This window comes from Ceratotherium simum, chromosome 14 (assembly GCF_057802395.1).
Source record: "Ceratotherium simum simum isolate JZ-2026a chromosome 14, ASM5780239v1, whole genome shotgun sequence".
NCBI classification, from domain to species: Eukaryota; Metazoa; Chordata; class Mammalia; order Perissodactyla; family Rhinocerotidae; genus Ceratotherium; species Ceratotherium simum.
This window is the reverse complement of record NC_141913.1, coordinates 45,389,876-45,461,964: the sequence shown is the minus strand read 5'-3', so window position 1 is coordinate 45,461,964 and position 72,089 is coordinate 45,389,876. Positions and strand designations below refer to the sequence as shown.

Below are 72,089 nucleotides of genomic sequence, written 5' to 3'. Positions count from 1 at the left end.
CCATACTTGGTCAAATTATCTATATACCTACCTTATACCCAGCAATTCTACTCCTAGTATTTACTCTGCAGACATTCTCACACGGGGCCATACAGGGCCATGCACAACGATGTTCACTGAAGCAATGTTTATGGTGACAGGGAGTGGGAGGCAATCTGGGGGTCTATCTCTGGTGGGGGGGATGGGTGAAATGTGGTGATGTGCTCTGTGGATTACTATGTAGCACTTAGAAGCAATGGATGAGAGCATAGACAGCAACATAGATGGACCTTAAAAATCAGGAGATGAGTGAAAACTATAAGAAACAGAATGAGATCTCCACTCTAATATCATTTACAAAAATTAAAAATACATGCACCCAACAATAAACATTTTACGTGAACACATACAAACAAAATGATACAGTGGCTATGAGGGAAGAGAATGGGGACAGACCAGAGTGTCTCTTTCTTGGCACTGCTGACATTGGGGGCTGGGAGATTCTTTGCTGTGCAGGGCTGTCTTGTGCCTTTTAGGATGGTTTAGCAGCATCCCTGGCCTCTACCCACTAGATGCCAGGAGCACCTTCCTTCCCGTTGTGAGACTCAACGATGTCTCTAGACTTTGCCAAATGCCTCCTGGGGGGAAAATCACCTCTGGCTGAGAACCATTGGTATAGAGAGCAAGGATAAAAGACAATGATTGAAAATACATATGCAAGAGATGGATCTTAAGGGAAAATAAACAAAAATGAATACCCAAAGAGGGCGATATTTAACCTAAAGAATACATTTGCCTGATGGGGTTTCAGGCGTCACTGTCAGAGCAGTTGGCATTTTTCCGATCATGTGCCATAAAGGCCACAGTCCATTCTGCATGTGCATAAGGTTTTCCAGTGTGCATGCAGGAGGGACAAAGTTATTCTTTGCTTCTTAGACGTGTGGTGTTACAAAGAGGCTGTCCCAGAAGGAAATGTCTAAGCGTGGCTTAATTCTGAGTACTACGGGGCTAGATTTGACCTGGAAGATGTAGCTACTTCTCTGAGGGGAGACCAGCTGCACCTTTGGTACAGTGGGCCACGAACTGTCCTTCCTCAGCCCACTGAGGACAAGGACCCAGGGCCTCTTGTCTTCTGCTCTGCTCTGCCTTGTGGGTGGAGGTGGGCCACTCTAACCCTGCCAAGCAGAAGTGCCACAGAACCCACACTCTTGACCTTCCTTCTCCTCTGCTGGACCTGCGGTAGAATGCTGAGCAAGCTGAGGCCCAGCCAGGAGAGAGGCAGCCTAGCGGTGCTGGCCAATCAGGAGTAACTGTGGGCAGAGTGTGGTTTTGGAAGCTGCCCATGACTCTGGATTTGACCTTCTCACAGCAGATCTTAAAGAACATTGATATTTCACTTTGGGCAGTTTTTCTTAGCAAAGGAATGTCTCTAACTGTAGACTAGGCCAGTTTTTGTAGAGAAGAGGCATTTCAGCATGCTCCTGCTCAGTCTTCCTTGGCCATAAAATCCCCTGGGAAGGGGTCTTAGATCTTGTGAAATTTAAGTCTTACAAACATATAATGTCTTAAAATTTAATCCATATGGATGATCTTGGGTTTTGTGGTTGGAGTAATGTTGAAGACAGATTTGGGGATGCAGGTACCCTTAGTACATCTCTGGCAAAAGAGGCTACAGAACCCAAGCCCTCACTCACCAATTCCAGGCCCTATGATATTACAATAAGTGACATACTATCTCTCTCTTTCACTCTCTTCTCTTTTCCCCTTCCTCCTTCTCCTTCCCTGCATCCTGTTTCTCCTCCTCTCTTTCTCTTTTATCCTCTTTCTACAAAATGTCAGGAGCAAACCAGAAGAATATCTAAAATGAAGCAGAAAAAGTATAAATGACAAATTCATTAACCATAGAACCAAGAGGTCTTGACTAAGCTTCAGACCCAGGAACGTTTTCTCATACTGACTGTTAGGAGTTGAATTGTGTCCTCCAAAAATTCATATGAAGTCCTAAATCCCAGTACCTCAAAATGTGACCTCATTGGAAAATAGGGTCATTGCAGATATTAGTTAAGATCAGGTCATACGAGAGTAGGGTAGGCCCCTAATGCAATATGACTGGTGTCCTTATAAAAAGGGGAATTTTGGACCCACACACATAGAGAGAACATCCTGTGAACATGTAGAGGCAGAGATTGGAGCATTGTGTCTACAAATCAAGAAATGCAAAAGATTGCCAGCAAACCGCCAGAAGCTAAGAGAGAAGCCTGGAACAGATCTGTCCCTAGCGCCTTCAGAGGGAGCGTGGCCCTGCCAAAACCTTTAGACTTCTGGCCTCCAGAATAGTGAGATAATAAATGTATGCTATTATGATTTTTTCTTTAATTTTTTATTGAGGTAACATTAATTTATAACATTATAAAAATTTCAGGTGTACATTATTATATTTCGATTGCTGTGTAGACTACATCATGTTCACCACCCAAAGTTGAATTGCCATCCATCACTGGACACGTGTGCCCTATTAGCCCTTTCACCCTCCTCCCTCTCCACTTCCCCTCTGGTAACCACTAGTCTATTTTCGGTGTCTGTGTGTTTGTTTGTTGCTGTTTTACCTTCCACATACAAGTGAAATCATATGGTATTTGGCTTTCTCTATCTGACTTATTTCGCTTAGCATAATGCTCTCCAGGTCCATCCATGTTGTTGCAGATGGCAAGATTTCATCTTTTTTTATGGCTGAATAGTATTCCATTGTGTATATATACCACATCTTCTTTATTAGTTTGCCCTAATTTGTTATGCAGCAATAGAATACTAATTCTTACCCCAAATCCCTGTTCCCAGATGACCAGTCGTGTTCCAACAGGGAAGTGGGGAGGCAGCCAGACTGAGCAGGATGGGGTGGCCTGAGCCATTGATAATTGGGAGCATGAGCATGTGAAAAAGGGGGCCACCTCCTTTGATGATCTTGTCTGTAGTTTCATAATTTGCATTCCACTGCTTCTTTTAATATCTATTCATCATAGTCTTAACCATCATGTTAATGTATTGCCTTAAAAAAATTGTTGGAAAGGTACCAGTTTTGGGAGATGTGCTCAAGAATAGCAACTATTTCACAGCTTTCTCCCTACCTTCAGCCTGTACACTGTGTTCATACACTGACCCGTCCCCGACACCCACACACAGGCTGAGGGTGGCAGTGCTCTTCTCTTGGAGGAAGTCCCGCCCCACAGCTCTGCCTCCCAGGCTACTGGTGGCCTGGAACACCCAGGGCCTTCAGCCTTTGTCCAATTTTGATTCCTCTTCTTGTGTAGCTATGTCACAGTTTTAATTCAGCTTACATCTTAGATATTTAAAGAGACTAGAGGGGCCGGCCCCATGGCTTAGCAGTTAAGTTTGCGCCCTCCGCTACTGGCGGCCGGTTGGGATCCTGGGCGCGCACCGACGCACCGCTTCTCCGGCCATGCTGAGGCGGCGTCCCACATACAGCAACTAGAAGGATGTGCAACTATGATGTACAACTATCTACTGGGGCTTTGGGGAGAAAAGGGGAAAAAAAGAAAAAGGAGGAAGATTGGCAATAGATGTTAGCTCAGAGCCGATTTTCCTCAGCAAAAAGAGGAGGATTGGCATGGATGTTAGCTCAGGGCTGATCTTCCTCAAAAAAAAAAAAAAATCTTAAAGAGACTAGAGCCTCTTAATTTTCTATTTCTGATCTTCAAGAGTCCTATCTAGCGGTTCTGGGGAACAGGATAGAAACTTAGTTTTACCATTTCATCATATCTCAGTTTCTTGCTGTTTAAACCATCTGTTTTAGGAAATAGCTGAGTCGTTTAGATTTCCTCCCCTTTCCTTCCTCCTCCCCAAGTTAATGTGGGTTTTTTTTAGGGGAGGTGAGAGGGGAGTGGGGGAAGGTACATAAGTCGGTGTCTTAGGTCAGGTTCCCTGGGAGGCAGACTCAGAATCTAAGATTCACATGTGGGAGGTTTATTGGTAGGTGCTTTTGGGAGCTCCTCCCCTGTGATGCGGGAGGAGTGCAGGACTGAACGGAGGGAGAAGTTGGCTGGCAGTTTTGGGGTAAGTTCAACTCAGGAGGATTATATTAGGAAGCCCCTTTGGTCACAAGTCCAATCCATGTCCTCCAATTCAGCTCTACCAATAAAACAGATTGAAAAAAAGAGACTTTAATTTTTGTGTCTTATTTCTCAATTAATTCTGAACTCAGGAGGAGAAGACAGGAGAGTTTTTTATTGGTCTCCTGAAAATCCAGCCAGCTTGGTGAAGGTAAAGGTAATTATGACAATAACAATGACAATGATGATATTGAGGACCATTAAAACTCAAATGAGGTTATGCAAAAAGAATTCTAGGAGATGCATTTGTAGCGACTGTTTCATACCAATACCTGGTACTTTCTTTGTGGTTTCAGTTTTGCAGCTCTTAGCATCCTTTAAAAATTCATTTTAGTGGGCACTTTGAGTACACATAGCCAAGAGAGAAATCTTACCTGCACTTTAGTATGCTTCTTTGTGGTTGGGGAAATCCCAGATCATTGGTTGTCAGCTCCAGGAGTTCCAGGCACGTGTCCTGGAGGGAGTTCCCCAAGGGTGAAATGAAGACTTAGAAAAGTAAGCAAGTTCTGAGCAGCCATAATACATAATACAGCATCACAGCTATGAACACATTTTGTGGAGATGTTGGAAGAGTATTTGAACTGTTTACCTTCATTTCTACCCATCTCTGCTGCTTAGCCATCAGGACTTCTGTTGAAAGATCAGAGGAGTAGGAATCCCCAGATGTGAGTACTGGTCCGAGCTCTGGCATTAACTGAATGAAACTCTACACAAATAAGATCTTACCCCTGGAGTCAGGCCACCTAGTGTATGACCTGCAGCAAGTTACTTAATCTGGCTAAACACCAGTTCCTTCACCTGTAACATGGAGATAATTATAGTGCTTGCCTCACAAGGTAGTTGGGAGAACAAGATGAGATAAACAATGTGAAGTGTTTATCACAATGGCTAGCACATAGTAAATATTTATACAGGTAAGCTGTTACCCTTAGATGAGTATGAAAAAGATGATTTAAACTCTTAGCGCTTAGCAATTCAATGGGAATAATAATAATACCTGCACTTCAAGTCTCAGGGAAAAATGAGATGAATGAATGAAAGAATGGAAAAGGATTTCCTAAACTGCAAATGTAAAGTATCATTATTTACATTGAAATTAACATATGCTCTCCCATCTTTTCTAACATAGGTTGTGGATAAAACATGACCTTTTGTTGTAATGATTGTGACTTATTTTAACAGACCATAGCATAGTTTGGTGTAATGTGTGTGTGAGTTTGTTCAAGCTTCAATCTGGGGGCAGTAAGTTGTCCTAATCAAGGGTGTGCAGCCCTGGGTGGTCAGTGAATATCCTTTTGGAAGGGTCTCACTCCAGGGCGGCCACAACTCACACCAGTGCCTCAGCCATCATCTCAGTCAACACCAGGCTCTGCTAATCAGCATCCTGAATGCTGGAGGAAGAGTTTTAATGTTGAAAATAGTAGCCTATCCATTATCATGAGAAATGTGACAAATGGACTTTGGTGACCACAGTCAGAGAATCCCTCCTGCCCTCCCTTGCATGCACAGGGTGTGAGAATTCAGTGAAACCTTTAGCCTGCACCGTTGGGGAATGGAATGCAAGGGTGGTCTGATCCCTAAAAGACCCTGTGTTCCATCCTCAGGTTAGGAGGTTGTTTGTTGTCTGATGCTGCCCAAGGGCCAACAAAAAGCTGCCCTGGAGTGTCGCTGGCTCTATCTGGAGCATGGTTAGAGCTCAGCCTTCACGGAGCTCACACAGCAGGCAGTCTGCATAGTGTTGGGCCTATTTATTTGCTAAATAGAATTTGTTAAACAAATGCCTGTATGTGGCAGTATTTGGTCTTGCACTCACTTTCTTTAAAATCTAGCAGGGAGTTTTGGGGAAGTCGGTAACTTTTGCCCATCCCAAAGCCTTTGGGGGGCTACCATTAGCTACCAGAAAGAACCTAAATGTTGCATGACCAAATTGGCTTAGTCAATTCATGACAATTTTTATGAATAGTCCTTTCAGGGCAGAACAAGCAAGTTTCTTCTTCTACTAGTTACACTTCTATTGTCAAGGCTAATTGTTAAATAATGCCTTACGACTTGGTATTCGCAAGTATGCATTTCCACAAATGCCATGACCCAGCTCTCTCCTTTCACTTGGGGAATCCATGTTTAATAGGCCCTTCCTTGTGGGCTTTGAGCTGACGGTCCTGGGCTCAAATCCTGGCTCCACTACTGTGTTACCTAGGGCAAGTTATCCAACCTCTTTGAGCCTCAGATTTCTTTTTTTAAAAAATGCAGCTATCTTTAATAGTTCACGTCCATATATATCACACTGCTTGATACTCACAATAACTTTGTGAACTAGGCAGGGCAGTAACACATTGTTATATTCTTATTCCTAAATTATGGGAAAACTGAAGTTCAGAGAATTTAAGTGATTTGGACATATTAGTAAGAGGTGGACCTAGGGCATAAATTCTAATCTTCTGACTCAAAACCTTGGTTTCTCTCCCAAGTCAAAGCTAGATGTATAAATGGAAGCATGATTCAAACATCTAAATATTAATAATCTGAAGAACACACTGTACATTTGAGGTTAGCTATGTGGGGGAGGCATGTCATCTACTCCTACAAACCTAGATTACTTGGCCACACATTGGGTTGTGCTCAGTGGGGCTTGTTAATAAAATGTAATGCTTGGAAATCTACATGAGATGAGAGAAGCCTTTTTTGACCAGCCTAATTTGGCATGATTCCCATTTCTTTTGAATCCATGGCATTTTTTGATTGTTTATGCCACTTATTTGGAATCTAGCAGAGATATTACCACAGCAGGAGTGATTTCGTGGTATACGTTTTATCACTCCAACCAGAGGAAGCATGTGCCTCTAATCTCCGGGTCCCTGTGGTATAACATTGATTGACCAGGTGCAAAGGGATCAACTCTGACGTCTGGGTCTGAATGCAAGTTCTACCACTTCATCTTTCTGTTGTTGCACCCCATTTCTTATTTATGAGAAGGGCATAATGACCCCTGCCCCAGCTTACTGCACGGGGTTGTTGTGCAGGGCAAGGAAGGAGGATTATGGAGGTCACAGCATAGTAGTGTCTCCAGTGTTGGATACCACCATTTTTATTACTTCCAGAAATAATTATGCTCAGTGAACAATTGTGGACCGACAGTTGATGAGTCTACAGGGATTTACTCCTTCTTTTTATTTTCCTTTTTCAAGGGCTTCTCCCTCTTAAAAATAGCCCCATTTAAGGAGGGAAGAGTTCAGGAAGCAGATAAAAGAGAAGGGTTTTGCAATGGCTGCGGCTAATAATCTTGGGGTATTTTGACTAAAGGATACTCCATACCATTAAATGGCTTTAACCAAAGGCTAGACAAATGGCCTCACGTCAACAAGCTTCCCAAAAGAGAAAGTATCTTCCTCCAATGAGCTCAATTAAAAGATTCATTCAAAGGGTCCACCTAGACTATGAAGTTTCTCATTTCTGCTCTTAATGGGGCTAAACAGACTGGAGATCGCTTAGCCTTGACATTTTCCAGCTTTAGCCACTGTTTCCCTTTCTGAGTCATAGTGATGGATCATTAGAGGCAGAAGACAGCAGAAGTGGAAGAAGTTTTGGTGATCATCTAGTTTAGACTTAGCATAAGCGTGTTTATGCCACTGTTTTCTAAGAGGCTTGAATAAATAAGGGCAACCATCTTGGGAAGAATTATGCCAGTAGCAGATAAGAGGGATTGCATCTTAGAACCAGAGGTCATGCTATTTGGCATTCAAGATGTCCGTGGTTGGCCCCCAGGTAGTGCTTGGCCCAGTGCTGTTCCCTGCATGTGCCTGAGCAAGCCCAGGATTCCTCTAGAGTCTTCTAACAGGAAGAACCCGTGGCTCCTGCCTTCCCGGGGCTTCCCACCAGCCATGCACATGGAACGGCTTAGTTCCACCAGTAGCTGAGGATGGGAGTTCATCTGCCAACCAAACAAGTGTCCAAATCATTCTGGTTTACAGAAGATCTTTTTCAACTGTATAAAGTCAGCTTATGGGTGACACCTACTTTGCAAGTTCAGAAGTTGCAAATTGTTTTTTCATAAAATGAGTCCAAGCTATACAATGAAGGCATTTGAAAGAGCTAGCACAGATAAGGGTTGGGGTTGAGGGAAAAAATGGAGAAACAGTAGTCTTTACAGTAGTGTTTTACAAATTTTGCTGGACATTACAATCTCTAGAAGAGCTTTAAAAAATATAGATTGTAGCAGATTGTAAAAAACGGCCATAATCTTTCATTCCTCATTTGGCAATGTTCTTGTACAGTTCTTCTCATCAAGAGGTGGAGTCTCTTTCCACCCCTCTCTCTGTATATCTGGGCTGGACCTATTAGAATTTTCTTTGGTCAGTAGGATACAGCAGAAGTGATTATACCAGTTCCATGCTTAGGCCTCAAGGGTTGTCCAAACAAAGGCCATCCTAGACCAGTCAGTCCTCAGCCATCCAGGGAACTGACTGCAGATGCATGAGTCAGCTCAGCCAAGATGAGAAGAACTGGTTCCAGTTGAGACTAGCCCTAACTGACAACCAACAGAATTGTGAGCTATAACATGGTTGTTTCTTTTAAGTCATTATGTTTTAGAGTGGTCTGTTATATAGCAAAAGCTAACTGATATATAAATGTTTGAGGTCCACCCCTGTTAAATCTGATTGGTGTGGGATGGACCTAAGTATCAGCAAACTTGAAAAGTTCTCTGGGTGATTCTAATGTATATCCAGAATAGAAAACCACGAGTCGAGATAAAGGCATTTAGTGCTTCATGGGCTGGGTTATAGATGGGTCTTTTTACCTACACCCAAGGTTTACCTAATGGAACTCCTTTGAATTTAGGGGATATATAAGTTTAAAATGAATAAAAGAACTCTGTAACTCATCAACTTTTAGAAAGTAATAAGCCAAGATATGACCTATACTAAAAATTCAAAATTTTTTGACAAAAGATGGAAGGGACTTTAGATACAATCCATCCTAACCTTAACCTGGCTGGAGAAACTGAAGCCCAGAGCGTTTAAATGACTTGCTCAAAGCCATATAAATAATTTGTGGCAGAGCCTAGATTCCATATGAAGTCTCCTGGTTCCAAATTTATTTTTCTTGATTATTCCATATAGTGACAATAACGTGATCCTTTTTGACTCACCACATGTGACCTCATATGGAAACTGTACAAGAATAAGTTTAGCATAAGTTATCTTTAAAGCTTTAATGGGTTAAGAATAAGGCAGTCTTTACAGGGGCATCTCTAACCTTTTGTGACTGATAACATGGATGACAGATTCATTGATTATAAAATGTGCCTTGCATTCTGTCAGAAGTAAGAAGTTGCAGTCTTACTAAGCAGAGCAACTTTACTGTTCTTTATGAAACCACAAGGGGACGCAGTAGGGGAGGGATGCCTAATCCTTTCCATGAAAAGAGAAAGAAGCCAACTGAGTCATTGTCAATGAATGAAAGCAGTTTATTTGACATTAATTGCAGAATTTACAGCACTACCATTTAATGATAGGAAGAAAAATAGAAAGAATCCAGTGTAAGCAATGTTGCAGACAAAACATCAGGATGGGAAATGAGCAAAATTGAAAATGCAATTAACATTCAAAAAAATCTTCCAAAGGACTGGAAGCTTATCAAGGGGTAAGCAGCCCCTTGATAATGGTGTGTGATCCTCATCCCCACCAGGATTTCAGGGCAGCCACTGAACATATACCCTGTTGACCACCCCTGGAAAATCTTTCAGCACAGTCTGACTTAACATGTCTGGGACAGGGCAAAATCTGAGTTATAATATGCTTTGGAAATATAGCTCCGGGTGAAAAGAAAATAAGAATGTGGATTAACTAGTGTGTGGCTTTCCTTTTTGAAAACAGAAAGGAGTGCAAATTTTAGGGGTATGTTTTCCTGATTTTAAATATAAGAGGTGATGTCAAAGGGATTGACTAAAAATAAAATTTTAAAGTTTTCCTCTATGATTTTCTTGGAGATAATATCTGTGAAAGCAAGAAAATAGAACAAGTGGTGTGCATGTGACTCTTTGATCTCTTATTATCTTGGAATTTGGATAGAGACCTATGAAATGTAGCTGGATTTCTACTAAAGGGCTGGGTTTCTGGAAACACTGACCTAGAAGCCATGTGGCAGAGCATGGGCTCTGACAGGAAGGGCTATTTCCCATGGCTTAATGAGTCTCTTCTTTCCACTTTAAAACTTTAAATAGAGCTGGGGCAAATTCTTCTCTCTTTTCCACTTCCTCCCTTCTCTCATTTTAATCACCTTTAAATACCATAAAGCAACCAACATATTGGAAGAAAGTATTCAAGCCCCACGAGCCAGCATGTGAAATTAAAAGGTGTTTTTAATATCCAAAATAAACACAGCTGAGGTCAGGGCCTAAAGTGAGAAAATAGCCAGAACTGACCAAGTCCTGAGAACAAAGACCAATGAAAGGAAAGACATTGGAACCTGTTCTCACTCACTTTGGTAGAAGGATAGTTTCTCTAATAAGAATTCACTGACTAAGAAAGAATCTACAGTACCTCTACTAGTAAAATGTTAATTTGGGTAGAAATATCAGAATAGGAAGGATGAAAAAAATTGGCCAGGCTCTTTCTCTGCAGTCCAGGAAAACACCTTCTTGGAGAAAAGCAAAGGATGAAGAAGAGAACTAATTGAAATGTTGGTCAGTCCTTAATTATCTCTGCCCATGAAATTCTTTGGTGTCCTAGACGGGGGAGAAGAAACTGAACTGCTCTAGGATTGAGGGGGAAAAATAAGATTTGGTGATTGAAATTTTGGATTAAAAGACAAACCAGCACCAAGATTATGCCTGTTATTACCTCAGTCCCTGCCTGCCAGACTTAGATGTTCTTTATCATTTTGTCAGTGTGAAGGTTGTCTTCTTGTTTCAGGAATTCCAAGTTGCCAGGTGTCTTACAACCTTTTGTGGTAAGAAGTTTGCTGGCACCGTTTAGACTCGTGCAACACAAGACTACATAATAAGAAAGGAAATAATTTTCTAGCTTCAAGGAAGTATCTGTTAATGGCATGACTACCTATCCAATAGCTAGATAGTCTTCAAACACAACCTTTCTTTCCGGGTAGCAGGTTCCCTGGCATAACCTGAAAAAATGTTCCTACATAGTAAACTAACTCTTAAGCTAAATGCCAAGTTGAGTCAAAGCAAGGGAGATGGGGAAAACCCCCAAGTTCTATAACTTTTTGATTAGGACTTTCAAGTAGAGATAAAGTAGGCATTGATGGGTCATATTCTTGATTAGCTCTACAGCTGTGGTTCAGCCTGTCCCCTAAGAAAGACCCATAGCATGGGTGATGTGCACGGCCCCCTGAGAGAGGAGCAAGGCACAGAGAGGCAGAGGGGTCTCCTTTTCTCTCTTGTATTTTTCCAGATAAAGAACTGGGAATAGCTAAAATATAAATTAGAAACAAAATGACAGAAAAACCCATCCATACCTTTCTTTGTTTTTCAAATAATCACCTGCAAAAGTTATAGATGGGAGAGCTAAACCAGGATGCAGAGGAAGAGTGGTAAGGGGGATTCTGATTTGGAAAAGTCCCACTGGATTGTGGGGACCTGGACACTTTGTGGTAGTCAAGATGGAGGAAAATACCTTCAGTGGTGGCGCAGGTAAAGCCAACCAGATGGGCCGCCATGGCCTTGCTGGTGGAGCCCAGCTTGGGGAAAGGTGAGTGCCTGGTGCTTCCTGAAGATTCAGGATTGCTATTTTCTCTTCCTTGCCTTTCCTGTAAGAATTGGGCTCTGCCTTCATGCCAGCATGTTGAGGCCAAGGGATCTCAGAGAAGTGTTGGGGACGAGAGAGAGTGAGGTTAGAGAGTTTTGGCCCAGCTCCTTTAAAGCTGATAGTAGGGAGACCTCTTTTTGCACCAAAACCTACCTTCTAGCCCATGACCTTTCATTTCCCAGGCCAGGTCCACATTCCCCCATGAGAGCAGGAGTGAAATCCAGGGCAAGCTGAGGTAATTCCACAGTTCTGTGTCCCCAAGGAAAAGGACATCCATTGGCACAAAGCATGAAGTAAAAACCCTTTAATAACAAAATGACATTCACGATGTAGCTACTTCAGTTGTCTGGAAAACTCAGCTTACACTTGATTCAACATGTCACTTTCCACAAAGTTAAAAGAAAAAAAAGGACACAAAATGGCATAACAAAATATACCTCGAGTTTCATAAGACAAGTCTTCTTGGCAAAGCCGAGTGAGCCAGACCCATGCGTTGCTCGTAATAAAAAGGCTGGGCACACTCATGTCTCAGACACTCCTCTGTTTATTTTGGATCAAAAATGCATTTGAACTTTGTAGATACTACAATATTTGCATGAAGAGGAATAGTTTGTGGGTTTCTGAGTGTGAGGAGAACTTTACTGAAACAAATATCGATTTGGTTTATTGCGGAAGAACATATAAAGCTTTCCGGAAGATTAAACACTATTACAATCATTAACTGTCTTACAAAAGCCGACTTAAAATTCTTGTATCCATTCCCATCTTTGGCAGATTAATAAGGGGAAAAATAAAAAAGACTACATATTACAAAGCTTTCATTATCACAATCTACTTTATAAGGCCAAATAAAAATATGTTTCTTTGTATTATTAATGAAAGCGCATTCCCAATATATTCTCATTGACAGGAAAAATGAATGCTCTACTCCTGTTGCTTTCCCACCACTGTTTCCTAAGCTGCACTCTCCTATGCAAAATAAAGTGTGCTTGGCAGCTAATTTGGCTTTATGTCGAGCATACTGGTTTGGGAAATAGGTATGAAACTTGAGAATGGGTCTCAGAACCCAAATATAAGAAAGAACAAGTTTACCTAAACCACTGTGACTGAAAATACTTTTTGAAATATAGAGGCCTCAAAATAACTGTGGAGTTTAAACCAAGATGGTTTTCCTAAACTGGGTTTCAAATCTTCTTATACCGCCTTTAGGATAGGTGTAACATTGTCAGGCAGGAAAGGGTAAGTTAGAGTCAGCTCTGCCCCTAGGGAGGAAGAACTGTGATGTGGCCGCACAGGTGAACGGCCATCAATTTTTGCCCGAATCACTGGAACAGTTGGTGGAGTTGTCCAGGAGAATGGACAAAAATGCCAGAGAATAATTATTGATATTGATGCCATTTGAGTTTCTCCTGGGAACTGACTTGACAACAAAATACTAGACGATACCAAGCACAGCCAAAGTGGCCATTCCCAAGCAGAGACCCAGGAGAGTCAGGAGCTGGATGAATTCGCATCTCCATATACATGGCTAGTTAGGTCTGAGGTCATGAACATAAAGCCAAAATGACTCCTTTTAGTGGAAAATAAAAATGCAGAGTTGAGTTGTTTTTCAGGGCTTGTTTCCAAACCCCTCTTGCATATAGTGATAGAGCTGGGTTATGAGGATCCCAATTGTGGAATGCAAGTTGGCTAACTCAAACTTGGAATGACCTTTCTCATAAAATTTGAACTCGATTCAATCTGACTCATTTTGAAATCCCAACAGATGGAACGGTATTTTCGAGGTAAGACATCTCCCAATAAAACCAATATTACCACTGTCTGAGGCTGAACTGTGTACATTTTCACAGTTTAATGTATACACAACTGTTCCACAACTGCTAACCAACGATTGGCGCCCATGCATAAATCAAGTCCATCGAACCAAAGGGAAAGATCTAGTTCAAAATGAAAATGTTGCTATTAAGACCACAATGCATCACACTGCTAAATTTTTAGCCTCATGCATAAAATTATAGCACTGATTGGCAGTTGCTAATTATAATACTACACTGTTAACACAGAACAATTAATTGTTCAGACCAAGTAGCACAAATGTAGAAAATAAGTTTTTTTTTTTTTCAACAGAGCAAATGAACACAGATTGTTTCTTCAGCAAAATATGAAACTGTAAACTTTGGGCTCATTCTGCAACTTTCCCCAATCCAGAATAAATAAAATCCAAAGGGGAAAAAAAGAACATACATTTTTTTTAAGCGCACCTTTTCATCTATTACAAAAGCACAACCTAAAACGTATAAAGCTTTTTTTTCTTTTTTCTTTTTTTAAATCACAGTTACCAAAAGAAACAGTGAATAATTTATTACATACGCTATAATAACATTACTCTAAACACTATTATCTATGAGGTATATCTGAGAAAATTCGGTAAGGAACTGCGCGGTCTGCATTGCCAACATGCCCAGGTTCATATTAAAGCTTTGGAACCGTGAAGAACTAGAAAAGGGACAAGAACAGGGGAGGCGGAAGGAAAAGACATAGAGAAAGAACCTTTGGTATTAGTACAAATCTTGTTCTTTGCAGGGTTGCTTTGCAAAGCACCACAGTACAATAAGCCCACCAATTTACTGTATGGAGGCCCAGTTGAAGCTGAGGTATTCACAGGAAGGATTAAAAAAAGCACAGAGAGGTCCAGACTGGCTAAATCGTTGCTTTGGTTCAAGCAAGGCACTCGTCCCGTGGTTATGTCACACTTTGCAAGTGAAGCATGAGGCTGAGGGGGGATTGCTGAGGAGGGGTCTGCCAATTGGGGATGTTTTCTGTGTTCAGGCTGCCATCACTCTCTCTAGGCTCCCTCTTGTAGGGGCTTGGTGGTAGGAAGGCTGGGGAAGGTGGTATTTGCTTATTGGGGAGCACTCTGCTGCTCAATGATCAGATCTTCTTTGTTGTGTCTCCCAGGTATTCTGAGAATTCTATTTCCAATGGGAATTTGAGAAGAAGACCAAAGTAATTTGCTGTTTGGAAGGAAGGCCTTACAAATTTGCCTTGTATAGGGGGAAGATGGAGCTTTGAGCTTGTTTGGACAGGAGAGAACTTTCACATATGTCAGTATGGTGCTTGGAAACTACAGAAAGGGGTAAGTGAGTGTTTCCTAAAGTCTGTCGCTCTGTCTTCTAAATTTCTCTACTAGCTACCCTCTGTCGACACATGGAATGGATGAGTTGATTGGTCTTTTCCCTTCTTAGCTTCTTTGTCTAAATGGTCTCTTAAAAAGCTCAAAGCTGACTACATTATGGAAAGTACAAAATACTAGTACTCGAGAAAGAACCATACAGACCAGAGGCAGATCTTGGCATATGTCTAAAGTCCATTTAGTCAAAAGCTGAGAATGACTCACTGGCTAACATACAAATCACTCTGATGAATGGATTTTAATAGTGATTTAATGATTTGATGGAATCAAAAGAAACTTAAAGAAGATCAGTTAATTTCATGAGTAAGAAGGGAAGAGAGAAGCAACTTCAAGTAATCATTTCTTAAACTGGCATGTCTATTCGCCTGAAATTTTGGAGTCATCTTTCATTTACAATAAATAATCCTTTAGCATCCAATGATGTAAGGCTTAAACTTCTCTCATAAATACAGAATTGGCCTAGAAACGAAATATAAACACCTACAAGTCAAGAGGAAAAGGAAAAAGCTGAACAGATTAAATGTCACATGTGCAAACGGTGATCAAATTCCTTTTCTTTGATACTGACCTAAAAATATTCATAATAATTAAAGTCAACAGACCAAGAATGAACTTTCTCTTCTCCCTGAATTAAAAGCTTATATATACAACACTGTAACTGGGAGGTTCAACAATGATTACATTGGATCAATGCGTCCTTTAGGGCAAAAACTCCTCTGTGAGTCCTAATATGTCAAAGCTGGTCATCTTTACAAGCAACTGATCATATGTGACTGTATGTTGAGATTCTAACTAGACAGACACTGAAATGCCTGTGACTATTTTCACAGAGTGAAAGTGTTAAGTGATGAGCCCCAGGCCCTACTCCTTGCTAAGGGACTGCCACCTTCCTCTTTGCCAACGAGTGGCCCATCTCATGCAGAGGTAGCACTGAGCAATGGGTACAGCATGGGAGCAGGAGGCAGGAGCTTGTCTGGGATTTGTCTCTAGATGGTTATTCGACTTGGAGAAACATTTCACTCCTCCAGGCCTTGGGAGGTTGGACTAAGTGATTTCTAAGGTCCCTTCCAGCTCTGTTACTCAAGGATTAGAATTTCTATGTCCAGTAATTGGGAATCTTTATTGTGACAGCTCCAAAACAGGGGACAGAGGTCGTGCCTAGGACTGAAGACCACTTCCAACCAGTCTTTTTCACCAATTTGGAATTGGAATTTAAGGAATCCAATTACAGCAGCATCTGAACTTGCATCCTGAACACGTGGAGGGGACAGCAAACAAATGAGAGAAACACAGAAAATATCCCTTTCCAAATTAGCAGCCGCCGTCGCATACATAATTACTTCTTTGGGGTATCTGAGCTGTGGCTGTACATACCATATGTCAGAGAGAATAGTTAAAATTATAAAAGAGCATAAGCAAAATGCAGACCGCACAGAGAAAGAAATCTTTGGTATCTTTGGTGTCATCAACACGATTAAAATTACAAATGGAAAAAGTCAGTGAGGTAGCCTTCTTTGGTTCTCACTAGAAATAGAAAGTTTTTCCTTTTTTTTCTTTTTTCTGCTTTTTTTTCCTTTTTTGTTTTGTTGTTTTACACACACAGAGTTCATTCTTGGAAGCAGCTAGTATACGGGTTTCTCTCTTTTTGCTGTTACGATTTTTTTTTAAATTTATTTTTCCAGTTTCTGTATAGAAGCCCCGAAATCCAGGCTGGTGCAGCAGGGTCTCGGCTTATGTTTTCTGAATGCACAGGTTCGGGCTGAACAGTCATGGCTTGTCCACCAACTTTGCTCTGTTGTTCTGACAGCAAATGAACGGCAGTGCTCTCTGTTGTTTTAAATAAAAAATATAAACTATACAGCGCACCTTTCTCAGATGCTGAATAAGTTAAATAAATAAGTTACAATAGGAAGGCTCTGAGGGCCCCAATAAGTAAAAGGTGAAGTTCGCCTGGTATCAGGTGGGGCTGCGAACTTAAATTAAATAATTTAATCATTGTTATTAAAATATTTTAAAAGTTAATTCAAGAAGGAAAAATACCTCAATTTTTTTTTGTAACCTGTATTTCTTCCCTGTCTGTAACAGAATTTCACCGCTTTATAAAGCAAACTAAACTTCAAGAGAACTCTAAAAGGGATTTTGCATCTCTGATGCACCATTGGTCTAGATTTTGATAAATAAGCACAAGGAGTAAAGTCTAACTAAGGAAGAATGATTAAATAATTACCAAATCCTATATATTTGTGTGCTAGAAACTAATTTAAATAAATTAATTACATTAATGGTACTTAGCTTGTTGGGTCATAACCCAAAGAGACAAGGAAAAAAAAATGTTTCTTTTGACTGTCTTCATTTTTTGATGGACAAAATGGATAACCTCTTTTGATAGTCTAAATGAAAATAAAACATGAAATTATAACTTCTAAGACTTTCTCACATTCATCAACAACATTTAGATGTGACAAGCATGAAAAAAAATCACCACTTCCCCCTCTAGCTAGCGCAGCCCCCACGATACCGCGTCACCACCGTCTCAACCCTGGAAACCAGAGCCCACTTTTTCCCTATTACTTTGCGCTTTACTTTGCTATTTTTTCCTTCTTTTTCTTTTTTTGTTTTTTCTTTTGTCCTTTTTCAGGTCTTTGGATTTAGCTTTAGTTATGAGAGATCCAGAATAAAGCTATTCAACCGAAGTCATCAAGCATATGTGTCTTACACAGATGATTAAATAATATCCAAGGTTTGTTGAAAGTTGAGTTTATCTTGGATGTGCCCAAATGAAAGTAATTCCAAGTGTACCCAATGAAGATGCTGGGATACTGTTTTTTTTCCTGCACTTTAGTTTTCCATGTTACAATAAATAATGAAAACAATGTACATTGCAGAAGTACCACATACATGTTAAATGATCACTTAAAATTTATTTATTGTAACAGATGACAGTATATACGTATGGAGATGTCTGTGCACATGTTTCTGTGCACAGTCTAGACACCCATGGGACATGTGTGCTGTTATAAGGACATATATGAAAATACACGTCGAAAGATGTATCTAAATCTGTATACATGCAAGCTGACAGACTGTATAAGCTTTAGACAAACTTATCTACCAAGGCTGATGCTATGTGAAATGCCTGCTGCTAAAGATGGAGCAGAATGGAAGACTTCCACGGAATGAATAAACCTGTGGCAATGTGTTTTTTCCTATACATATTTTCTCCACTAAAAAGATATTAGCTGGTTAATTCCAGTCAACCAAACTCAAAAACCTATAAGGAAAGCTTGGGCTCTAACTTTAACATGCCTCAGACTGTCAGAGTCATTTTGGTATCTGAGAACAATAAGTTTTTCTGGTCCCCGTGGGATTCATGCACTAGCCCATCAGCCTCAATTATGTGTCTACCTATGTGAGGCCCTATATTATTTTAAAAATTATTTTTGTATTTTACAATGCATTCTGAGACTTTCTAAAACAAAAAAACAAACTTTCTCTCCCCCCACGCCCTTGGAAAGAAACAAATCACGGGTAGAAAATAGGCATTGGGACATCCACACTTAAAGCCAATGTCACTAACTTAGGAGATTTATACACCAAACTTGGATGCCCCTTCTTCCTTTCGTAAGGATTTTGTGGCTTTATTTGAAAACTAGAATCTCCTTTTGTTTTAGAGGTGACTTGGTCTTAGCTAAAGGTACAAAATTATTAAGCTATCCAGTCTTGCAGGTAAATATCAGAAAGTTACAGGCCTACCAGCTCTACGCTTCTCCATCTACCATTTCCTGCTCACTCTTCCTGGTTAGGCTAAGTCTGCATCACACAGCATCAGCAGCAACAACAACAAAAAATCAGCTCTGATCTGTTAGGAATCGTGACAGTTATCTTCACGGTACTTCTCTTTGGGCCTTGGGGTCAACCTTGACCACAGGCATCGCCTCTTTTTCTCTACTTTTTAATATAGTCCATTATTCTTCAACAACATTGGAGCCCAGCCTGTTCTTTTTATATTTTTAAAAATTCCTACTATACAACCTCCTGAAAATCAGAGTTCACCACAAAGGTATATTGTCATGACACTTTGGTAATGGTAATCAGACACCTCCATAATTCCACCAGCATTTTCAAAAGTGGGAAAGTGTCCCCAGTGTACCCAGCTGGTAGTGATTTTTTTTTTTTTAAATCTGCTCAACTTTAATTTATTAGCACTAATAGGTGGGCACCCAGTATAGATTAGGTAAAATGGTCGATCATCTAAAAGGTATTTATATTTGGCTTTGAAACTGTCAATTGTTTGACTTACAAAAATGCATGTGTCTGTGTATATACATATGGCATGTGCGTGTCAGATTTACCTTCCTAATTTTGATCTGGTTTTAGCTAGAATTAGCTTGAATTTCCTAAGCCCACAATTGCCAAGAGCCTGTGGGAAAAGAGATGCTGCAGAAGTGATGCTCCCATCATTCCAGAGAAAGCGTCACCGTGGCGCGTTCATGGCTCACTCTCACCTGTCCCTGTAACTGGTACAACTTACACACTATTTCACATTTTGGAAAAGCATTTAAATATTGGCGTTGAGTCTTCATTGTTGTTGCTGTTTTCCTTTAAAAAAGAGATATATTGGCTGTTTTTTTTAAATTTCCTGGAATGAAGGAATTATATCCTCCATATCAAAATCACATTGAAAACAAAAGTAAAGCAAGCCTATTTACCTAAAGGAATAAAGAAAGCATTTTTCCACTCAATAGCCTTTGGATTTCTGTTGCCTCAAGAATGTGAATTTCGGTTCAAAACTGTCCCTTCGCACTGTCCCTTTCATTGCTAATAGCTAAGGCATGCCTGGAATTTTTCTTGGATTGAGAAAATGGATCCTAAACCATAACCAAGTCCAAACGGTTATTTTCTCTGAAATTATTAACTTAATAAGTTTTAAAAATGCTTGAGGAAACTCACTAGGTCAAATTCCATTACCTTTCAACTTGCAGGCGTTTTTTTCTTTCAGATTTTTAACAAACTGAAATTCTATAGGGCTTAAAATTTTGACACATAAATATATAGATACACACGTATTTATATATGTATGTAAATAATTTTTTAAAAGCAAGCACTTCTCTCTAGTATGACATTACCTGGTATGAGACATTTGTCAAAGGTCCTTGGAGGGAAGTTCTTGCCTTTTTTACATTATGAGATCTTCCTCAAGTCACCAGGAACTTTAAGGGCATGGGTGACCACACCTGGTTTGGTCAGTGTTGAAATCTCAGGCCACAGAGGCAGCCTCTTTTGGTTTAGACATCTTCAGGGGATGCCAGAGACCCAAATGCCAAAGAATCACTAACCAAACCAAGAAGGTTTGGTTCCTCAATCCAATCTCAAGAAGAACAACCATTTCCACTGGCCACGAGTCACATGGATTCATTTAGAAATATCCAAGCTGAAATTCATTTTTATCAACCCATATAGAGCATGTCCCTGCTGAAATATGCTCTTTTCTTGGTCATCGACAAAGGAGACATGGAATATGAGCAAGAGATAAAGGGACACAGGGAAAAGTCAAGGAACCTCCACAGATAGGATGAATTACAGAAGCTATAGAGAATCACTTTCTTTCCCAGCTCCATGGCTGCTGCCCCTGCAAAGGGAGACCCATATGGTGAGAGCAGGGAGGCGGCACAATGGACAATGGGGCTCCCAGGGGCAGGACTCTGAGGTTCTCCCCAAACCCTGCTTTGTGTTTTTTCTCCAAGATTGAGACCCCCTACCCTCACCCCCAGCACCACTGCCTCACCCCAGTGCCAGCTGTGGTTGCACACAGGCTTGTCTATACGAATTGGTAATTACCACCCTGAGGAAACCTGATCAACCCATTGCAACAGGAGTTGGACTTCCCCTATGAGAAGTCCTTTTGGTGGATCTACTCACCAAGGGGGATCTGGAATACCCTAATGGGACAGGGCAGCTCCTGGAGAACAGATTTCTGGGTTGGCTTCATCTCCATAACTGGTAGGAATGGACTACTGAGCCTTCTCAGCAGTTACAGAAGATGAGCACCCCACTGGCCCTGGCCCAGTTCTGGGCCGGGTCTGGTGGATGAACCTCACTTACCACCTTGATCATGGTTGAGGCATAGAATAGAGATGACTCCAAATACAAATAAAACTCATTTGCACCACGGATCCATTTATCAACAGGTTAAATGCTGAAACGCTTGAACTTGACTTTCAACCTTTCCCAGGAGTTTTCACAGAAATTTGAATACTCCAAATCATCCACAGTGGCAAATGAACTCTGGGATGGCATGAGAAATGAGCAAAATTCTGAAATGAATACTTCATAAATGAAGCACTTGACAAAAACAAGACATGAATTTGGACAGCAATAATTTTGGGTTACCATCAATGTAAAGTTGAACCTATATATGTATTCATATATTATATATATATCTTTCTCTAGAAATGCAACTTTACAGCTGATTTTTAAAAAGCTAATAGAAAAGTAGAAACTGGCAATTATTTTTACATGTTTCCCCCACCATCAAATGAAGCCCTGTTAGGATGTAGCAATCACATGAAGATGAGGCTGTCAATTCCTCTATAAACTCTTTGGTTCTGCGGCTCAGGAGAGGATGTGTCACCAAGACCCCTGACCCTGACCCTCACTCCCCTTCCCTCCCCTGAAGATAAGACTCTGAACATAGAAGGAACCAAGTCTAAGGGATAAGCAAAGAACATTTAAGTGACAACATTATTCCTCACACACTGCACAGCAGAGAGAAGAGAATCGTTCAGTATCCCAACATCTTAAACTTGGAGTCCATGGAACCTTTTGAGAGATTCCATGGTAGGGTAGAAAACCATAAAACAAAATTAAAGGGAAATAATAAAATCAAATAAATGACCCTTTCCTTTTGTTGCTCAGAAACAAAATTGATTACCTTTACACAGATCAATGGCGCTATTAGTATTTTAGCCAGGCAAGAGGAGATAACGAACTGAAACAAGAGGTGTGAGAAATCCTCATCTTTGGTATTGTAGCTGTTGAGGTTTCTGTTGCTCTGTTCCGTGTTCTTTTGAAAAACTGCATAGGCACAAATTAAAGACAATCTTCAACTTTAAGATTACCGCGTGAGTTGTCAAATGAAGCAGCCGCCACTGAGGCTTTTCCTTATTCTATTCTTGTCTCAACCCTTTCTTTAAAAATCTGCTTCCAAAAAAATGTCCCAAGAGGTCTGTTTGAACACAGTGTGTCTCGCTATTTTTTTGTTTTTTTTTTCTGGCGTGCTTCCTTCTTGTCGGTGGTGATTTTCATTGATTTACGTATTTCGTTATTTATTCTTTTTAATGGGACTGTTTTGTTTGTTGCAGAAGTAGGTGCAGAAAAAGTTTCTTTGGTTTCGATTAAGTAATTCATAAAAAAGTCAGTCTCAAGCGTCTGTAAAGAATCACTGCAGCGTTTGGCTTGCTTTGAACATCCCCACGGTGCCCACCTGGGGCCGTTCACTGGTAAATACGCACGTCGTGACCTTCGCAATCTCCCAGAGTGCTGCGGGCGCTCTTCTGCTTGCTGTGGCAAGGTGACAACCAGGGAACCAGAGCTGGCACGGCAAAGCCACTCCCTGGGTGGCTTGGCTAACGTCCTTGGCATAGCCAGTCTGCTCAGCCCGATGGCGAGCCAAATGCAAATGAATGCCATTCGGAGTTGCAGAGGTTTTCTGATTTCTAAAAGTAATCACAGTATTTTTAGGCTAGAAAATGGCAAGTAATAAGTGTCTTTGGTTCGCAGTACTCTGCTTCTTTGGTGTGCTGTGTTTTCCCCAGATTCATTCAGCTGTTTTGCTAGGATCATTCAACAATGGAAGAGATTTAGGACTAGATGACAGTCATGAGTAACACGTATGGTGGTTTGCATTATTCATTTTTTTCTTGCTAGAAAACACTGAAAACGTCCCTACCAATGGGATGGATGAGGGAACAACCTAAATCTGAAAGAGTGAAAATGAATTATGTGGTGGTCAGAATGCACAATAGGAGGAACCAGGTGACTAATCATCAAGAAGGATACATTAATGATCTAAAAAAATCTAGATCTTTTAAAATGCTGCATTTGTTCCATGTACCGTAACAGTTAATTGGCCTCCTGAGTGTGCGTCTGCATTATGTACAAACAGAATTTATCGCAAACGGCAAAATGTGCTTGAAGCCATATTCTCAACGATTCCCTAATGACTTCACAATCAGCGTCTTGAAAATCCAGATGCGGTGAATCCAGAACCTTCCTTACTTCTCTGTTTATCTTCGTTGTGCTTGATACTTTGAGCTCAAGTGAACTGATTTGTTTTTTTGATGGATCCAAGACCACGCGAGATTTCCAGGAGGTAAGGAAAAGAAAATTGTAAACTGGATCAACTTAAAGCTTTCTAAGCCATTGAATGAAAAGATGCCTGAGTTGGAAAAACAGGTCCTTGGGTTGTTATTTTTTTTAACTTCCGTATTTAAAACTTGTGCTCAGTAATTATCATTCTGATGTTTTTTACGTTATGGCTGTGAACATTGTGTACTGTGGTATGATGAGGCTAAGCAGTTGGAAAGCAAATGAGGTCATTCTTGTTGCTAGATTCTTCTCTCCTTGTAGCATCTTGGGAGCCCAAACTCAGAGTCCTTACAGGGCCACATTCCCACCGTTACCCGTGGGAACTCCGACGGCAAGAGGTTGACAGGACCCAAAGTGGGACTGTTGACATTTTAAGCAATCTTGAGCTTGGTTGTCACCACACTGAAATTAACTTGCTCCAGGAAGGCCCCATTTGGGTTTCTGGGCTGCTTAGCATGCTCAGAGGACAATGTCCGGTTCAAAGAGATTAATTTCCAGCTCGCACCTGGACCCCATCGCCATTAAAAACAAACAAAGAAAAGAACACCTGGCCTATGATTACAGCTAGAATAGAAGTTTCTTTTCAAGAGAATTGTGCTTTCAAATCACCAGTGAAGGGCCCCAGCTAAGAATCCGGTGTCTTTTTCCTTTGTGTTTTCTTTTGGTATCTGTTGTCCTCGCTTGGAGGTGACTTGTGCCCAACTGAGAGTCCTTCCATCACGCTTTGGTACAAGTGCTGGAGGTGGACGAGGAGCCCCCTGTGCTCAGGTCGTCTTGCCACTTCTCCAGGCTGCGGCGCCGGGCATTCATGAAGAAGTTGCTGACGGTTGTGAGCTCCAGGCCCAGCTGCTGGGAAATGGTGATCTGCATCTCTTTGGACGGGCGTTTGTTCTCCTTGAAGATGGCGAAGAGGGTTCGGCGTTGGAGGTCGGTGAACACCAGGCGGGATTTCTTCTGGGAATTGTTCCTGTCTTTGTTAGGTTCTTGCTCTTTGCGTTTGCATGCTTGAAGGGAAAGAGAAGAAGGCGAGAGTCAGTATGAGTGTGGGAACTGGCCCGAGAAGGTGATCCATTGAAAACATTGACCAAGTCGTACAAGGGGATGTAAACCGTTAAACTTTATTGTGCAAATTGCACAGCTGTCAATAGCCAGCCTTCCCGGTTCATCTCAGGTGATGGAAAGCATCAGTCAGTGGGGGAAGGGAGAAGGGAGGGAACAGCAGGGTTGTTTTACAGTCTAGTTTTGAACCAATTGAGGTTGCTTTCTCTTTCATCCCCTTGCCCCCAGCACACCTTTAAAATTCTTTATCTGTGAAATCAGGTGCTGTGCAAGGAGTGAGGACTCCAGGTCCCCAGGGGGAAGCCTGGCTCAGTAGCTCCCCGTTCAGACTCACCCTCTAGAACTGTTTACAGCTGAGCTGAAATTACTTGCTGGAGTCAAAACTTAAAAGTGCATAATTTTTCAAAACCAAAGCTTCTACTCAGATGACTCAAAAAAATTATTAACAGAATGAAATTACAAGTCACAGAATGATGGTATCATCCCAACCCAAAGCCCCTTCTTCCAGACTTTTGAAAAATTAAAAAAACAAAACAACACAGGGAAGGAAAGACTATAAAAAAATTGGCTTAGCCAACCCTAATTTGGCTAAGTCTGAAGTGAAGCCAGTACAAGAAGACCAGGGCTGAGCGTGGTGAAAGAACCCCAAGTTACAAGGTCAGGACCCCCTAAATATGTCAATTAGTACATGCAGAGTCTCTGACTTAGTAGATGTGTATCCACGTCTGCACTGACATATGCAGCCAGGACATTAATTTATGTGTCACCACCTCTGCCTTACCCTTCAGGTTCCTAGAAGGCAATGGTCAGGTCTGTGTCATATTCCAGACTGGCTCTTTTTGGAGCCATGGACATAAACGAGTGCTTGGGACACCGATGACAAGTGGTGTCGACTCTCAGGGAATTTGTATACTTCACAGACAGATTTGGTCTCAAAAAAGTGACTTGGAAGGGTTAAGGGTTAAATAATACAGTACACATGAATCACGAATTTAAACATGAGAACATATATTAAAATCACTGGAGAGAAATCCCAGCTGACCCAGGGGTGTGGCGCAGCCTCAACAGAGCTAATCCAGGAGAGGCAAGGAGGAGCCAGGGCCGGCTTCACACACTCTTCCCCGAACCGAATCCTACTGGACATTCTGGCCCCAGGTTGTCATAGTGGACTGACCTTCCCCTACGGCTGGCAGTTCGGGGTGCTGCCTGGATGCTTTCCCATACTTCTCAAAGCCCTGGTTGGCAAGTTTCTCTTCTGAGCCCTGGGTCAGGGATTTCCTGCTCGTTGCATTCTGCAGGGAGCACCATGTGTATTGGGTCTGCTACAGTTTGAGTATCAGGGGAACATCCTTCAAACCATTGGGTCTTAGGATTTAACCTGAGGACCGACACCCATAGAAAGGATATTCTGGAAGCTGAAGTTCCCTTTGCCTAACTGGCCATCCTCCCTGGTGGATGCTATCTGCCATGAGGGAATCACTCCTGAAATAAATGAAAAGCGATGACACTCTCAAAGGGTAGGAACAGGAGAGCCCTCAGCAAGGAAAACTGTTGGGCGGTGTCAGTTTGCTAAATTCTTTCTTCCTGACTTTTCCTTCTCTCATTTTAAAGAATGAAAGTAATCATATTACCTTGGAAAATTAAATACACATACACACCCCTATAAAAATGATGTGTTTCCATCTAAAAACCCATTCTCTTGGGAGGTTTGGACTTTCTCAGATAAGGTGTGCTTGCCCTGCAACGGGAGCTCAGACAGAAAGGGCTGACACGGCTACAGCTGTCCTCCGCTCACAGGAGTTTCGCCATAAAGTTGTCTTCTTTGCTCATCCCTGTGAGGATCTTGCGTTTTTGTTGGATTATGTACGTTTATCGTAACCTCATTTTCAGACTTGCCTTCTCTTGTCCTTTACAACAGTGTTTCTAAACTCTAAGGTGCACAGGAATCTTCTGGAAAGCTCCTTCAAATGCAGATTCGGATGCAGTCAGCCGGGGGCGTGGCCTGAGAATCTGCATTTCCAGCGAGCTCCCAGGTGATGCCGATGCTGCTGGTCCGCATGCCTCAGTTTGACTAGCAAGCATCTACCTGATTTCTACAGTCTCAGAGGAGCACCTTGATGGAACAGAAATCTGTGGAGCTAGACGCACCTGGATTCAAATCTGGGCTCCTTCACCTCCAAGACTTGGGACCTTGGACAGTTACTGAGCCTCTTAGTGCCTGTCTTCCTCATCTGAATAACGATGATGCTCACCTCTGTGGAGGCTTAAGTGAGGTAACATGTAAATGCTTCCTTCCCACCCTTCCTCTCATTGGATTACCCCAGTAGCCCTGAGGTAGACAAACAGGCAGAATTATTTTCATTTTAAAACAAAATAAATGGAGACCTAGAGGGTGTAAGTGATTGACTTGAGGTCACATTCCAAGTTTGCTGCAGATCCAGGCCAAGAATCCAATCCTTTGGTCTCTCCATCTTTCTCCTCTACACAAATGGCACCCACGCCACTGGCACATTAGAGGGCATCTGTTTGCAGGGCAGCCTCTGGGGCTCCACCCCCAGAGATTCTGATGTTCACCTTGTGGGGCAGGGTTCTGGAATCTGTGCTTTTACAAACCTCCTTGGGCTCTTCCGAGACATGGGAACCAGTGTACTTGACCACACTGCCATGTTAGGTCCCCAGACTTTACTGTTCCTGGCCTAATCTCCTGGGACACCCGGTACCAAGCCTTCATCTGGAGGATTATGAAGAAATGGTGGTGCGTGGTAATCTCCTGATAACAAAATCTGGACAAATATCCTCTACAAACATTGGCTGAGGTCCTCTGTCAATTCCTGCTCCTTTGGATTAACCATACAGCCCTCAATTTTCATACCAATATTGATTATTCTTCAGATAATGCTTTATTTGTGCGTTTAATAGGGTGTTTAGACAGTATTGGTGCAGGTCCCTGTTGGCCTATCAGATTATATTTGGTTTTATGCACACAGACACACACACACATATATAAACTTTAACAGAAAAATGTTAAAGGCTTAAAGAGAGAAACTGCAGCAAACTGCAGAGAAAGAACAGATCAACAGATCCTGTGTATGCCTTCTCAACAGCTTTCCAAAGCCACCAGACACCACACCAACAAATGCAAAGCTGTAGCCTGTGGTCTGCAAATGTATGGCAAGTCCAAAAGCCCAAAATAATGAGGCAGTAGGTACATAACCCGCCCAGAGTCCTTATAACGGGCAGTTGCCACCCCAGGATTGTTACTCACAAAAAGCAATTGGTCGGGAGCTGAAGGAAAATAAAAACAAAAGAACACTGGCTTTGAAAGTCTGAGAAAAAGTAAACAGATTGAATGATGTCTGGGAGCTGGTATGGGGTTGTGAAACTCAGAATTTCTCAGAACCAAGGTGTGAAGCCAGCTATTTCCACAGGCACAGTCAGAGTGTAAATGGTTTTGGTGTTAAAATATTACACTCTGCGGTCAAATACCCATTTCTAAACAGCTAGGAAAATGCCAAGTAGCTCCCTATGACCCAGGAATGTGTGTTAGAAACTCAACAAACAGCAAGTGCTCATCAGTGGTCTTCACGGATCCAGCCTCTACTGGGTTCCAGCCACTCAAGGTAAATTCTGCCACTGGAAGGTGTGAGGTTCGCCCAGTCCCCTGCAGCCCACGTGGATCTGTTTCTTCTCCTCCCTCCTCCAGGAGAAAAGCAGGAAGGGCATGCCAGGGGTTGATACATGTCTTAGGTGAGGCTGACGGATGCGGGTGTGGATGTGCAAAGCCCTCAGCTACTCTTGACCTCCGTCCTCTCACAGGGAAGTGGTCCCTATGTGGGCCATGGGGGTTTGAGAGCTCATTTCTATTTCAAAGACTAGGAGAAATCATTTATCTACAACAAGGTTATCTACCCAGGCTACAGTGCGTTTTCCCCTCTTTTTTGGGCAGGAGCAACATCAACTCAGACCGGGAATGCTGGCTGTCTCCTGTGGACCAGGACCAGGGACTGGCAGGTATACACAGAGAGAGGCATCTGTGGTTAATGACAAAGGTGACAGCCAGTCACTGCCTAAGAAATGCAGGCTCCTGGGGAGACCAATTTTTCAAACCACTGAATTCCCAGAATGAAATGATAAGAAAGAAGCTCTGGTCCAAGGCACAAGCCCTCTCTGAGATCTTGACTCTAACTCTCTCGGCCACTGTGTTTTTCTCCCTCAGAGGGTCAGAAACAGGACAAAGATAGTGCATCTTCAAGGATGTGCCACAGCCTGTAGCTGATCTGAACCAGGAGAGGAGAAGAACTCTCCACAAGGACCTGTTTTCTCTTCCTCCCAACCCCAGCTCCCTACATAGTCAGGCTGCTCCTGGGCATCCTCAGGAACCCAGCTGTCCCCAGGCCCCCTGACTAACTGGCCACAGTTCTGTCCTGTGCCCACACATGGGCAGCATGAAGGTGTGTGGTCAGGGCATATGGCAAGGTTATAAAGCCAGAGGTGATTCACATCAGGAGGGGATTCAAAGGGAGGCTGGACAGGGTGAGGGATGGTACCAGAGACTGGAGAAAAATATCAAAGAGGCCACGAAAAGTGATGCATCATCCTGTGTTTCCTTTCACTCGCAGCTGGGGAGGGCCCTGGTGCTGACCACAAAGGTCAGAGACCGTCTAGTTTCCCTGACAGAAAAGGCTCCTTTTCACCCCCCACTAATCATCCTTCCTGTGACAAAGGTCTTTTGATATTTGCATGCTGCAGGCTAAAGGGTTGTTGGAAGCCAGGGTCTCTGTGCAGGTGGGGAGGGGAAAGGAAGGCAGAGCGGTAGGGGAAGCAAAGCAGGGGCCGGCACAGGGCCACCACCTGCCTGCCCCCTGCCTTGTTTTCCCCTTTGGTCTTCCCTGGGAGGGCCCTGCCTGGACACAGGTAGAGTGACTTCAGTTGTGTGTGTGGGTGTGCGTGTGTGTGTGGAGGGTAAGGGGGAGTATCTAGTAGGTTCTGTGAGGCAGACACAGGCTGGGGGTCATCCTGGAACCACTCTTCACCTTGACGCCTGGTCCCACAGGTGCTGTGGCTTCAGCTCTTCAAGGCACCGGCACATCTTTAACGTCTGTAACCTGATCCTCATCACTGAGTCAGAGGACATTAGGACCCTTGTTGGTCTGGGGCTGTCAGTTTTCACGGGGAGCTGGAAGCCCAGTGAGGTGAGTCAGAGCTGCAGCCAAGGTCTGGATCCCCATCAGAACTTTCTTTCCACAACATCTTTGAGAGGAAGGTAGGCAGAGGTGTGGATTCCCAATTTACAGTTGGTGAGGGTTCAGTGGCTTGTTTAGGGTGACACAACTAGCGTCAGAGCTGGGACGTAGGCCTGGGGACCTTTCCCAGCCTCCCTCGGTCCTGGGGAGCCCGTGAAGTGAGACGGACCCAACGCGGGGTCAGACTCCTCCGGCCTCCCTGCTCTGGAGCTGAGACCCCCCGGGCTACTGGGATTTTCCCCATGAATTCAGGTCCCTGGTGAACAACCTTCTCAGGGTTGGGCTGGGACATTGTCATTTGACTTTGGAGAGTTCAGCCCAATGATTTGCTACAGAATTACTAGCACCGGAAGGGTCCTTCGGGCTCCTGCACAGCAGCCTCAATTGACGGAAAAGAAAATGCCTCGTGGAAATGAATTACAATCCTAAGGCTTGAAACAAAAAGTTTTGTTTTATTTTTCTTGAGGCAACTGATGGAGGGTGAAGACTAAAATGGATGAAGGCGGGGCAGTTCCCATCCCACCTAAGTCCAAAGCCTCGCAGGGCCATTCCCTAGCTGTGTGATCTGGGTGTGATCACCGTGCCTCTCTGTGCCTTCCTTTCCCTAGTGGTGACTGGACAGGAAATGACTGCCCAGGTCCTTTCCACCTTTGTGATGGATTTGCCTTTCATGGTCCTCTCTCTGCCTGGTACAGTTTTACTTATTTTCCCAAACCAAAGGCAAATGCTGTGTTTTTCAGTGACACCTCCTCTCTTCTCTCCTCCAGTCAGAAGAATTATGGAAATTGTAGGCTGTCACCTGCAGACGGTTATTGTACACAGTCCGTCCTGCCTCTGATGGCCCATAGTGGGCAGGTGCCTCTTTTGGGGATGCTTACCCCACCTACCTAGTGGAGAATGGAATCGGGAGCTTCTCTTCCCTCCTAGACTAGAAGCTTCAGGGTTTGGGGAGTAGCGTCTTTGACCTCTGGGACCACGCCATAGGGTTCCTGGTGGGTATTTGTGAATTATGTGCTGGTGGAAGGCGGCCTGAGCAGGTGCAGCGTGCGAGTTAGCAGCAGGGCGAGCGTGGTCTGATTTGGTGGCTAGGGTCTGGAAACACCAGCCTCCTTTGGCTTGTCCTCTCATCTCTGAACTCTGCTTTTTAAACTCCCATCCCTCCTGTTTCCTCTCAACTTGTTTCTTTCTCATGAGCTCTCTGGCCCATCGTAGTGCTCCAAAGGAATCCAGCACTCCTTCCCCTTCTGCGCTCCCATCCCCACCCCACTCCCACTCTGCACCTCCCCCACACGTCCAACATCATTTCCTGTGCAGACCAGGGTAGCACCCTCCAGAAACGGACTTTCCTTCCAACCCTCCTCCCCGGAAACCACAAGCACAGAGGCCAAAGACAGGTCCTTGCAGAGGCCTGCGGGAAGGCGAAGGGCCGAGCGCCTGGAGAGGAGGGAGTCCTGGCTCCACCAGCAGAACACATGTCAGCCAAAGATGCTGGGCCAGAGGCAGCCAATCCGGAAGGGGGTCCTGAAGAAGCACCAGTCTCAGGTGTAGGCAGAGAAGGATCGGCCTGCTGCCCCCACCCCAGACTCCCCTTCCTGTGCCGGCTGATGCTGAAGGCCGCCTGCTTTAGCTTAATCAGGGCCGTGGAATGCTAAACCTCTGCCAGACTGACGTCTCCCCTTCCCCTTGGGAAAAGGGCCGTTCTTAATTCCCCGCAGTCATTCTGCCCCTTAACATGAATGACAAGAAGCTTTGAGAGGAAGGAGAGGAGGGAACTGAGGCTTATGGGAAGCAGGTGCCCCCAAGGGGGAAAGCAGCCCACAGAGGGAACTGAGGCAGACTAATTGCAAAATTGGCCCCAATTCTTCTTCTCCCAATGTCTACACCCCCTGCAACGTGACTCTGCAGCTCCACCCAGCACGAGGTGGAGGCTGTTCGCTTCTCCTGTGGATCTGGGCTGCCTGGTGATTTGCTTTGGCCAACCAAATGTGGCAGAAGTGACAGTGTGGCAGTTCCAAGCCCAGGCCTCAAGAAGCCGGCTGCTTTGTTCAAGGTCTTGGAACTCTGCCTGGCTGCCACGTGACAAACACCAGGCCAGCCTGGGTCAGCCAGCCCCAGTGGCCCCAGTGGCTAACTGCAGGTGCATGAGCGAGCCCAGCTGAGGCCATCTGATCATGGCCTGGATCAGCAGAATTGCCCAGCTGACCCATAGAATCCTGAGCAAAATTAATGCTTATGGCTTTATGCCACTGGTTTTGTGGTTCTGTGTTATGCAGCATTATTGTGGCAATAGATAACTGATACAGAAGCCAAGAACAACCTCTGCCTTCCTGCCCAGGGGGTGAGTCAAATGTAGGCCAGGAAGCCTCAGCTTGAAATTGAGACCTGGTTTCAAATTCCACATTGGCCACTTATCAGCTGCGTGAATTTGAGCCTCAGTTTCCTCATCTGTAAACTGGGGATACTAATGCCCACCACTCCAGGACATTAAGAGGCCAGCCGTAAGGCTTAGCACACAGTAGGCACTCAGTAAATATGAATATCCTTTCTTCCTTCATAGAGAAAGAAGAAAGAAGGTGTATAAGGTGAGGTTAAGAATTCAGAATTTGAGATGATTTTCCAAGATTTACACAATGGTAGATGAATTGCCCAGAGGATTAATGGCAAATAAAAGGTTAAAGATTTTCATTTTTATTGTGAAGTTGTCTCATAGCCAATCCTAGCCTGGTAGAAAAGGTAAGACTGTGATGCATTTTTACACATGTGTCAGAGATCCTAATAGATTTTGGACCCCTGGTGTTTCCTAACATTACTAATTTATATCCAAATACATTCTACATATATAATGCACGAGTGCTCTATTCTCCTTGCATTCAGTAAATACTTTCCCTGAATAGTTCAGGGTGATCTTGCCAGGGCACAGGGTGGGGGTGGGGAAGGAAGTCATGGGGTGTGCATTTGTCACCACAGACCCTGAACCTCCAAGTATGTGGGTTTGAAAACTTTGCCTATAGGAGAGTCATTTCCATCTTGCAGCTGGAGAGCCTGCAGCTGCCCTCTTACAAGGGCTTGTGAGGAGGGGCGAGAGACCCTCTCCAGCAAGGAGGGCACACTCCAAGGAGAACACAGGGGCTGGAGTTGTGTTGGAAAGATCAACTGGGGCAACCAACTGGATTGTGTTGGAAAAATCAGTTACAAAAGTAAGTTCACATGTGTACCTCCAGCTTGTTCCCTGAGAAACCTATGGAGTTTTTAAGATAAGAAGAGGGGAAATAAACGCCCTTTTCTTCCCTGCTCTGAGGAGCTGGCCCTTTGGTACTAACAGAAGCCCACGGGAGAGGTGATGGTGTCCAGGAGGGCAACCTTCCTCTGGAACTTATTTGCATATTCAAGAGTTTTTATTTTTTTTTTTTAAATTTAATTTTATTTTTTCCCCCAAAGCCCCAGGAGATAGTTGTATGTCATAGCTGCACTTCCTTCTAGTTGCTGTATGTGGGACGCGGCCTCAGCATGGCCGGAGAAGCGGTGCGTCGGTGCGCGCCCGGGATCCGAACCCCGGGCTGCCAGCAGCGGAGTGCGCACACTTAACTGCTAAGCCATGGGGCCGGCCCTTCAAGAGCTTTAAATAATACTAGGACCCCTTGCATTTAAATAGGGAAGCAAGAATAGAAGAGCTACCTACTCTGATAGTACATATTTAATGTTCAGGAAGCCATCAGTGCTGATAAATCTTAGTAATGCAGGCTTCCCGGGGCCAGCAAAGGGACAGGTGCTGGCACATTGCTACAGGACATAGAGAGGGGGTCTGACAAACAAGACTTGGGGGTCAGGCTCTAAGCATTGGCCATTGAGGACCAGAGGGTGCCAGGGGCACTGATCACCCACCTGGGAGGAGGGAGGGCTTGATGGGTAGGGGAGAGGGGCTGCAAGGGGCGCGATCTTTTCAAATAATTTTTTGATTATCTTGTGCTCTCCAAAATTTGGAAACTCTAGATAGTTCACAGTTAGATTCTTTGCAGTTTTCCCTGCTTCTCTGTGATTTCTGACCTTATTATCAAAGGCCACCTTGGTCCAGATTACTGTGGAGCCAGTAGTGTGAACTTGACCCCAGAGAGCTAAACTCTAACCACTCTCATTTCTCCAAATGTCCCTGGCCAAAGTCAGACGGGAAACTTAATGGCTTTGACTCCAGATTGGGAGCTGGCTTTCCTCATGGACCAGATACCAATCCACTCAGGCAGCGGAGCCAGTGACATCCAGACCAACGTCCATTTGGGAGGCCAAGAGCAGAGACGGGGAGGATGCATTGTGCAAATGGACTTGGAACCATTCTTGGTTGCCGGGTTTTTTTCCTTCCTTTCACTCTCTTCTAATTGTGAGCGTAGGCAAAGCCCTGGCGGGAAAAACCTCTAAGCTATTTGGCAAATCATCCTAGATAGCCAAGGCACTCCAGGTTGACTCCAGGCCAGTGTGAAGACTACCGCATGGCTTATTAGAGCAAATATTCTGGGTGGGGCATGTGGGAGCAGAAGGGTAAGAGGAGACAGAGAAAGGAGAGAGCGGGAAGAAGGAACAAGAGAGCAGAGGGGCCATGCATGTGTGAGCACACATGCACACACATAAACACATACACCTCTCATTCTGGACACTCTGGGAGGGAGGTTACATCCAAAGTGTAGAGATGCTGGGAACCCCGGGAGGCTTGGCGCTGCCCTCGAATGCCTGAGCTACGCCTCGGGCTTCACTTCTGACATGGGGCAAATTCCTGCCATCTGGGTATTCCGTGCTCTTTTGGAAAATGAACCTTCTTCATTTTGGAAAATGACTCTTCCTCTCATTTGGAAAATGTGGATGATAAATCTCTGCTCTTCCTCCACACCCTCGCCTCTGCCTTCACTTGGGTGTTGGGGGGTAATAAGCAGGTTGGCTGCGACAAGCGTTACAGCAACTCCCCAATGTCCACTTATTGTCAAGTGAAAGGGAGCCAGCCACTATTCTCAGTTCCCGTGCCTCAAAGACATTCTCTGAAGAAAACAAGTTTTATTTCCTGTCTCTATTTTTACCTTCAACACAAAGTCACTGAAGGGAACTCAGGAAATAGGGGTCTTTGGATGTCTGCCAATTTGCTTATGCAAAGGCAGGGGCTGGAAAAGGCCCAGGGTCCTCCAGAGGGCGAATATCCCAGAGGAGGGCACCAGGCCTGTGCATCTTGTGCTGCCCGGCGCTCCTCCAGCTGTCCCTCTCGAGCACGTTCTGCCCATCGCCGGAGCTTACACATCCAGTGCCGATGTGCCTTCTACCTCTGCTTTCCTTTCAGCAGGAACTCTGAGAGCAACAGGGGAGCCCCAAGGAATAGGCTTCCAACAGCAGATGTTCCAGGCCAGCTGGTAAAACCACCGAGTCCTAGAAGGCAGGACTTTAGAGACCATTTGGTCAAATCTTTTATTTTAGATATAAGGAGTCTGAGGCTCTTCGAGGTGCCATGATTTGCCCAACACTGACCACAGCTGCTCAGTGACAGAGCCCTGAGATCCCAGAGTCCTTCACTTCTAGTCCAGTGGGGCTTTTATTTCCCACTTGGCTGTTAGAATAAATTGTTTGGCGCACTCAGCCTTTGAAATCACAATTCCTGGTCATCTACCTGCCTATGAAGAAGCCTGGCAAAGAGAGATCTTCAGTTCTCCTGCATAGCTGCATTCCTGCAAGCTATCTAGGAAGTTGTGAGTTGCTAAACCAAATGTTTAATTCTAGATAGAAATGTCTGGCTTAAAACGGAGGGGAGAGCCTGGTGCAGCCTCTCCTAATTCCCAACTAAAATCATCTCAAAGACCTAGAATAAAAGATAAAATTCACCAAACTGAAAACCAGGACTGCAGTCAACCTGCATGGGGGCGTTTCTGAGGAATTTTCACCTAAGCACAAGGCCAATGGAACTAGATTGAAAAATAACATCTGGATCAAAAAAATAACACCCGAGTTCTCCAGCTGTTCAGAAATTCAAGTTAAGCAGCCATCACTCGACTGGATAAGTGATGCCTCTTGAAACGGCCAGAGTGCTGTCTACTCCCCTCCACCTATCAATTGAGAGCTGCATATGTAGGAAAACAACTACGCAAAAAACTTGGGGGGTGGAGGAGGGACACCAATGGTGGTAGATCACACCTCAAAGAGTGCTCTAGATGATTCAGGGACAAGAGGAGGCTTTGGCATGCAGTACACCGGGGACTGCTGCACACACTCCATTTGACCAGCCTGTCAGCAATCCAAGTGTGGATGCAGGAGATGAATCCATGTTGGTCCACCAGGGGCAAATTATAACGAAGCTGGTTACGTGTTAGGAGCTAGGGTAGGTTTAGTGAAGATCTGAGAGACTGAGTACATTAACATCCAGAAAAGAGGTCATGAGGAAAACACACACCCTTTCTATGGACCACATCAGGCCTGAATGGGTCTTTCTCATTCGAGAACAAATAAACAAGACAAAAGGAAACAGATGAAAAATATCGGAAAATAGAAAAAAAGGACCATCATCTGAAATCAGAGGAAATTGATCTGAAAATATCTTACAGAAACTTAAAAAACATTTTAGAGAATCATTTGGTATCTCAATATCATGCAAAAAGAGATGGCTTCTATGAAACAGGAACAGAAAGTGATTAAGAAGAAAACAGAACTCTATAAGTAATGGTATATAACAAAAAAGCATAGGATAAGAGATGAGAAAGACAAAAAATTGCAAGAAAATGAGATATATATAGCATTGGAAAAAATTAAGAGCAAAACTGAAACCACAGTTGTAATGCTAGAATTTAATGCAGTGCAGGTGGTCTTTCCTCTAGGGAGGCATCCTCAGTTACATAATGACTCAAAAAGTGTATCTATATACTCTTTATGAAAATAAAAATAACTTTTCATAAAGTTATTCATAGTATGAAGACATCATAGTATGAAGACATACTCCAAGTTACTTGGAATTTAATCAAAATTAAAAGCTCAAGAATGTGATGATGTCCTAAAAAAAGAATTGGTCAGCAGCCCTGTGGCTATGACTACCCCCCGAACTCACCCCAAACATCCAAAGGAGTATCATTACATTAACAAACAGCACCTCTTTGGAAAGGCTACACCATTGAATCTGCAGGAAGGCAGAAGGGTCGGTACCTCCTTTCACAACAGGATTTCAGTGACGTTTAAAATCAAATAATTCCATTATTAATGTTTTCATCATTATGTGAACAACATATTTTGAAAAAAATAAATTCCTCTGGAAAAGTCTTTCCCTCTTGCAGAGTTTAGCACCAGATTTGTAAGGCCAGTTAAAGATAATTTCATACATGTCAAACAGATGAAAAACAAAATAAAACAACTATGCCTGTTAAAAACTAGAAGGACATATTTCAAAGTTTCAGGTGAGGCCTGAAAGCACAACTAATATTCAATATCATGCTGGGAAAGTAGCCAATGCAATAAAATAGGAAAAAAGAAATAAGAAAGGAATGAAACTAATTGATAACATGACAAAAGCTGACATAAGCTGAGTGCTCATTATTTGATAGGCACTGTTCTAAGTGTATTAACTTATTTAATTTTTACAGTTAACCTATGAGGTGGTTTATAATTAATGATACTGAGTTACAGAGGATTAAGCAAATTACTTAAGATTACATAGTAAGTAATGGAGCTGGAATTCAAACTCAGGTAGTCTGACTCCAGACTCTTTGTACCTACCAGCTACCCTACACTGCTTCTCCAGGCAGGAACAGAACATTCATAATTATAAGTTAACGTGATTTTTAACTTAGAAAACCCAAGAGCCTCAATGGACAAATTATTAGAATAATAAGAAAGCTCAGTAAAGTGGTCAGTTACAAGACAAACATAGAAAAATCAATATTGATGGTCTATACATAGAAAATCCAAGAGAAGATACAGATAAACTACTAAAATTAATATGAGAATTGAGCAAAGTTCCCAGGATCAAAATCAGTACACAAGACAACAGTGTCTTGCTATACAACACAACAAACAGAGAATGAAAAAGATGCCATTTATAATAGGATCAAAACATTAAGTACCTAACAATAAATCTAACAATAGGTATTCAAGACTTTGACAGAGAAAACAATAAACTTTGTTAGACAAGTTAAAGAATACCTCAATAAATGGATTGGGAGACTCAATACCGTAAGGCATTTAATTCTCTCCATATTGATCTACAGAGCCAATCAAATCTCCAATCAAAAGCCCAGCAGGTTTCTCTCCTCTCCTTTTTTCTTTCTTTCCTTTCAGTATTTGGGATTTGATAAGCTGATTCTAAAATTTATATGGGAAAAATCAAAGAACAGTCAAGCTATTGTTGATAGAGAAGAACAAGATGGGAATACTTGCTGCATCCCTATCAAGACTAATAAGTACACTTTTCACGGTGTAGTACTGGGACAAGATACACAACCAGACCAGCGGAACAGGAGAGAAAGCCCACTAACGGATCCATATATGTGTGGACACTTAATTGAATGACAAGATTAGCACTGCAGAACATGAGGAAAATGTGTTCTTGCCAATAATGGAGCCAGGGTAACTGGATAAGCACTGGGGCAGGGCATAATTCTTGACCCCTACTTCATGTCATACACACAAAAAAAGTTCTGCATGAATCACAGACCTTAGTGTGAATGGCAAAACAATAAATCTTTCAGAAAATAATCTAGCGTAATACCTTTATAAAATCACAGAAAATATTTCTTCAACAAGACTCAAAAACTACTAACTCAAAAGAAAAAGATTTACATAGTAGGGCACATTAATATTAAAAACTTCTGTTTATCAAAAGATACTAATAAGAGAGTAAAAAGGAGAGCCATGGATATTGCAACACAAATGACTGACAAAGGGCCTGAATCCAGAATATATAAAATCTCTTGGAAATCAATAAGAATGAGTCAGACATCCCAATCGAAAACAGGCAAAAGACTTGAAGAGGCAGTTCACAGAAGAAGAAATCCAAATTGCCCACAATTATATTAAAAGATGCTCAAAATTATTAGTAACCCAAGAATTGCAAATTAAAACAACATTATACATCCACCAAAATGGCTTAAATGTAAGCGTCTCTCCATACCAAGTGCTGGCAAGAATATGGGAACTCTCCTGTGCCACTGGCGGGAGTGTAAATTGGTACGAAAGGTTAGAAGACTGGCACTATCTGATATCGTTGAATATGTACATGCCTCGGACTCAAAACTTCTGCTCCTGGACAGACCCCCTGTCATGTGCTGGCACCCCCTTGGCCTTCACCATCCTAGTGCACGTCAGTCTAACTTCCAACTGCTGGCACCTTCATCGCTTTTCCTAAGGGCTTTTGCTGGCTGCCAGATCCTGCTCTGTCCATATGCAGGGTAGGCCAGAAGGGTTGGGGAATTAATGTCCTCTCCCAGGAGCTTCCCCAAATCAGTGAATGATGAGAGCTGCCAGATAAATACCCCAACACCCTTGTTTCCCAGGTGGAAGAACTCTGAGGGGTGTCTTCTGTGGACTTTCACAGTTGCTCAGTATGATTAGCTCTAGTGCCTACTGTGGCAATATGCTTGATAAAGCAACTCTTATTGGGTTTCTTCCCTTCTCTGGCTTATTTCTCCACTCCTCTACCAGTGCTTATTTTCTTTTTTTTCGTGAGGAGGATCAGCCCTGAGCTAACATCTGATGCTAATCCTCCTCTTTTTTGCAGAGGAAGATTGGCCCTGGACTAACATCCGTGCCCATCTTCCCCTACTTTATTTGGGATGCTGCCACAGCATGGCTTGACAAGTGGTGTGTCAGTGCGTGCTGGGGATCCGAACCTGCGAACCCTGGGCTGCCAAAACGGAGCACCCACACTTAACTGCTGCGCCACCATGCCGCCCCCTACCAGTGCTTTTAATAAACTACCTGTACTTGAATCCTTGTTTTAGGGTCTGCTTTTCGAGGAACCCAAACTAAAAAACCCTACAGAAATATATGCTTATGTACATTAATATACATGTCCAAGAATGTTCAGAGCAGCTCTGTTTGTAATAAAACTGGAAAGAACCCAACCACACATAACACAAGAATGAATAAACTGTGGCATATTAATTTAATGGAATACTGTATAGCTATGAAAAAGAAAGTACTACTACTACATGCAACAACATGACGAGAATGTTGAAAAAAGAAGCCAGACACAAAGAAATACACACCGAGTGAGTCTATTTATATGAAATTTAAAAAACCGGCAAAACTAAACTATAGTGGTTAGGGATACATAGTTGAGTGTTAAGAACTGTGAAACAAAGCCAGGAGGTGATTATCATAAAGGGCAGGTTATTGCTTACCTCTACAGTTGAGGGAGGGGTTTTTGACAAGGAAGAGAAATATAGAGGACTTCTGGACTGCTGGCAATATTCAATTTGCTTTACAATAATTCATTAAGCTATCCACTTATGTTTTATGCACTCACTGTATGCATGTTTTATTTTACAATAATACATTTTAAAAAGCTATAGCTTTGCTTTTTCATTTCTTTTACTTTTTTTTTTGCTGAGGAAGATTTTCCCTGAGCTAACATTTGTGACAATCTTCCTCTATTTTGTATGTGGGTCACTGCCACAGCATGGCCGCCAGTGAGTGGTGTAAGTCTGTGCCCAGGAACCAAACCTAGGCCACTGAAGCGGAGCACATTGAACTTAACCACTAGGCCATGGGTCCAGCCCCACTTTTACATTTTTTTAATTGAGGTATAACTGAAGTTTCAGGTGTACAACATAATTCGATATTTGTATATATTGTGAAATGATACCACAATAAGTCCAGTTAACATCTGTCACTATACATAGTTGCAAAGTTTTATTCTTGAGAGGAGGACTTTTAATATCTACTCTCTTAGCAACTTTCAAATATGCAATACAGTATTATTAACTATAGTCACCATGCTGTACATTACATCCCCATGACATTTATTTTATAACTGGAAGTTTGTACCTTTTGACTCCCTTTACCCATTTTGCCCACCCACCCCACACCCACTGATGGCAACCACCAATCTGTTCTCTATCTATGAGCTTGTTTTTTTTTTTAGATTCCACATATAAGTGAGATCATACAGTATTTGTCTTTCTCTGTTTATTTCACGTAGCATAATGCCTTCAAAGTCCATTCATGTTGTCACAAATGGCAAGATTTCATTCTTTTTATGGCTGACTAATATTCCATTGTATATATATGCCACATTTTCCTTATGCATTCATCCGTTGATGGATACTTAGGTTATTTCCGTGTCTTGGCTATTATAAATAATGCTGCAATCAACATGGGGGAACATATATCTTTTCGAATTAGTGTTTCTGTGTTCTTTGGATAAATACCCAGAAAGGGAATTGCTGGATCATATGATAGTTCTATTTTTAATTTTTTGAGGAACCTCCATACTGTTTTCCATAGTGGCTGCACCAATTTACATTCCCACCAATAGTACACAAGGGTTCCCTTTTCTCCACATCCTCTCCAACACTTATTTCTTGTCTTTTTGATAACAGTCATTCTAATAGGTGTAAGGTGATGTCTCATTGTGGTTTTTATTGCATTTCCCTGATGATGAGTGATGCTGAGCATCTTTTCATGTACCTGTTGGCCTTCTGTATGTCTTCTTTGGAAAAATGTCTATTCAGATTCTCTGCCAATTTTTAAATTGGATTGTTTGTTTTTTTGATAATGAATTGTATGACTTCTTTATATATGCTACAGTTTTTCTATTCACCAGAAATAACCTATTAGAAAGTACACCAGAAAAAAAAATTCACAATAATAACAAGTACCTAGGAATAACTCTAAAAAAAAATGGAAAGACTGAAACTAAAACTTTTGTTTCCTTATTGAGGATATAAATAAATATTTGAATAAGTGGAACTCTGTGTCCTATGTATAACTGGAAAGGTCAAAATAATATACAAATTCAAACTGATTCTATAATTCCTAAGGAAGAATGAAAGTGTAAAAAAGGCTAAGAAAATGTGGAAAAAAAAGACGAAGATGGAAAACATGCCCTGCCAGACCTCAAGACATATTATAAAGTAAAAGTATTTTAAATAGTGTGATGTTGACATGGGGATTAGTAGACCAACAGAACAGAATGGAGTCCAGAAACAGACCCAAGTATATAAGTGAATTTAATATATGACAAAGTATTGTATTTTAAATCAGGAGAAAAGGATGAATGATTCAGAAACTACTGTTGGATTAAGTGGCTATCCAGTTGAGAAAAAAAATAGTTAGATCCCAAGTTCACATCATTTACAAAAAGAAATTCCAGACAGATGAAAGACTAGATTAAAGCTAACATCATACTTAATGGTGAGAAACTTGAAGCTTTTCCAATAAGATCAAGTACAAGGCAAAGCTGTGTCCCCTTCTTTTTGACATTGTACTGGAAGTCCTTGTTAATAAAATAAGGCAAGAAAAGGAAATAAACCATATACAGATTGAGACAGAAGTCATAAAACTTTGTTTGCAGATGACATGATCATATATGTAGAAGACCCAAAAGAATATATAAAAAAACCTCCTGGAACTAATAAACAATTATAACAAGGTTTCAGGCTACAGATTAATATACAAAAGTCAATTGCTTCTTATTGACTTATTGACACAAACAATGAACAAGTGGAATTTGAAATTAAAAATACAATACCATTTATATTAGCATGCAAAAAAATGAAATACTTAGGTACAAATTTAACAAAATATATACAAGATTTATATGTATATATTACTACAAAACTCTGATGAATGAAATGAAAGAAGTAAATAAATGGAGAGATATTCCATATTCATGGATAGAAAGACTCAATATTTTCAAGACGTCAGTTCCTCCCAACTTGATCTACAGATTCGATGCAATCCCAGCAAATTATTTTATGGATATCGACAAACTGATTCTAAAGTTGGTATAAAGAGGCAAAAGATCCAGAATAGCCAACACCATATTGAAGGAGAAGAACAAAGTTGGAGGATTGACAGTACACAACTTCAAGACTTACCACAAACCTACAGTAATCAAGACAGTGTGGTATTGGTGAAAGAACCAAGAGATCAATGGGACAGAATAGAGAGCCCAGAAATAGACCCGTATAAATACAGTCAACTGATCTTAGACAGAGGAGCAAAGACAATACAATGGAGCAAAGATAGTCTCTACAACAAATGGTGCTGGAACAACTGGACATCCACATGCAAAAAAATCTAGACAAAGACCTTACACCCTTCACAAAAATTAACTCAAAATGGATTGTAGATCTAAATGTAAAATGCAAAACTATAAAACTCCTAGAAGATAATATAGGAGAAAATCTAGAAGACCATGGGTATGGTGATGCTTTTTAGATAAAACACCAAAGACACAATCAATGAAAGAAATAATTGGTAAGCTGGACTTCATTAAAATTAAAAACTTCCAATCTATGAAAGACAAGCTCAAGAAAATTAGAAGACATGCCACAGACTGGGAGAAAATATTTGCAAAAGACATATCTGATAAAGGACTGTTGTCCAAAATATACAAAGAACTCTAAAAACTCAAAAATAAAACAAACAACCTGATTAAAAAATGGGCCAAAGACTTTAACAGACATCTCATCAAAGAAGACATACCGATGGCAAATAAGTATATGAAAAGATACTCCACATCATATGTCATCAGGGAAATGCAAATTAAAACAACGAGATACCACTACACACTCATTAGAATGGACATAATCTGGAACACTGACAACATGAAATGCTGGCGAGGATGTGGAGTGACAGGAACTCGCATACATCGCTGTTGGGAACGTAAAATGGTACAGCCACTTTGGAAGACAGTTTGGTGGTTTCTTACAAAACTAAACATACTCTCACCATACAATTCAGCAGTCACACTCCTTGGTATTTACCCAAAGGAGATGAAAACTTATGTTCACACAAAAACTTAAACACAGATGTTTATAGCAGCTTTATTCATAACTGCCAAAACTTAGAAGCAACCAAGATGTCCTTGGTTGTGGTAATAAGTTGTGGTCCATCCAGACAGTGGAATATTATTCAGTGCTAAAAAGAAATGAACTATCAAGCAACGAAAAGACGTGGAGGAACCTTAAACGCACATTACTGAGTGAGGGAAGCCACTCTGAAAAGCCTACATACTGTATGATTTCAACCATATGACATTCTAGAAAAGGCAAAACTATGGAGACAATACAAAGATCAGTGGTTGCCTGAGGGGAGTCGGGGCAGGAAATGAATAGGCAGAGCACAGAGCATTTTTTAGGGAAGTGAAACTATTCCCTATGATACTATAATGGTGGATACATGTCATTATTCATTTGTCCAAACCCACAGAATATACACCACCACAAGTGAACCCTAATGTAAACTATGGACTTTGGGTGATTACGATGCATCAGTGTAGGTTCATCCTTGGTAAAAATGTACCATTCTGGAGGGTGATGTTGATAATGGGGGAGGCTACGCATGAGTGGGTGCAGGAGGTATATGGGAAATTTCTATACCTCCCTCTCAATTATTTTGTAAACCTAAAACTGCTCTAGAAAAAAATAAATTCTTTTAAAAAAGAAAAGATTAAAGATCCAAATGTTTTAAAATGACCCAAGAAGCAAAACACATAAAATAAAACAACAAAAAAGATTAATTTGACTGCATCAAAGTCAAAAGAAACCTTATTAAGTTTCCAAAAAAAGCATGGGAGAAAATATTTGCAAAATATAAAACAAAGGATTAGCATCCAGAATATACAAAGAAGCACTCCTCCAAAAAAAGAAAGACAGAAAAAAGAAAAGAAAAACAAATCAGCAGAAAAAATGGACAAAGGATATGAACAGGACATTCTCAGAAAAAGAAATACATATGACCAGTAGGTCTGTGAATATATTCAGGCTCACTAGAAATCATGAATATATAAACGAAAACAACCACAAAATGCCATTTTTTCCCCACCAACTATGCAAAACAATGTAAAGATGGGTTATATATTAACTGTGTGGGGGAAATAGGTGCTTTCCCACATTGCTGATGGGGAGTCTATTTGGAGAACAGTTTGGTAATATCTATCGAAATTGAAACACGTGCTTCTCCATGACCCAGCAGTCCACTTCTCAGTGGCTGGCCCAGGGAGCACTTGGACATGTACACAGGGAGGCACATACAAGGGCGTTCACTCAACACTGCCCAGCAGACAAGGCAAATAGCCAAACGGTATAAACTAATTGTCCATCCATACAGGAATGACTAAAAAATGAAAATACCCACACCATGGGATACAATGCACTGATTTGGGTCAGGGGAACCTCATTTATATGTAGAAACTGCACAGACCTACCATTGAATGAAAGCAGCAAGCTTCAGAATGATGCACGCTGCGTGATGCAACTTGTGTTAAAGCAAAACAATGCACAAGCTTATGGATATACATCATTTCTCTGAGTACATATGAAGGTAAACAAATGCACTGGAAACACCTGGATTGGCAGCCACCATCACAGTCATAAGAATGTTACCACTGGGAAGTAATGAAGGAGCCTGGGATCACAGGACGTGGGCAAAGGGAACTTTATTCTGATCATTAACGTTTTGACTTTTTACAAGGAGGATGTTTTAATGCATTACTTAAGTAATTAAAAAATAATTTTAATAAAAGCAAAAGATTAATGTGGTTGTCTTTGAGTGGCTGAACATTTTTGTTTTTCTATGTTTTCTATTTTCCAATTTTGTAAATTAAGCAAGCAATACAATATAAATGACAAAGAATCTTTATAAAATAATTATGGTAGGGCCGGCCCCGTGGCTTAGTGGTTAGGTGCGCACGCTCCGCTGCTGGCGGCCCGGGTTCGGATCCCGGGCACGCACCGACGCACCACTTCTCTGGCCATGCTGAGGCCACGTCCCACATACAGCAACTAGAAGGATGTGCAACTACGACATACAACTATCTACTGGGGCTTTGGGGGAAAAAATAAATAAATAAATAAAATTATAAAATAAAAAATTATGGTAAGATACATATGACACAAAATTTACCATCTTAACCATTTTTAGGTGTACCGTTCAGTAGTGTTAAGTATATTCACATTGTTGTGCAACCAATCTCCAGAACGTTTTCATTTTCTAAAATGGGAAATTCTATATCCATTAAACAACGACTCCCCCATTTTCCCCTCCCCAGCCCTTGGCAACCACCATTCTACTTTCTGTTTCTATGAATTCGACTATACTAGATAACCTCATATAAGTGAAATCATATAGTATTTGTTTTTTTGTGACTTGCTTATTTCCCTCAGCATAATGTTTTCAAGGTTCATCCATGTTATGACTGTCAGAATTTCCCTGCTTTTTAAGGCTGAATGATACTCCATTGATGTATACACCACATTTTACTTACTCATCCATTGATAGACACTTGGGTTGCTTCCACCTTTTGACTATTGTGAATAATACTGCTAAGAACATGGCTGTACAAATATCTCTTTGAGACCCTGCTTTAAATTCTTTGGAGTATATACCCAGAAGTGATATTGTTGGATCATATGATAATTCTATTTTTAAATTTTTGAGGAACTGTCAAATTCTTTTCATAGAGGTTGCACGGTTTTCCATTCCCACGAACAGTGCACAAGGTTTCCAATTTCTCCACGTCCAACACTTGTTATCTTCTGAGTTTTTTGATAGGTGCCATCCCAAAGGGTATGACGTCAAATAAACTTTTAATGAAAAGAACTGGACATCAGAGCTCTGAGGGAGAACTAGGCTTCCAGAGTCTAGCCAGTGCCTGGCCACATATCTGCTAAAACTGAAGAGAATTTGCTTCCCTTAATCTTTTTCAGGTCCAAGTTCTGAGGGCAGATTTCTCTTGGCACTATCCTGTCCTTACCTCAGGTTCCAGAAGAGGTTAAAGTGATGTTCACCTACTACCAAGAAGCTCCGCCCCTACTCCTTTCTCTCTCTCCTCTGCCGCCCTGGACCCCTTCCAGAGGACCCGTCCTCACTGCAAGCTTCCCTCTCTCCCTGCATCCAAAGGGCAGGGATGAGGGTGCAGCTGTAACCAGACCCCATCAGAGCTGCAGGAGCTGTGCCTGTGGATCAGAACTAATGGCATTAGGCGATCACTCAGGGAATAGAGCTGCAATTACCCCTTGGATGCTTTCTCCAAGATGACCACATGTAGAATACCACGACGAAAGAGAGTAATGAATCACCAAGTGAATTAACTGGAAGCCACTCTAATTAGTGTTATAATTTTTCATGAAAACACTAATGAATATGAAATAATGTGGCCATGAAACCACTAGGACAATTAATGTTTGGGAGTAATTTGGGGTCAGGAAAGAATTCTAGAGACTGTTTAAATAGACTCGTGTTTTGAGAATTCAGAGGCCCATGGTTCGACATCTTATATTAACAAATAAGTTGCTGCTTCAGAAAAAGCAACAGCAGGGTGTCTACAGGTTTTCTTTCTTTCATTCTTTTCTTGTTAAGGCTCCCAGGTTTGGGAACAAAGACGATGGTGTGAACCAAAACAGGAACGCTTCATGGGGTTAGATGAGAAGCCAAGTGAATGCACAATGAATGGATTTGGGGAATGTGATAAAGAGGCAAGGTCCAGACATACTGAAACCAGAAAGGATGCTACAGAAGAAACTGTTCTCCTCAGCACTTTTAGCCTCATTTCTCATGGATGTCTGACAAAATAATTTTCTGATATGATGGCAAAACCTGTGATCATGATAGAGATATGAGTTGAGGCTTGATGGCTGAGCTGCAATTTTTACAAGTAAAATTGTAAAATTCCATCAAATGTAGAGTTTGTGCTTAACACGCACCACACTTACAAAATGGACTTTATCCCAACATAAGTCAGTAAGGATTCAGTTAGAACCTACTGTGTGTGCATTAGACTTCTGTGTTCTAAGCATGAGCTTAGCAAAATGCCCATGATTCTTAAAGGACACGAGGGTGGGATGGGGTGGGGGTAGGGGAGTAAATAGTACTGCTGTGTGTTTGACAGTTTGCAAGGAGCATACCCAGGGGCCAGTGTGGAGTCTGGCAATCTCTCTCACCACAAATTCCACCAGCGAAAATGACACACACATTATGCTGAAGAATGGATGTGTCCACAGGAAATAGGGTGTCATCTGTAGTACGGAGGAAACGAGAGGTGCCAAGTGCAGTGCTAAGCACTTTGTGGTATCTCCTTTAATCTGCACACCAACTAGATGATGTCGGCACCAGCCTTATCCCCATCCTACAGAGAAGGCAACTGAGGCTCTCTGAGGTGAATCACTTGCCTGAGGTCACATAGCTATAAGTGGTATAGCTGGAATACAAACTAGATCTGTCTAACCCAAAGTTCATGCTCTCAATGACAATGCCAAGCAACTCTTAATATGTAAAAACTATGGGAGAGTTGGTGACTCAGGCCAAATCTCTGGCTTATATGCAGAGAAGTTACAAAGGTAATATTAATAACAATAATAATAATAATAATAATAATAATAATAATGATAGCAGCTAAATTAGCGAGCATTCACTATGTACCAGTTGTTCTAAGCATCTATATGCTCATTTAAGTTTCCCAATAACCTTATGATGTACTAGTATTACTTGAGGCACAGAGATTGCTATGGGCTGAATGTCTGTGTCCCCTCAAAATTCATATGTTGAAACCTAACCTCCTCCAAACGTGATGGTATTAGTAGGTGGGGCCTTTGGGAGGTGCTTAAGTCATGATGGGGGAACCCTTATGAATAGGATTAGTGCCTTATAAAAGAGGCTCTAGAGAGCTCCTTGCCCTTCCTGCCCTGTGGTTACAATGAGAAGTCTGCAGCCTGGAAAAGGGCCCTCACCTGACCCTGCTGGCATCCTGATCTCAGATGTCCAGCCTCCAGAACCGTGAGTAATAACCTTCTGTTGTTTATAAGCTACCCAGTGTGTCGTATTTTGTTATAGCAGCTCCAATGAACTAAGACAAGATAAACAAGATAAACCTTGAAGACCTTGAAGAGTCTAATGAATTCTGAAAGGTTTAAAGGCTAACTAACAATGCAACAAATAGCAGTTCTTTGGGACTATTTTTTAAAAATATTAAAGCAGTGCTCATGTAATGCCAACTCTCCAATTACAGCTCTATCACCAAAGGGTCCCTTGCCTTAGAATTTAATGGAATGGCTATCTCAAGGAGAGCCAGGATAAAACAGGAGGAGGGTCTGTTTCTCTCGTCTTCAGCAGCAGGGTGGGCGGAGCTGAGAGATAACGCCTTTCTCTTCTGTCTTGCTTCCAAAGATAGAAAACATTGAGAAGCACACTTCTTGCACTGGGGGTGGATCCTCAGACTCACTCTATTTGCTTTCAAACCCAATCTGGAATTCTACCCCCTTGGCTATGCAAATAAGACTTTTGTATGTCGTAAAGGAAGCAAGCTGCCTTGAGCTGGACCCTGAGCTTGTAAATAGGAGTCCCAGGACTCTAGCTAATCCACGAAGGAAGTTATGAATTTTGTTGACAATGCTCAGCATCCGAATAAATCAGCTTGCTAAACTGCAGGCACAAAAACACAGAGACTTTTTGGAATTACAGAGTGAACGTGTTTAGTAACCAGGAACAGCTTGTTATGAACAACAGGAGACTACATCTGCCTACGAAGGGTGTCATTTCTTCACATCCATGGGAAGTATAAGCACTGGGTATTGATTCATAGGATGCTATTTCATATGCACGCAGAACGAATCCAGCTAAACAAAGTTATCTGCCCCATGGAACTCAAAAATATTTCTCAATTTAACTTTAGACAGACCTCGATGTGAAGGAAATTTAATGAGGTAAGTAATATAGAACACAATGAAATGTCCATCGAAATTATTTCCAAAGGTTCAAATGTTTTCCTTTTCAGACAAGGTAGTTAGAGCAGCTGAGATATCTGTGCACAATCTCTGAAAACTGGGGGTTGGAAATCAATGTGATCACCTCTCTGAATTAAGTATGCACAAATGAGGGCAACTGAGATCCATATAAATCAGCTCAAGTGGCCCTTTGTGTACCAGACCATTAGGGGACAGGCAGAGGAGAAGGAAGAAGCAAATAAACACATTATCTGGGGCATACTCACTAATGGAAGGCCTTTCTTAACACCCACATTAAGAATCAAGACAAAACTCTCAAGTATTTTTAACACTGCTTATGATTTAAAAAAAATAAAAGCATGCCTCAGATGCAGAACCTAAGGTTGAAAAAAACCCAACAAACCTTAGACATTGTTAGAGTCACAAATGAGTAAATTTTTTGATCTTTGTGATTTCACCACCAAATTGCTTCTATATTCATTTGGCAAACCCTAAGCTAAGCGTTCACATTGTTTCAATTTTGTTGGCACAGAAAAACTCAGATCTGAATTGGATGGCTTAACTTCTGTAGGTGACAGATTTGGACTTTTGTTCCTCAGATGTTTGGTGATTATTTCAGTGGAAAAGAATAGAAAAGTTTAAAATGAAGCTGCATTTTAAAATACATGTAGAGCTACATGTGGTCATCTGGAGGGGCTGGAGGGTACCTCCTAGTGGGACAGGAGAGCTGTGTGACCCCAGGGATCATTTGGCATTCCATATTTACTGAGTACCAACTATGCGTTAGGATGGAGAGCAAAGCTTGCGGGTCCCTGCCTGCCACCATCTAGAAGAAGAGGCCCATCCACAAATAGTCATAGGACAAAGAAACATGGCTCTGTCAAGTTGGGCACAGGTGTGATACTGGTGAATGTGAAATACTTCCATATTTATTTTCTATTTGTTGTCCTATCCTATCCCTACCATAAGAATGGCTTCCTACAAGAATAAAAGTGAGCTAAAATATGCTACAATTCACCCTTTCCTGTACCCAGGCCCCTTGTCATGTAACGTGTAGTGCCCTCCCACTCTGTCCCTGGGCTCAGCCATGTGACTTGCTTTCACCAGTGGAATGTTACAGAGTATGTTATTGCTTGTGCTTTCCCCTTTGCCATTGCCATGAGGACACGCCCAGACCACCCCAGTGGTCCCAGGAGAGGATGGGAAACGTGGAGCAGAGCCACCCACAGACACACGGTCAAGCCAGCTAAACTACAGATGCATGGGCAAGCTGAGCTGGGACCAACCTAGATCAGCTGAATCCTGCAGATATGTGAGGAAAAAATATTTCCAAATATTTCTGGTTGAATGCCATGAGTGTTGGGGTGATTTGTTACTCAGCATTACTATGGCAATAGGTAACTGATACACAGCACATAATAGAAGTTTGATAAAATCTGTACTTTATTTCCTTTCTCTCCCCCCTCCCAACATCCAATGCCATTTTGTCTCTCAGGTCACCACTCAAGGCAAGGGATTCTGTGGGGAAGTCCTGAAGACAGTTCATCAGCCTGTTACCTGACAACTACTTTATACAGATCATCTCTAATACTTACATCTGCTCTCCAAGGTGGACATATTATTCCCATTTTATAAAGGAGGAAAATGAGACTCAGAGAGGTTAAGCTAGAGTTAGTAAATGGCAGAGTTAGAATAAATACCCAAGCCCGTCTGACTCTGAAGCCAAAGACCATTCATTCCACAGTGCTATCCTGCCACTACCTCTGTAAGATCAGCTCTGAGAGAGGGGGGTACGAAGGAGTGCTTGGTGCCTCCAACCCCTTCCCAGCAGCCTAGGAGAGAGGGATCTGGGTTGTATAGGCACTGTTCCCAGGACTTGCCATAGACTTCCTCTCTTCTTGGGGCTCCTCCTCCATCTCAGATAGGGATGTTTATATCCCAGGGACTTCCAGAGCTCTAAGGAGGCAGAATGCTTGGGTTCTGAGTTGGTGTGGCTTACAGTAGAAAAGCCCACCTATCTCTACTGTGGATTTTCCTCCCTTTCCCTCGAAGCCAATCACCTACCTACTCCCCACTCTGCCCTTTTAATGGACTTTGCAGAGTCTGCATATGTCTGAGGTTCTAGGTGGAGAACTGGTCAGGGAGGGGTGAGCTCAGCAGCACGGGCTCTTCCAGGTCCCATCTGATTCCTTTGGGAGGATGGCAGAGGAGGAGGCTGAGGCACTGGGCAGAAGAGAAAAAAGCAGAGTGTGTGGCCTTTGGTGATAGCCACGTCCAGGCCATGGTGCCCCAGCCTGAAAAGAGGGAGGCCTCTGACTGGGGGTCTAAGGCTCTTCAGAGAGGCATCAGAGCTGCCTCCTGCTCTGCCCAACCCTTCCTGTCTCTGCCTCCGCCTCTGTGTCAAAGGAAACTCACTTTGGCTATGCAAGGCACACAAATAATAGTCACTTAAATCAATGGCTTACTGAGCATACCTAATTATGCAGCACACCAACACCTTCAATTAAAGTCATCAGAAAAAAAAAGTCTGGAATATTTTAATTTTAACAGTAAATTCTGTTCATATATGCTTGGTCTTCACAGTTTGTTACTTGTGTAATAGGAATGGCAAAACATAACTGTAAAAAAGATAAAATATCGCAAGGCAATATAAATTTCCACATAAGACATACAGTAAGTTATCTTAGTTTCAGTTTCTTACTAAAGTTGAGATAATATAAAATCTGCTTTAACTCAATCCTGTATGGATATTGTAATGGTAAATGAGGATTTATCCACTCAAATCTTAAAAATCCAGTAAAATCAAAGGTGAAAAAAGCTAGTTAATTTTTTTCCATTCTTAACTACTTAGTTCAGTACTGTGTATGCAGAACTGCCTACATCCCTGAAAAATTCTGAACTACTGGGTCTCAAAGATGTCAAGTAACTTAATTTATATACTCATTTGCCAAAAGATAAGGAAATGAGAAAGGAAGAGGATAAACTTATAAATAGAAAAATGTTGACCTCTGGCTTTTTTCTTTACAGGTAAATTTAACTCAATACCAATCTAAGAATTTGCAGTACATCAAGTAATGGCCATTTAAATACAAATTTAGTTTACTGATAATTAAAATGACGTCAAAGAGGAAACCAGTCCCTCTGATTTGCTGATGTGTTTATAGGCTCTATTGTTCTAACATAGGTAACATTTTTGGCTTCACGTGGAAGCAGCAAGCTTTGTTATTAACCAAGCCACCATGAGCAATGTTTTCTCCACATTAAGCTTATGTCTCATTTCAGGTTAACATAGGAATCCATTTTTGGTTATGTAAGCAAACATTTGTGTCAATGATCAAAACATTTATAGAAAAGAATACCCCTTTTTAAAGAGGAGAGGCTAGAAAAAAATGCCAGATATAAGTACACATATACAATCCATTCCACCCAGAGAGACTGAAATTGGTGGATTCTATATAGATAGGCAGGAGTCCATCAAATGGCTCACTTGAGAAAAATGCCTACTATGGGTTCAGCTGTAGACCAGGCTGTGGGAGGCACAAGGATATCTCCCCTCTAGACCATAGGGAAGGGAGACACAAAAGAGACCTGGAAAGTGGTGTAAGACCACAGCTAAGAAGCTGCTATGTAGTTTGGAACAGATGATTGCAACTGGAGTTCAGAAAAGGGAGAAGAAAGAATGGGCCAGAGGCAGCTGGGAAGATTTCAGAGAAGGAGAATCTGAGGTGGCTGGAAGGACGGAGAGGACCTGGAGAGAGACAGATGAAAATAAGGCATTCCAGGGCCAGCCCCAGTGGCCTAGTGGTTTAGTTCGGCATGCTCCGCTTTAGCGGCCCGGGTTTGGTTCCCAGGTGTGGACCTACACCACTCGTTAGAGCCCAGGCTGTGGCTCACATACAAAATAGAGGAAGATTGGCCAAGGATGTTAGCTCAGGGCGAATCTTCCTCAGCAAAAAAATAAATAAATAAAAATAAGGCATTCCAGGCAGGAGGAACAGAGTGTGCAAAGACACGGACACGGCAAAGAGGACAATGGATGAGCAGAACAGTGACTGGAGCAGGTTACCTTGGGGCACCGGAGTCAATTGGTAAAATGAGTCCCCATTCCAGCGTCTAGTGATTGTCATATCACATCCCTTGCCTCACTGGTGATAATCTGAAGCTTTGGATAAGACTTAACCCCACTTCAAAATTCCCTTTAAGACTCACACATACCTGCAGTATCTTAGCTTAGGAAGAAAATGACATTGATGAGAACTTGATATCATGAAATATGAAATACTGCTCCAAAATGATGCACCAACACCGATGATTCTTTTTCAAATGCCATCTACTAACTTGGAGGAGTACAATGGGCAGAAACAGTGTCATATAAAAGAAAAGTATTTATTTATTCATAAATATTAACTGCCTACTGTATGCAGCATCCAACCTCTGCTCTCATAGAACTGAAAATCTAGTGGAGGGGACACTGACTAGTCAGCAGGTGATACCTACCTATGTTCTACGTGCAATGGGAGTAGTAGTGCAAGGGGATCCCAACTTAGGAGACCACAGAAGACCTCAAGTATGTCTAAGCCAAGATCTTAAACTGAGTTCAAGGTACCTGAGTGAGGGAAAAACTGTTCTAGCCCAAAGGAATGGCCAAATGTGTTTGAGGAGCTGGAATTATAGCATGTCTGGAGCACAGACTGAATGGGTGGAGTGATGTGAAAGGAGAGTGGAAGGGAGCAGAGGTCAGTCCATATAGGGGCTGCTATGTCCTGCTCAGGGATCTGGATCTTCTTCCAATGGTCACAGAGAGCTAACAAAGTTTTAAACAAGGGTGTAATGTGGTTAGATTTGGGTTCCAGAAAAATCACTCTGGCAAGGTTGGAAAATGGATGGGAGAAGGCAAGACCAGATCTAGGGAGAGCAGTCAGGAGGCTGTTGAAATCAGTGATGGCCCCAAGTAGGGCAGTAGCAGAGGGGATGGAGAGACATAGACAGATATTTAGGAGGTATAAACCACATGGCTAGTATGGTTGACCGATGGGCAAAGAGGAAAAGGAAAAAATTCGAGTTGATTTCCTGGTTTCCAGCTTGCGAGTCTGTGTACAAGGGTGATGTTATTGAAAGAGAGAATAAAAGAAGAGACTAGTATTTGGTGGTGGTGGTGAGGGGGGCTGGAGGGTAAGGAAATGAGTTCACCTTGAGGCAGACTAAGTTTGACAGCACTCATGCGAAGATGTCCAGATGCAGAAGGAAACAGGGACCTGGAGCTCAGGAGAGTTATCAGGCTGGAGAAAGACCTAGAAGTCCTCAGCATAGAGAAATGGTCACCAAATGGATGAGATCTTCCAGGGTGAGTACGTTGAGTGAAAAAATAAAATAGCCTAGGCCACAAGGCTGAGCTAAATGGACAAAGCAAGAAGAACCCAGAAAGGAGACTGACAAGGAGTGGTCAGAATGCTAAAAAGGAAAACAAGAGAGCATTGTATTTCAGAAGTCAGGGGAAGAAAGGGAAAAGAGTGGGTGGTCAGCAGTGTGTCAATTGCTGTGGAGAGGCCAAGTTAAGATAAGAACTGGGAAGTGTCCCTTGGATTTGGCTACAAAGACCTCAATAGCAACATTGGTAAGAACAGGTTTAGTAAATAGGAGTGGCTGCAACCAGACTGCACAGGGCTGGGCCTCAGCGAGGAGGTAAGAAACAGACACTGAGTGACAGCAACTCTTTCTAAGAGTGAAGGGAAGGGAGAGAGAAAGCTAGAACAGGTGTTGGGGGAGCATTAAAAAAATGACAGGAGAGACTGGAGCACAAAAATGCTGATGGGAAGAAGCAAATGGAGAGAAAGAGGTTAGAATCACAGAACAGGCTGGGGTCATGAGAAGGCAGGGGAGGCAGGGGCTCAGAATCACGTCAGGAATTGGCCTTCAACAGGAAGACTGTCTCTTCCATTTCAGAAGAATTACAAAAAGGATGAGAGAGGTGAGACAGTGAGAGTGAATAAAGAATTTATTGTGCCTTGAACATGAACTGAAGTGAACTCTGGTATAAATTAGGAGGCAACTGAATCCAAGAAGATTTTTTTTTAAAATCTTTTAGATTTGGGAATCTGTCACACTGTTTCAGAAAAGCAAAAAGTTCTTTTATTCCACATATTTTTTTAGCATTTGGAGTCAAAGAAGACTACAGGCAAGGTCCTGTCCTGTTTACATGGCAGTCTTGTCAAAATACCTTTTAAAGAAAGATTACATTGAGTTCACTAGAAAAGAAATGCATTTAGTACAAACCGTTGCAGAATCAACTGCCTTATTTTAATAAATGCAGTGATGCATATAATATGGACTAAAAAAAAAAAGGCTTTGCTTACTATCAAATCCATGTTTTACTGGAAAAGGTTATAGTGTAACCCAAGAACTACTAAGAACTGCATGTCTTCAAATTCAAAGATCATACGATTATACGACTTGAAGAAACTGCTTTAAATAAGTGTTTATCTAATAGATTTAAAACCAGTTCTTAGATCTGATTCAAATATGTTCCTGCTCATTTTTAGAGCAAAATTTTAGGTATTTAGACACAGAAAAAATCTTTTTTTCAACATTGAGAGTGAATGCTCTACCACATTTCTTTTGTGCTGGGCTGGATTTTCCTTCCTTTCATCCAAGAGCCACTTGGAATTTAAAGATGAATTGTTACAGGGAAGAAAATCTCATTTATCATACCCTTGACTTTATTTTAAAGAGGACACCCTTGTATGTTCCTATGCTCCACCTCCCTGAGAACCACTTTAGCCGTAATTAGGCTTCCACTATAGTGCCTTGAAATAAAGCAGAAGTTTTACATTTTAATTAGCTTTGGTAAGTCAAGGGCCATTTTACTATAAACACAAAGAGATGTGAGTTTTGCCCAATCACAGACCAGAAGGACCCATCTGCCTCTTTTCTGTGGAATAAAAATACAAATAAAGCAGAGCAACTGATTGAAAATGGCGGGAGTCAGGGGTCAGGGCGTCAGCGCCTAATATTAGCTCTCACCCTGGCTAGGGCCATATGACTCCTTTGTGTGGTCTGGAGGAAGTGACTCAACCCGTGGCCCGCAGAAGGGGTAGAGAGGTTCTTCTTAAAGAGAGCCCCATCAAGGATGACTCTCAAGAAATCAAACCCAGTTTTCTAGACTTATTGGAGGTAGTGATCTCCCACACTTGGCTCTCCCCGCAACATTACTGTTGCTATAACATGGGAATATTGTTTAATATAAGGAAAACCACAGTTTCAAAAATCAAGAGCATGTAGATGGGGAAGAAAAGCATCCATTTGTGTACACCTGTGTGTGGGACAACCTGACTGTAAATCCTGAAAGGAAATCCAAATCTGAAATACCGTGTTGAGAGCAGCAATCAGTGTCTGCAGAGGCAGTAACATCGAGAAAAATAGTTCAATGCCTCTGCCCCGTAACAGAAGTAATGCTCTTCCTCTTCGGAAGGAAAGGGTCGTTTAGGATCTTTTGTCCTCTCACCCCGCCATCCACTCTTCCCCCTGTATCATCGCTGACCTCACAAAGAGAACAGAAGCCGCGGGGTGCGTGAGGAAAATCTGAGGCCCTGTTCTGTCTGGGGCGCCGAGATCTAGAGAGCTGGAGCTACTGATTAGGGTTGTGCCGGGATTTAACCCCGGAGGGATCCCCTTTCTCTGGGTTGAGGTGGAAACTCGCTCAGAGGGCGCCAGGGCGCACTGGCACTAGGGGATGCTCCGTGGCGCTGTTCGTGGTGCTGAAGCCCGCTCCAGGGCGGCGACGCAGAAACCCACCCACAGGCGCTTGGCTGCGAGGGGCTCTGGGCTGGGATGGATGAGAGGTGAGTCTGGAAACAGCTGCCGTCCACAGAGCTACAGCCAGCTCCACAGTTTGGTTCCAAGTCTAGCTCATGAGATCACTTCTTTGCAATTGCAAAACGGCTGGTTCACTTTCTCTCTTCCTAGGGGATTTCACAGAGCCCACCTCTGGCTCACTGATTTTGCGTATCTCTTTCCTGATGTCCCCCCTGCCGATACTAATTCTCTCCCACCTCTTCTCCTTTGTACAATATTTTACCTTTGCAGAGCACCTTACAGTTGGCATGACCCTCACTGGCACCATCAACTGGGCCATTTCTCTTACACACATAACCATTCCTCTTCTCTCCCACAGATATTTTTTACTTTCTCTGCCCCGCCTCCCCCAAGCACTTTCCAACTAAGTGGGAGACTATTACCTCAATGTGCAGGGTGAGTGAGTCACCTCACCCATCACAGGAGAAGCACTGAGTTCTCCACAGCAATGAATTAGAAGAGGTAGAGGTTAGAGTCCCAAAGGACCAGGAAAAAGCCCCTTAAGAAACTTCTAGGAAAATATGGGTAGTGGTCAGGAGGGTGGGGAATGGGGACACAGATAAAAGGAACAACGTGAAGGAAGGGGCTTGGGCCTTGGAGGTGCAGTTAGAAGACTCCCGGCAGGTGGCAGCTCAAGGTGCTCTTGGTGGAAGCCCTGACTGCTCCCCGGCTGCACGTCATCAAACCTTCTTTCTGCTAAACAACCCCAAGCCACGTTTGCAGGTCTGTGTTCCTCTTGATCCAAGCACTTATCCAGACTGTATTCCTGCTAAAAAGCACCATTTGCGCAGTTCTATTTACTGTAATGCACAGTGATGAAGGGAAAATAAATAGAAGAGAGAGGGTCAGTGGGAGGATTTTTTTCCCACTGTGATTGATGGTGCTCAGATCAAAACTGTTTAATCATCAATAACATGATTCAGCAATTGGGAAATGTAAATAAGTTGTGCAACCGCTTGCTTTGGTCAAAGCCCTGGAGGGGCCCACGGGGGTGGGCCAAGCTTGGGGAGGGCAATGCCAGCAGAATGGCCCCTCCCTCCCACCAGGGCAGAGCTGGCTGGCCTACAGCCTGATTGGCGTGACCTTTGGCTTTTGCAGCACACATGCGGTTGGGCTGGGGTTAATGGCACTTCGCAGGGAGCTCCAATTGAGTAAACAAAAAATGCCTTGCCCTGTTCTAATGGAGCACATTATTCTGAGGCCTAAGCCTTCATCCAGGCCCCTGCAGCTGCTCTGCAGGTCAGTGCTACCAATAAAGCAATTAGCCAATAAGAAAACTCCTCTTCCCCGAGGGGGACTCAAGGGTTTTGTTGCAGTTGCTGTGCTTTGCTTCAGGTTTTTAAACAGGCAATCCAAGTTGATCTGAGCCTCTTACATCAGACTCTAGGATGAGGACAGTGAAACTGAGTGTTTGCTGAGTTTGATATTTTAAGGGACTAGTCCCTTGTTCAACACAGGCTGGAGAGCTCACTGCTTCCTGTTCAATTAACCTGAACCGCAGCTGAACTTTGCCCTTTGAACTCACTCAGCAGATAAATACATTAGCTCACCTAAGGAATCATTAATATTTTTCAATCACATAAAACAAACATGAATGTCTGAACACAACCCAAGAGGCAGCCAATTAGAAATAGCACATGTACCGTGTTGAAAAAAATCACAAATGGATGTTATTTACAGAACAAAAAAGGGTCAAGGAAGAAATGAAACGGATCATGCTAACAGTTCTGGAAACAAAGAAGACTTTCATTTTCTTATCTGCAAACATGAAGGATACTGAGCAGTATTTATCAATTCCTATTTCATCTACGCTGTTCTATAAGAAAAGTATACCTTACTGTTGGTCTAGCTTCTACCCAGTTCCATCAGAACTCACAACTCCAAGCCCCCTCTCTTCTGAAGTGACCTCAGTGTCCATGCTCATATACACAGTCCAAAGTATTGCATTTCTGGGGACAATTCTATTCCTGATTGGCTACAAATGAACCAAAATCATTTTTGTGGAAGTATTACTGTTTTTAAGTGAACCAGCATAAATGAACCAAGCTAGTGCCTTGATTGAAATAATTTTACAGCAGAAAATGATGTCCCTGAGACGTTGCTACTCTAGCATATAAATAGATTTTCTTCTGTGGGGGAAAAAAAAAAGAGAGAGATGCTAAATGCATCTATTTTGTCCTTACCCCCGCATGTCATCTTAGAAGAATAAGAAAAACATCCTCAACTGAGTCATTACACATTTCAGTTTGATTCAATTTCACTTCCCACAATTCTCCCTTCTGACCTCTCCCCTCCTACCCCCTTTTCATTTTTGTTTGGTTTGGAGTGTGGGCTTAATGCCCAGCTATCCTAGATGAGAACACTTAAAGGAATATCACAAGCGCGAAGGGTAAATCTATTGAACGAGGGTCTTTAACTATGTGGTTTCCTTAAAGGGAAAGGTTGGATCAATAGGATCAATACGAAAGGTTTCCCTGGCCCTGCATAAAAGGGTAAGGGCTTCTCTTTTCACTGGTTTAACTTTACTCTCTGACAAATGCAAATCAATGGATCTGTGTTTACAACAGATTCTCTAACAGACTCAACTTGGGTAAAGCCCAGAGCCTCACCCTGGGGGTGGGGAGTCCAAGCTAGGGGGGTGCTCTAGGGCAAAGCTTCTTGCTCAAGGCCCTAGGGATGGAGTGGGGAGCAAGCTGGCAATGGCTGCTGATCACCCTTAAAGAAGGGGCTTGCTGCCCACTGGGATCCTGCTGCTGCTGCCTGTGGCCTCTCCAAAGAGGGTAGAAAAATGGAACACCAAACAGGTTCCCCCATGATGTCTCAACCCAACGTAAATATAAAGGCAAAATTCCTGCAATCTGGTGAGCCAGTCAATCTTGTTTCCTACCAATGTAGATTTGGGAAACTGACTACACAGAGGAAGCTGAGTGAAATAGCTACGATTGGAGCAGCACAAGTATTTGAGCTCTAGAATGCTCTCTCTGCTCTTTCTTAGGTGGTAACTGGCTCTTTTAGCAATGACAAGGCAAGCCACTAAAATTGTGGGTTCTTTTCCCCTTAATTTTACCTTTCCCTTTAAAAATGTGATGCTTTCCAGAGATTACATGACTTCAAGTCAATACCAGTTACAGAGAAATTATTTTTCTTCCTGCAAGAGAAAGTATATGTATATTTGATTACATGAGCCAAAGTCCAATGCTGATTAAATTACGTTGGAGGTGTGCTTCCAACCCAAACAAAGTCTGCTTTCTACAGAAGAGTAATGGATCTTCAAATGGCGAGGAGGCGCCAAGGTGGAATGCAGAGCCTCTCTTCCCTCTGGGACAACCTGTGTGGGGCAGTTTTTCATAACAAATGTCCATAGCTTCTAGGAATCCTGCTCCCCAAGTGAGACTATTTCTATCTGCACAGCACACAGCCTGCCTCCACACCTTGCCCATCTGCACCTTGTCAGGAATCAGATGGGCTAAGTTACCCAATCAACTTCTCTAGCTCCTCCCCCCCCCCCCCCCACAAAAACCATATGCACATGTTTTAGAGTCTTTGCCTAAAGTGAGACTTGGAAATCAAAAAGCCTTTCCCAAAGGCACTGAAGTGGGTTTAGGGGAACAGGCTGGGTTATGAGGGGTGCTGATTGGCCCCCAGCCCATCTTGAGCAGGCTCTGCACATGAGAGCATAAATGACCCTAATGGGCTTTCTCATTTCTCTCCCCACCAAGAAAAGTATCCCCCTGGAGGAAGCAACTTCCCCCCGGTCAGGAAAAACAAGGGTCTCTGAGAGGGTCAGGGGTGAGCATAACCCAGAGAGTCTGTGGATGAAGTTCAGGGCTCAGGGTGCCTCAATATTCACTCTTTTCCCCAGGGCCCTTTATCCAGGCAATTATTTCTATTTATTCCCTCCTCATTTCCCTTCCTTTGGCAAGAACCCAGAAACTAAATCTCTCTGCTTCTCCTTTGAGGTTTTCATTCCTCCAGGGATCCCCCTACATGAGACCACTTTTCCTGAAGACAGTTTCTGCCAACAGCAGCCACCAGCCATGGTGTGGTGGGGCCCAGCACTTTCTTCCAGAGAACTCTTCAACTCCCTTCCTCTGATCTTCCTTTAGAAACAGGTTCTAAAGACTAGAAAACCAAGAGGTGACCCTAAAATGAAGTTTTGAGATGAAGACAGCAGGAGGGGCAGGCTCTCCTTCCCTCGGGGTTCAGGCCTGGAGCTGGGGAAGGTAAACCAACTCAAAGCTCTGTTGCCTCTGGGCAGACCTGGCTCCAAAGGGAAGTGGAGCAGCTCTCCTTTTGGAGAGGTAGAGAATCTGGGGGAATCAGTTTCTCCTCTGCCCCACCCTCACCATTCAGCAGGAATCCCGCCCTGTTGGGGGGTTTCAAGATGGGGTGGGGGAGAGTCTAAGACCCTAGTCTCCAAAAGCCCATTCACCCCTCCCAGAACCTAGGGGCCCTTCATGAGGGGCATGTGGGGAGGGACTAGTTGTCTTCCCCACGGAAAGGAAACCACCCCCTCTCCTTGGTGTCCTATCTGATTACCTGACCTAGTTCACTGTAGTTTTCAGGAGGGGAGGTAGGGCATGTTCTGACGGGGAATCGAGGAGCTGTATCAAAGCACCCTTCTTTAAGCAAGGCCACTGGTGGGATGATATCCCCCATCTCTGGCGAGGACAGAAAGAAATACCTGCTTGCCCTCTGCCATACCTCAAAGCAGAACAATGCCAGATTCATTTTTCTCTCTCCTCTTTTCCTCATTTTGTTCTTGGAGAAGGAAGGAAAACACGCCTTTCCTTCCAGATTAAGATCTTCTCTTGAAGGAAAAGCTTAGCTTTCTCCAATTGGATGATTTATAATTTCAAAAAACCAGAACTGAGTTCTCATCCCACCCCAGTACCATCCCCGCTCTTTCATTCTTTCCAGTGAAAGTCACCTTAGTGTCCCTTCTGGAAGACTAAGCCACCATTTGGCAAGGGGAGCAGTTGGCAGGGTGTAGCGTCTCCCCCACTCAGGAAAAGCTGAAAAGTTCTTTCTTTTCCAGTCAGTGCAGGTGTCTCAGAGTAAACCTCCCTACCCGGGATCTCAGAGGGGAAGCTCCCTGCAGCTGGTGGGAAAGGGAGGTGGGACGGGTGTTCCCCAGTCTGGTTTCCTTACCTTCCTGTCCCAGCCGAGGTAGGAAACAAGATTCTTCCCAGGTTGACACAATTAACCTAGGGCAGAGCAGACCATTCTGGAGAAGCCCAGGCCTTTGTCACTGGGGCCGCATTTAATTGTCTAAGGCATCTGTGTGGAAAGCCTGCGAATGGGAACATTGAATGCGAATGTCTCTTTTAATGAAAAAGAGGCTGGGAAGGGATCCGCGGGTCAGAAAGCTGCGCGGTTAGCAGGCAGCTTCAGAGACGGCGTTCCCAAAGTTGGACTTGGTCGTTCTCGCACACTGAGAGGGAGACCGAATTTCCTGGACGGTTTCGATGGAGGAAAGAAGTTGATCCGGGCCCTTCTGGACCGGGTGCAGGCTGCGCTGGCCGAGAGGCGACGGCCCCTTGAGGACAAGAGGGCTGGGGGGACTTGGGCGCCGTCCCACGCAACGCCGTCGCAGACCCAGCTTCCCGGAGAGCTCTCGGCGAGGAGCGCAGAAAGCGGTGTGTGCGCGGGGGGCTAGGGGAGAGGGTAGGCTGCCGTGCGACGTGGGAAAGTCTCGGGTAGGAAGGGGCGGGCTGGGGCCGCGCTGGGGAGGAGCTGCGGTCAGACCGGAGAACCCGCCGGGAGCTGGGAAGCGGCGCGCCGGGAGCGCCGGGGAGCCGGCGAGGGCTCTGCTGGGAAGAGCGCGCCGTCGGGCTTACTGGAAACGCGCCGGCTCAGGTTCCAGATCAATGAAATCTGGGTCCACACGTTTACGTTACTGTTGCCAGCATTAATGCTCTTTTAATCTTCTAAACATTATCAGCATCGATCTCCCTCCATGTACACATTTGTTTGAGAAAGTGACATAACCACACGGTGGAAAGCCTGGAATAGAAATAAATGCGCAGCGTCTCCCGTCGAGGGCGCCCGGCGGCCTGGGCTCCTTCTCGGGCTCGGCTTCCCTACCCCGCCTCGCGTCCCGCCTCCTCGGCGCGCTCCCGCCCACCTAAGACGCGTTAGGAAGGAGTTCTCGAGGCACCTGGGACTTGACCAAGCAAGGATAGTAGCGAGCGTTTCAATTATTAATCCGATCAGCCCGCAGGCGAAAATAGCGCGTGTTCCGTACCGAGGTGGGCTGTGTTCGGCCTCTCGGGCTCGGATCCCTAACTAAACCGCTGGGAGAGACGGGCTGAGCCGAGACAAGCCGGGAGCCGGACCAGCGGGAGGGGAGGCGAGGTGGGGGGGTTCTGCGAATGAGGTCCCCGCCCCCGCCCTCGACTTAGGAGACACCAGTCGACCAGCGGAGCCTAAGACGTCCCCGTCGCCGAAGGAGACACCACACGCGCACGTGGTGCCCCTGGCAGGAGCCGCTGCGCTCTGCCCCGGCCCTGCTGCGCCGCTGCGGACGTCAGGTGGCCTAGGCGACATCATGGCGAGTTGGTTAAGGGCCCTCAGCTGCCTGAACAGAGTTGGCTCCAGACTGGCCGCTGAGAGTTGCTGCCTGAAGAGGACCGTGCGTCTGTCCGCAGTGGGGACAGGAGGCAGGTTCCGGGCAGGCCGCCCTGTAAGCCCAGGTCACAGGAGGCGGAAACCTCGGCAGGGTATGTCGTCCGGGGCTCTGCTCTGTCTTTAGGGCGTTAGAGGAAACCACTTCGCCTAACGAGGCCTCGATTTTCCTGCGCGGGGCGCCCGTCCAGGTTCTTGCCTGGGTTCTCTCAGGCCCTCCTTGTTCGTGTTTGTGCCTGGTTCGGAGGCCTCTTGGGCTCAAAGCCTGAGACTGTTTGCGCTCGAACCCGCGGGAGTTTGTCCTTGCCGCCTCTTAAGCGGTTAATAAAAACTGCCCCTCGGGAGCCAGCCCCTCGGGAGCCAGCCCCTCGGGAGCCAGCCCCTCGGGAGCCAGCCGTGGACGAGGCCCGACGGCGCGCGGTTGCAACCACTTGCCGCCCGCGCCACCCTTTCCGCACGAAATCGTGCACTTGGACTCCATTTCTCTGAAATCTAATGTTGGGTCAGGCCGACGTTCCCCGACGTCTTCTCCCTTCCCCTTTGAAATGCCACCCCGGGTTGTGGATGCACAGAGGCCCGCAGAGAGGGGAGCCATGGGGCGCGGGTGGGAGAAGAGAGCAAGGAGCTGCTTCGCTCGTGACGGGGTGTACTTCACCTAAGGGCGAAGCTTGCGGGCGCTGGCCCAAATCAGACATCTTAATTCTGAGGTCCCTCAAACCCCTGTCTGCTTGGGCCTCTGGCAAGACCTAGAGGGGCCCAACATGAGTAAGACAAACAAAAAGGAGGGTAGAAGGGAGAGCAAAGAGGCCTGGTCTGAGCGAGCTGGGGGGGCCGGCACCGTCTCCGCGGGGCGCGGGGCTGGGAGTCAGGCCGAGCCGCCCTGTGGAGCGACCGGGCTTGTTTAACCCCCGGAGCCGAGCGGTGTGGGTCCTCAGCGGCGTCCCGGCGGGGATTCCGATCGATACTCCGGCGGAGAAGGCCTCCGCTTTTCTTCTCCATTTGCTCCTGTGCCCTAGCGCTCCTGAGCACATAATACCTACTTACCAGTCCCAGCTTCCGCGTCAGTGTCTGAAGAGACTGATCTACTGACCCCAAACTGAAAAGCCTCCTATGTAATAATAACCACTCAACACACTTGTAGTTGCTGATAAAATGGCCAGATAAAAAGGCTAAAGCTCTTGTCCCCTTTCAACTCGGGGTAATAAAACAGACACACATTTGAATGCTTGAGCAAAGCGGGGTCCTCAGCAGGAATTTCCCACTTGCTGGAGGAGGCTTTCAGTCTTCAGTCTCCCACGGAGGCTGCTTCAGCGCTTCTCCTCCGAAAAGCCCCGTACTCCCGAGGCCAGCCCTTGAGGAGTCGCCCCAGGGTAGGTGGTGGGACTGGGGACCCCTGGGATGCCACACTCTCCCTCATCCCAGAAAGGCTTGAACCCCTTGTAAAAGCTGAGACGCGGCTAACAGGTAAAGCATTACTTTTCACATCACTTTCAGACATACAGAGGCAGAAGGCACGTGTCTTTTTAAAAGCTCTGTCCTTTGCGCCACAGGCATGAGGGGGCGGCAGCGCTCTGAGATGGGCTGGAATAGAATAGCTGTCATCCTGCCTTTAACTGTGCCCCCCCCCCCCCCCCCCCCCCCCCAAGAAAGGCTGCCAAGTTCATTCTGGCCTCCTGTGCCCAGGAAGCCAGCCCGAGAGGGACTTGGGGGGGGGTTTCGGGGGCCTAAGACAATGGTGTACCACACTGTTCGGAATTGTTAGTAAGCCTCCAGTTTATTTCTCATCGCTACTCTGTTCACTGCTTCATCTTTGCTAGGGGCCAAGAGCAAATCAGAGAAAACTGTAGGAGAGAATGAAGAGTAAGCTAAAGGAGAAGGAGAAAGTAGATTTCTAAATCCACGCATAAGTATTTGTAGTCCACCGATTTTAGGAAGATCTCGGAGGGGAAAGCTTGTTTTCTTTATCTTTTCATATCAACACTGCCGGGGCAATTACTGACTAGAGATTGGAATCCTCCAAGAGTGGGCAAAGGCGGAGGCTGTCAGAGCGGAAACGCTCGCTCCCCAAGCATGGGTGAACACGCTGCTTGTCACATCCCCCAGCTCCAACAGCCATCCGTAGAGTGCACCCCATAAGCCAGGCTCAGCGGTGCGAGGAAAGCCCCCGGGAGCGGGAAAGGAAGCCTGCGCTCGCCGCTCCGGAAGCGCGTTGTGTGTTGCCGGCTCGGAACCGCGCGTGTCCCACTATCTGCGCCTATGTGAATCACTGCCACCACGAACTGTCCCCCAGAATTGTCCCCCCGCCGATGCAGAGAGATCGCTCCAGTGTAAGAGAAGCTGCCTATCCCGGCTCGAACTAGGGTACTGTGTGTCCTCCCCCGTGAGGCGCCTGGACACTTTGTCCCTCTTGGCCCGCGGCTCGATCCTGGGGGCCGCACAATTGCCACGCGCACCGCGCTGGGTCTGTGTGCACAAAAGCGCGCAAGTGCTTGCCAGTCGCAGCCACTGCTGCGTCTTTCTCTCTCGCTCCCGCCGCCCACACAGGAGGTTTCTGTGCTCCTAGAACAATAGAGGGCTGTACCTCGCGGCTTGGCCGCTAGAGGAGGCACAAAGCGCCAAGCCGGCTCCAGAACAATGTAACCAGCGCGTCGACCCGTCCCCGCCCGCGGGCCGCCAGCCCTCCCCGCCGCCGCACTACGCGCGCAATCAGCGTCCGCTTAATGCTAAGGTGGAGCCTGTAGCCGGCGGCCAAGATGCATTAACTAACCTGCATCTTAATTTCTCTGCACCTCTTCCTGCGAGCGCCTAGCCTCTCCCGGAGGCGAGCCAAACCTCGGCAAATCCCAGCAAAAGCTGGGAGCAGGGCAAGGGCGGCCGGCGAGTAAGGCAGGACGCTCTACACTTTTAGTTTCTCCTCTCCCGTCCTCCCAAAGAGGTGAATGTGGCAGTTCCAACCTTCGCCCTTGTACCCTCCTCTCCCTGTGGGCAGTGACAAGGGAGCTGGCCCAAGCTCGCTCTTTCGCTCAGAAAGTCCCCGCGCCAACGCCAAGGCCGGAGATGGGCTCGGGAAGCGCTGTTGTATCCTGGCCACCCGTTCCCCGCGCGGGCAGGGCTGTGACTCCTGCCAATGACCAAAGAAGTTTGGCTGACATGGTGGGTAGGAGAAGAGCAGAGAGATCTTTTTCCCTTCTGAAAGGCACAGCCCCTCAACTGTCTCCACTTAGGGAGACTAGTCAGCCTGGAAAACTGAAATGTATTGTCTAAACAAGAGTTCAAGTGTTCAGGGTTCTGAATAAGGGAAGTCCCTGGTCACTGTGAGTCCTGGAAAGAGAGACCTCCTAGCGGACACCGCGCATTCCCCATCCCGCCTCCCACAACTGGGGAGGGTCAGAAAGAGAGGGCAAAGTTGGCACATTCAGGGCAGGGCGAATGAAATGGGGGGTTGGTCAATGAAAGCTCGGAGATAAGGAGGAAGGAAAAGAAGTAAGAAAAAAGAAAACAAAGGGAGAACAGAAAAGAGAAGGAGAAGAGAAAGAGGAAATGGAAGAAGAATCGTTGTCGAGAAGAAATAGGAAGTGTGTCGGGGAGAGGAGGAGACAACCGAGAGAAGTGGCTAGGCGCGATGACCAGGGGCCACAAGCGCCCCGGAGCCGTCTCCCCAGCAGTCTGGCTCCAGGCGACCCTCTGGGCTTACCTGCCAGGCGTAAGGCGGACATGCGCTGGAACTCGGGCTCCTGCAGCCACTTCCACATCCTGCGGAAGGTCTCCCTGCCAGATTTGAGTTTACTCCACGGTTTCGGGTTCCGGAGCAGGTCGGAGAGCGTCCCCTGAGACCGGCACAGCACCCTCTGCGCGAAGATCGCCTGTGGGATGCTGTAGCGCTTCAGCTCGGCGGTGATGCGCTGGGCCACCTCTTTGGTGTTGATCTCCTCCAGCTGGCCCGATGTGGCCACCTGTGAGCCCGACGAGGACGAGGGTGGCCGCTCGCGGCTGGGCGCCAGCACGGGCCCATGGGACTGAGCGTGGCCCGGGTGGTGCAGGCCGTTGAGGTGCGACATCATGGCCGCGGGCGGGGTGCCCAGGCCGCGGGACAGGTGCTGCTCCCCGCGAGTCAGCATGGCAGTGTGGTGCGCGTCGAAGTTGGGGCTTAGCATTTTGTCGTGGCCCGGCGGCCCATAGTTGGGCAAGCTCTGCTGCGCGTTGTGGAGGCCGCCTAGCCCGTTGCCCAGCGGCGTGGCAGCCAGCGGGGACAGGCTCTGGCTCATGCCGGGCATCTCCTTGTAGGGGCTGTAGAGGTTGTTCATGGCCGGGAGCCCGCGCTCATCGCGCATGAGGGTGAAGCTGCCGCTGACGTTGCCCGACAGGCGCTGGTGGTGGTGGTGGTGATGGTGGTGCGGGTGGTGGTGCGGGTGCGGGTGGTGGAACTTGTCCGACACGGTGGAGATGGGCGGCAGAGGCTGGAGCGGCGTCAGCGTGGTGTAGGTGTTGCTCATGCCCATGCCGGGCGGGGACGAGTCGCAGGACATGCTCATGGCGTGATGGAGCGGGATGGAGAGCTCGGGCCGGTAGTCGCCGCCGTCCAGGATCGAGGCCATGCTGGTGACCATGGCCGAGCGCGACGCCGCCGCCGCTGCCGCTGCCGCGGTGCCCAGCTCCTGGTGCGCCGTTGGCGGCGGCGGCGGGCCCCGCAGCGAGCCAGCGGCGCCGCGGCCCGCGTGGTGGGGGCTGGGACTGGCCAGCAGCTCCTGCTCATGGCCCGGGCCCCCGCCGCCGCCCCCGCCGCCCCCGCCGCCGCCCCCGCCGCTGCCGCCGCCGGCCGGCCCGTGCAAAGTGCCCAGACTTTCCATTGTCAGCTCCGGGTTCATGGCGCAGCCTTCTAGGTCTTTGGTGAGGCATCGATAGGCGGTGTAGGCAGCCTTCATTCAGTCCATCGGGGCTCGGGGGCGGCGGGGGCGGCCGGCGGGCTGGCAAGGCGCGCGTGGCGGAGCTCGGCCGCGGAGCGGGGGAGGGCGCGGGAGTGCGTGAGTGTGTGGAGGGGGAGCGTGCGTGCGGGTGTGCGCCCCGGGCTGCCGGCGGGCGGGCGGGCAGGCGCGCCCGGGGTGGGGGCGGGGTGGGGGCGGACAGGGCGTGCGTGCGGGAGAGGGGAGGGGGTGGGGAGGGAGGGAGGGATCACCGGGCCCCGCCGCTCGGGCCGGCGCGCCGCCTCGCCATGTCCGAGCCTGCTCCGGCGCCGACGTCTTCTGTTTGGGTGAGCGGGAGCTGTCCAGAAGGGCTCTGCCGCTCGCCGGGGCAGCCAACCTACCCTCCCGGACCCGGGGCGGGGAAGCGCCCAATGGGCGCCGCGAGCAGCCACTCAGAAGCCGCGGCTGCCCCGGGGGGCGGGCCTCCTGTGCGCGACTGCCAGTGGCTGAGGAGGGGGCGGGGCCGCGCGTTTCATGTTTGGCTGACGGCTCTGTACCTTTTTTTTCCTCCTTTGCCACTGGAATCAAACGTCAAGAAGAGGGAGGGAGGGAGGAGAAGGGGGGAGTAGTAGGGAGAGAAGCGAGAGTGCAAGCCAGGGAGAGAAATTATGTTAAAGATGCCGAGCTGTGTCCCTCCCGAGCAGCTGCGATCTGGGGGAAAGGGCATTGCTTCAGTTCCCTGCGCCTCACCCCAAAGCTTTTCTCCAGGCTAGTAAGCCGGCAGAAGACTCCACTACGTGCTGGTGTAAAAACAAACACACGTCTCCAGCAAGCCACTTCCCAAGTGTCTCTAGCTGAGGCCAGTAGTTTAGCCTTTTAAAATGTAGGCGCTAATATATTCTAACGCAGGGTAAATTCCCGAGACTGGGGCATGCATAATCTACCGAGTGAAAGGAACTCCAGCGCCCTCGCCACCTGCGAGCTGCGGCCGGCGGACACAAGCCCACAGGCGGCGCGGGCCGCCGTAATGCATGCAAAGTTAACACAATAACATCATTTAATTAGCCGGCGAGCCCATAAATCTTACAGTTATGAGCCTTTCGAAGGGCCCTTCTAGATTGCGAAACAAAACTAGAACTCCAAGAGCTGCGATTTCAAGGTGACTAAATGCTTGCCCCATTAGTGACTTGGAAAGCAGTGTATGTGTGTGTGTGTGTGTGGGGGGGATGCGGTAGGATTGTTGCCGATGCCTATAGTAAGCAAACTTCTCCTGGGGGCAGGGAGTAGGTAAACATTGCGGGACGACACCCACCGATCTTTCCCTTAATACACACACACACACACACACTCTCACACACACACACACACGCTTTTCTCGAATCCCTGGAGAGGAACGACCCGGATTACGGCTGTGGGTAGATGACACGGAGCCTTGGCCGACATCTGTATATTCAAACCTTGTTTCCGAAAAGACCAGAGCTCCGGCGAGTTCTAGAACGCTCGCAAGCTACAGCTTTAAAAAATGCACCTCCGTCTACCCAGAATTTCCGTTTTTTGGTAACCCTGGGTCGGTGACTGAGAGTGGAGCAGGGTAGAGAGGAGGTGGAGGTTTCCGTAGCCCAGGTCGGGGTGGAGGGGTGGTTGAAGACAGAGAGCCACCCGGCATTGAAAGCCTTAAAAGTAACAGCTTCTTCCAAAGCAGGTTGCGCTCGGTTCGCCTCCGAAGATTCAAGCTAGCTGAGGTTGCGCAGATGTTGCCTTTGTTTAAAGAGACAGTAATTAAGGACAGGGTGGACATAAGTTTGAGAAGCGTGACCTATTTTCTTTTGATCAGCTGTCAAAAGAAGAGCAGGGGGTCTCCTTAAGACAGCCCCCTCCAACCACTTCCAGCTGTTAGAGAAAACTTGATAAGAAAACAAGGACACAGCCTGGAATACTGTATGTGCCTTCCTGGCACTACAGAAAGGTTTAATTCATTTGGAAAACAGTTCTTAGTCTCGGTGACCTTTTACGGCTGCCCTCCTCTCTCTCCTAGCTGCAGAGCAAAAAGATCCACCCCCCACCCACACCATCCTGTCACATGAACGTACAGTGACGTTATTCATAGATCAACTTTATTGAGCTCCGGCCAATACCCCGCCAATTACTCTTTCAAATAGCTTCTTCTCTGTGATGTCAAAGCCCGGGTAGGAAAGTGGACGATCCTCTGCTTTGCTAGACATACTTTTCTAGCAGCTCACATCTTTAATGTCACAACACTAGGCAGGTAAAATAACTCAGTTTTCTGTTTCTCTGCCTTTCCTCTCCCCCACCCCCTCTCCTACTGTCTCTCTTCTCACTCTCCACCTTATATATGGCGGCTGGACACTTGGGATAATTTGAAACAGTTAATGTTTGAAATACATACCAAGTTGAACAAAAGTTCACAAGAGTGCAACCTCCTGTTGGTCCAGGAGTGCTCAGGAACTGAAATAGGGTAGGAGAGGAGCAAGGCTGGGGAAGGAGTCCTGTCTGATGTGCCCCAGTGCTGAACGCAGCCTCCTTTGCCCTGGCTTTGGGCTCAAGGAGGTGGCCAGTGACCCCAGGCTGGGACATCAGGTAGGAACTGCCTCCATACAGAAACTTAAGTATGTAAATTACCATTTAAATAATTTTTCAAAATAATAAACTCATTTACCAGGCTGCTAAGATAAATCTGCTCCTGGGAATTGCATTTCAGTGTGCCTGGGAGCAGTCACGTGCTGGGGAGTTGAAAGGTGAGTTGCATATTCTCGGCTGCCTCGCTCCCTCCCTCCCTCCCTCCCTCCTCCCTCTCTCCCACCATCCCTCTCCCTTCCCTCGATCAATATTGGCGATCTCAGGGAAATCATGAAATCGTATTGGCTTCTTTGTGTATAATTTCATTGGGCTAGATTAAAGCAGATTTTTCACGTTGTTTTTCTAATAGTGGTTTGAGGTTTTGTATTTCAACCCAAAACCCATTTAAAAGGAAAATTAATGTGCATATTTAGTCAGCATCCTGATTTTTACTGAATTAGGCTTGCATGCCCTTTCTTTTTCTTTCTAAAAAGGAAAAATATTTGT

At 44.7% G+C, this 72,089-nt stretch overlaps 1 protein-coding gene across 1 annotated transcript; it reads right to left on the bottom strand.

Moving 5' to 3' along the window:
• Positions 1 to 11,642: 11,642 nt before the first annotated feature.
• On the bottom strand, positions 11,643 to 69,257 carry ONECUT2 (one cut homeobox 2). The gene is made up of 2 exons (XM_004422571.3): positions 67,799 to 69,257; positions 11,643 to 24,433 (listed from the first exon to the last, which is right to left on the bottom strand). The coding sequence occupies exons 1-2, from the start codon at positions 69,024 to 69,026 to the stop codon at positions 24,147 to 24,149; spliced, it is 1,515 nt and encodes a 504-aa protein (XP_004422628.3). The 5' UTR covers positions 69,027 to 69,257; the 3' UTR covers positions 11,643 to 24,146.
• Between the last annotated feature and the right edge of the window lie 2,832 nt (positions 69,258 to 72,089).

What these genes read in the sequence shown, in the direction of transcription:
- ONECUT2 (XM_004422571.3), bottom strand. Translation starts at nt 69,026, where the DNA reads ATGAAGGCTGCCTACACCGCCTATCGATGCCTCACCAAAGACCTAGAA. An exon ending in GTCCGCCTTACGCCTGGCAG is followed by an intron (nt 24,434 to 67,798) that starts GTAAGCCCAGAG and finishes TTTCCCTTCAAG; the next exon opens with CATGCAAACGCAAAGAGCAA.